This window comes from Engraulis encrasicolus, chromosome 13, assembly GCF_034702125.1.
Source record: "Engraulis encrasicolus isolate BLACKSEA-1 chromosome 13, IST_EnEncr_1.0, whole genome shotgun sequence".
NCBI classification, from domain to species: Eukaryota; Metazoa; Chordata; class Actinopteri; order Clupeiformes; family Engraulidae; genus Engraulis; species Engraulis encrasicolus.
Window position 1 is genome coordinate 3694688 of NC_085869.1, and position 72089 is coordinate 3766776.

At 43.8% G+C, this 72089-nt stretch overlaps 3 protein-coding genes across 3 annotated transcripts; 1 reads left to right on the plus strand and 2 right to left on the minus strand.

Moving 5' to 3' along the window:
- Positions 1–16228: 16228 nt before the first annotated feature.
- LOC134461464 (uncharacterized) lies at positions 16229–45066 on the minus strand. The gene is made up of 10 exons (XM_063214394.1): positions 45051–45066; positions 44258–44851; positions 43669–43878; positions 41650–41811; positions 20421–21128; positions 19543–20124; positions 18429–19133; positions 17441–18142; positions 16413–17006; positions 16229–16233 (listed from the first exon to the last, which is right to left on the minus strand). The coding sequence occupies exons 1-10, from the start codon at positions 45064–45066 to the stop codon at positions 16229–16231; spliced, it is 4278 nt and encodes a 1425-aa protein (XP_063070464.1).
- Positions 45067–45093: 27 nt separating this feature from the next.
- Positions 45094–53727, minus strand: LOC134461465 (GTPase IMAP family member 8-like). Its single transcript, XM_063214395.1, has 6 exons — positions 53720–53727; positions 51275–51320; positions 49228–49918; positions 48193–48897; positions 45407–45989; positions 45094–45142 (listed from the first exon to the last, which is right to left on the minus strand). Exons 1-6 carry the CDS (start codon positions 53725–53727, stop codon positions 45094–45096), a joined length of 2082 nt encoding a protein of 693 aa, XP_063070465.1.
- Positions 53728–57454: 3727 nt separating this feature from the next.
- LOC134460636 (uncharacterized) lies at positions 57455–65019 on the plus strand. The gene has a single exon (XM_063212994.1). It carries the CDS (start codon positions 58647–58649, stop codon positions 63540–63542), a length of 4896 nt encoding a protein of 1631 aa, XP_063069064.1. The 5' UTR covers positions 57455–58646; the 3' UTR covers positions 63543–65019.
- Positions 65020–72089: the final 7070 nt, after the last annotated feature.

Sequence of the window (72089 nt, forward strand, 5' to 3'; positions counted from 1 at the left end):
ATCGCCTCAGGGCGTTGATGCAACAAGAGGTGTCCATGGACTCGATTACCTCGATATGCACCGCTCTGGTGCTCATGCATGTAAACAATATCGCCCATCGTTTACTTTCAGCATGCCCGCCTCTGGTGCGTCTCGCAGTGACCTTCCACGGCCCGAAAACATCGAGCCCAACATAACTGAAGGGTGGAGATGTGCTGAGGCGCTCGGGTGGCAGATCCGCCATGGTTTGCTCTTCCATCTTGCCTCGTAGCTTCCGACAGGTGACGCACCCATGAATGATGGAGCTGACAAGCCTTTTGCATCCGACGATCCACAGGCCTGAAGACCTTACGGCACCTTCAGTGAAATGGCGCCCCTGATGTTTCACCTGCTTGTGGTGGTAGGACACTAACAGGGCAGAGACGTGGTTGCGTTTAGGTAGAACAAGGGGTTTCTTTTCAGCGTGTTCCAATGGGGCATGTGTGAGCCTGCCTCCAATTCTCATGAGGCCTTCTTCCACCACTGGACTGAGCTTAAAGAGTGGACTGTTGCTGGGTAGAGGCTCACCATTGGTAAGAGCAGAGAACTCCACTGGGAAAACGTCTCTTTGGACGGCCTGTATGATGACATTCATGGCTTGTGAACGCTCATCGGGTGTGCGAGGTTGTTCGCACCAATGCCAGCCTTTGCATCCCTTGGCATAGTCCTTAGACTTGCAACACCGGACTATGTGGATGAGCAAGGCGACAGCTCTCACTATTGACTCCCAAGTGGAAAAGCGCTTGAACCGGTCTGTCGTGAGGGATTGCGCTTGGATCTGAGTGTGGAAGCTTGATACCTCAGGACGCACCTCGACGTCAAGTTCGGGACTGATGAGTTCAAAGGGCTCGGACTCCTCTTGCAGGTCATTGTACGGTCTTTGGAGGAAAGCTGGTCCGCTGAACCATGTTGTTTTTGCCAGGTTGGACGCAGAGACACCCCTGGATGCGTGATCAGCCGGATTGTGCTCTGTTGGTACATAGAGCCACTGCTCTGGCTTGGTCGACTGACGTATCCTCTGCACTCTGTTGTGTACATACACGTAGAAGCGCTTTACCTCGTTATGTATGTACCCTAAGACCACTTTGCTATCGCAGTAAAACTTGACTGCATCCATCTGGAGGTCGATCTCGTCAAGGATGAGCTCTGCCATTTCTACTGCTAGCACAGCGCCACAAAGTTCGAGCCGAGGGATGGTAGGCTTACACTGAGGGGCTAACTTAGCTTTCCCTAGGACGAAGCCAACGTGGCTGTTCCCGTCTTCATCAATGGCTCGAAGGTAGGCAACTGCACCAATAGCCTTGGTGGAGGCATCGGAGAACACACACAGTTCCAGTCGGCGTGCCTTAGTGAGGGAATCTGGTGTGTAGGTACGCGGGATGTGCAGCTCTTTCAGCTCCAGGAGTGAGTCTCTCCAGGTTACCCATTCACTTCGTTTCTCCTCTGGGAGTGGAGCGTCCCAATCAGAAGTGTCACAGGTAAGTTCCCGTAGTAGAGCTCTTCCTTGCACCGTGACAGGAGAGGCTAGACCGAGTGGATCAAAGACACTGTTGATGGTGGACAGGACACCACGCCGGGTGAATGGCTTGTCACCCACGGACACTTGGAAGGTAAAGGCATCGCTAGCTATCTCCCAGTACAACCCAAGACTTCGCTGTAAAACAGTGCTCTCCTCGCTCAGATCTAGATCCTGAATGCTTACAGCATGATCCTCTGGTGGGAAGGCCTTCATTACAGCTGTGCTGTTGGAGACAATTTTGTGAAGTCGAAGGTTTGACTCGGCGAGAGATGCTTGCGTCCTCTTGAGAAGGCTGATCGCCTCTGTGTCGCTGGGCAAGGACATGAGCCCGTCGTCCACATAGAAGTGTCTCTCTATGAACCTTTGCGTGTCTGCGCCATGCTCACGTTCACCGTCTTTGGCGGCAAGCCTCAGCCCATAGATGGCGATGGAGGGCGAAGGGCTATTGCCAAAAACATGCACCTTCATCCGGTACTCGATGATGTCTTTCGTTGGGTCGTTATCCCTGAACCACAAGAACCTCAAGAAGTTCCGGTGGTCTTCCCGGACCAGAAAGCAGTAAAACATTTTCTGGATGTCCGCCATGATTGCCACTTGCTCCTTTCGGAAGCGGATAAGGACTCCCAGCAGGCTATTGTTAAGGTCTGGGCCTGTTAACAGCACGTTGTTGAGGGAGACGCCACCTTCCTGAGCACTGGAGTCGAATACCACTCGAATTTGATCAGGCTTTCGAGGATGATAGACTCCAAATGTCGGGAGGTACCAGCACTCTTCGCATCAGGGGAGGGGCTGGTTCGGCATGATCGTCCTCAAACACCTTTCTCATGAAGTCGAGGAACTGCTGCTTCATCACAGGTTTCCTGTTCAGGGTCTGACAAAGTGAGTTGAGACGATTGAGTGCCTGTTTCCGATTGTTTGGGAGTCGCCTTCGCGGGACCTTGAAGGGTAATGGGGCAACCCAGTTGTTCTTGTCATCTCTGTACACCTCCGAGTCCATGATCTTTAGAAAGGCTACGTCTTCGATGGATTGAGCAACCTTATTGTCGTTTTCTGTTGTTTGGAACAGGTTCTGACCCAAGCTATGCTCTGTAACTCTTTCTGGACTGGACTTGCAGGTGTTGGCAAGACCACTTGGTTGCTCCCCGCCGTGGCACACTTTCTCTTTCAGGTCGATGAAGTTGTTGCAAGGGGACAAGAAGGAAGGGCGTCCCTTCTCCAAAACGTGGGTCTTGAAGGTGCTCACCTTAGGCTTGTGGGCGTGTCCAAGGCACACTTCTCCAACTATCGTCCAGCCTAAATCCAATCTCTGAGCAAAGGGGGAATCATGTGGACCATTTATCTGCTGGCGCACCTTATGTGCTCTTATGATGTCTCTCCCTAGCAAGAGAAGGATTTGTGCGTTTGGGTCAAGCTCAGGGATGTGCTTTGCCACGGACTTCAGGTGGGGATGGAGCAGAGCTACCTTTGGCGTCGGAATTTCTGACCTATTGGTGGGTACTTGGTCGCATTCTATCAGCGGTGGCAGAGCAAGGGTAACTCCTCCATTTACAGACTCTATCTCGAAGCCTTCTGCTTTGCGGCCAGACATTTCCATGGTGCCTGCGCATGTTCTCAATGAATAGAGAGAGGAGCTGCTCTTGACATCGAATAGGTCAAAGAATTCAGGCCTTACCAATGAGCGGTTGCTCTGGTCGTCATGTACGGCATACATGTTGATGGCCTTGTTGCGCTGCCCCTTGGGAAATACACGGACCAAGCATATTTTTGAACAGGACATTGGTGGTTGCCCTTCACCGCAGATCTCAGTGCAGCGTGATGTGACTGTAGGCACAGACGCGAGTTCTTCTCCTTCCTCTTTTTCCCCTGGCGTAGAAGTAGGAGCTGGAACTTTGGGTGTCTGAGGTGCCGGACCAGCGTGCATGGCTGAGATGTGGCGGTCGCTTTCACACTCACTGCATTTGAGGATGACTTTACATTCTTTGGCCAGATGGGTAGTTGATGCACAGCACCTGTAGCATATCCCATTTTCACGGAGGAACAACTTCCGTTCTTCGAGTGTCTTAGCTCTGAATCCACGGCATTTCTTCAGAGGGTGTGGCTTATGATGGATTGGACAGTTCTTGCCAGGGTTCTCAGCCTGCTTCGAGGAGACGTCAGACTCAGTCTCTGCAGCAACATCGGTTTTGTGGACTGATACTGGCACTTTTCCGCTCCGATAGCCTGTTTTGTCTTTCACAGGAGGATTGCTACTGTTGGGGATAGCAAAACTTGGGTCGTTCCTGGTTTCTGCCTCATAGTAGACGAAGTCCGCGAAGAAGGAAAATGGGGGGAAGCACCCGTCGTATTCATCTTTGAATCTTGAGCCTCGTGTTATCCATTTTTCCTGTAGGGCATGCGGAAGTTTCTCTACTATAGGGCTGATGCCCCGAGAGGTATCCAGGAAGGCCAACCCAGGTAGGTATCCGTCCTCTTTCGCGGATAGAAACTCCATAAGGAGGTCTCCGAGCTCCCTTAGCTTGACATAGTCCTTGCTGGCGATCTTAGGGAATGCATCCAGTTTCTTGAAAAGCGCTTTTTCAAGTACTTCAGGCGCTGCATATAGCTTTATCAGCCTACTCCATGCGTTGTTCAGTGCTGCATTGGGATCGTTGACATGCACCTGACGAATTGTACGGACATGACAGGATGACTCCTTCCCCAGCCACTTAGTCAAGAGGTCCAATTCTTCGCTGGCTGAAAGGCCGAGACCTCTGATGGCGTTGTGGAAGGAAGACTGCCAAGCCCTGAAACTCTCAGGGCGATCGTCGAACTGGGTGAGACCCGTAGTCACTAGCTCGCGACGTGCTAAGTACTTCACAAAGTCTGTCATTCCAGGTGTCTTCTGCTGCTCAGCAGGGTTGCTATGCTGATGAGGGACATAGGGTTGAGCTGAAGGGTCCATCTTGTGGTAAGTATGCTGTTGAGAGGTGTGTTGTTGAGCTGAAGGGGTTATATTGCGGCCAGTAGGGCGATGAGGTGAGTAGAATTGACCTGAAGGAGTTGTGTTGTGGTAAGTATGGCGAAGAGAGCTGTAGGCTTGAGCTGAACGGGCCATATTAAGTAGCTGTGGTTTAGAGCGTGACTCACCTTCATTACGTTCCGTTTTAACAGGAAGGGGTGGCATAGAAGGTGTCACAGCGGGATGCTGAATGGGCGCTTCAGGTGAGATAGGAGCATTTTGGGGAGAGGGCCCGACTGCAGGAGAACCGGTTGGAGTGCCCCATGAAACTAAGGTTTCGTTAGCTTGACTGCCCGGAGGTGCATGGTCATCGTGGTGTGAGGATTGATGTAACTCATTCTGTTCTCTTACATAAGCGTTTGTTCGATCCTCAATCTCTGACCTTAATGATCTCCTGCTGCCGTGCACATTGTCAGGCGCTCTAACCTCTTCCTCAGCGGCCTCCAAGATGTCTGCCTGCCTGCTAGCAGCTTCTGCCTCACACTGGTGTGCCAAAGTCTCCAGTTCAGCGTCAAGTTTTGCTTTATCTAGAGCTGCCTGTGCCTGCTCCAATTTTAGCTTTGATTCCCTTTCAGCCAACTCTACTTTTAATTTGGCTTCCTTCTCTGCGAATGATGCTCGTACGCGTGCCGCTTCCGCCTTTGCGCGGGCCTTAGCTGCTGCACTGGCTGAAGATACATTTGTGCGCGCACTGGCTCTGCTACTGACTTGAGATTTGGTGTCAAAATTCTTACTTGTTGCCATGATGTGTGATTTTTTGTCTTCTGTCCTGATCTGTCACTGTAGTTGGTGTTGAACCGGCTCACTCGTCTTTTTACTGTACTGCCCTCCTAATGGTGTTCATAACCAAAAATAGACAGCCAGCCAAACTCCCTGAATGATGACACGAGAGTCAGGATGTAGCGTCTCAAGCTCCAAGATTTATGTAGACTCTTGTTGTCGGACAAGGTGTAAAACTGAAATAATACAGAAACAAAGTGGAATGAATTTGTTATACAATCACTAAAGCATACATATTAAACCAAAATCACATGAATTAAAGTAGAAAATAAAGTGCAGGTATCTTCAAAAACCTGGATACATTTTACAATTAGCATATCCTATGCTGAGCAATGATAACAAACAACATCTCGATATTAATCTAGCAACATAAACATTTCCATCAATATACATGAAAACCTAAAGATATCAATGTTATTAACACATTTCTACTCACAGACGATGCTTTCTACAGCTCAAAACAAACGGATGGTGATAGATGAGAAGACAGCTTCATGATCTGCTGACATCTGCTTGAACTGACAGGAACATGTGCTTAAACTACTTCCTGTATGTCCTTTTCCTAATTTCTAACTTCCTGTTGCAATACCAGATTTGACCACATTACCAAAAAGGGGGGCGCTAAAATGCCAAAAAACATAAAACTGCCTGGGAGGCAGAACAACAGTGTTATCAACATATTCATAAGAATCTGAATTAGAAATCACATGTGGAAAAACACAGATAAAGCATACAGATACATGAATTGATTAAGGTGTTGTGGTGGAACTTCTGAGGTCCTCAGTTAGCACAACACCATAAAAATGGCTGAAATGTCAACGGTGTTACCGTCAATGGTGTTACAATTAAGTATGACAGTCAGGGTTGCCAGATGAGGCTGATGATTTCCAGCCCAAAAAATGATCAAAATCCGCCCTAAAAACCCGCCCAATTCTATTGATTTATATGTTAGTCCGGCAGCCAAAAGCCAAATATCAGCTGAACCCAGTTTCGTCTGATAAAGTTTTTTTCTTTGCAGTTTGTGGTTGCTTAAGGTGTACCTATTAAGATTCCAGACGATGCCCGGTGATATCCCTTGAGCATTTTCAGATATTGAGCCTTTTATGCTTGATGTGCTGCAGCCATAGATTACAACAGTGTTTGGCTCCCAATTCATGTTATGCTGACCAAATACCTTATACCATACTTATTTTGTGTTTGTTTACATGGTAGGATGTGTATAAGAACAGGTGGTGAGGTATGGACATCAGTGGGGGTGGGGTCATGCATGTTTGGGGGCGGGGCATTCACCTAAAAAGCCTGATTTTCCAAGTCGGAGACACAAAGGCCAACATTTCGCCAAACGTGGCTTTATATCTCATAGTGGGTTGTTTGGTTTTGCTGTTTGTAGTTGTCCAACACTTACCCATCAGGATAAGAGTGGGTGATGTGCCAATTTCAGATATTAACCCTTTCATGTTGATTTCGCTGCAGCCATAGCCCGCAAGCTTTTGACAGCTTCATAACTGCACTATAATTAACCATAGAGCATTCTGGGTGGTAGGCCTGCCACATCAAAGTGGAGAAAGTGTCCTCGTACCAAATAAATTTTAGACAATTACATAACTAGCTGTTTGTCAAGCAGAAATATGTAACATTTAGGCGAATATTGGTGGTGTCAGCTCAGACATACCCAGAAAGGATTACTAATTCAACACAGAATTTCACCATTTCATACATTGCTATTTACTCTTCCTGTGCTGTTGTAACACAAAATAAAAATTGTAAGTAATAATTACATAATTTTTGGTTGATTATTTGTTTGCCTACAAAGTACATAATTTCAGTGGTGGTCGTATTAACATGGAAAGAGATAAAATTAAAATTGTAAATCCACAAAATGACATTGTAATTGACCTTTTACCAGCCCATACCATATCAGGGTGTGACACTGCGCCATCCTATTTTGGTATTGGTAAAGGCTTTGTTATCAAGACCCTAAAAGCTGGATATCACTTGACATCAATTGGTAATGTGCTGGCACCATTCCAACAACTTTCCAGTGAGGCCACTAACTTTGTGTCGGTATGTTATGGCATTCCAGACAGTATCAGCATGTCACATACAAGGTTGGTGGTATGGGGAAAAAAGAATGGGAAAGGTAATGTATCTTCACCTAACCTGGCTGCTCTTCCACCAACAACAGAGGCATTTCTTAAGAATGTGAAAAGGGCTCATTTTCAAGCAATATTGTGGAGGACATTGGTTCACACTCCACCTGAACTATCTCCTGAAGCATTTGGATGGAAGAAAGACCCATGCAACAAAGCACTGATACCAATAAGTGTTCCAGAAAATGTCAAAGTGGCACCAGACTACATTTTACAGATGATCAGATGTGATTGCAAGAGTAAAAGCCCCTGCAATTCTAAGAAATGTAGCTGTGCTGTAAACAGTGTGCCTTGCACCATTTTCTGTGCATGTGCTGGGATGCTGCCGAACCAATGTTGTGTGAGCTTTACTGTGTGTGTGTGTGTGTGTGTGTGTGTGTGTGTGTGTGTGTGTGTGTGTGTGTGTGTGTGTGTGTGTGTGTGTGTGTGTGTGTGTGTGTGTGTGTGTGTGTGTGTGTGTGTGTGTGTGTGTGTGTGTGCGTGCGTGTGCGTGTAGTGTATATAATGTAGGCTATAGGTGTTTTAGGTGTTAAGGACTCTGTATGTTGTATAGGTGTAGACAGGTCTTTCTGTGCGAATTTAAATGCATGTACATGTCTTATTTGATGGCTTTATGGACTTTTAAGTGATCATTTAATACCAGTCAGGATACACTGGATTGACTTAATTTTTTGACTCAACAGTATATATAATGTATAGCTGTTTTCCTATGTTTAGACCTCTCTCTCTCTCTCTCTCTCTCTCTCTCTCTCTCTCTCTCTCTCTCTCTCTCTCACTGTCTCTGAGCATGCTGTACTGTATGTTGCAGTGTATATAGGTCTTTCTGTGTAAATTTAAATGCATGTAAAAATCTTATTTGGCTTTATGGATTTAAGTGATCATTCAATACCAGTCTGGATACACTGGATGTATGTCATTTCTTTACTCATCTTTTGGAACAGCCAACGAACAGCCAACAGCCCACACTCTGTTGTTTTTTTGTTTTTTTGTTTTTTTTTGGGGGGGGGGGGGGTTCTTTTATGTTGGCTATTTGTGGTAGGCTACCTACCAGCGATGTTGTCATGTACAGTTGAGGACGATATTATTAGCCCCCCTCCTGAAATTAGACATATCTCTTCATTGATCATTGAGAATGATCATTATTAATAAATGTATGTTATTCTGGAAACAAATACACCATGGAGATAGTATCCAATAAGTTAAATTTGGACTTTTCCATTTTCACAATGAGTTTAAACCAAAAAGTGTAAAAATGGCAAGGACAAAATTATTAGCCCCCCTATCATTAATAGTCCATACAGTGCCATTTATGAACAAAAATTGACACCAGGCACTTTGATTAGTTGTTAACTATGTTGGCACATGTCCTACCAGGGCTTTTGGCCCATTTTTTTCATTGCAAATAGTTAAGCTGGTCCAAATTGCATGGATGTTGAGGATGAACATTCATTTTCAACACTCTTCAGATACTATTTAAAGGATTGAGGTCTGAACCACTCCATGACCATGGTTTTAGTATCCTTGAAGAACATTTGAACTATTTTGGATGCAAGTTTTGGGTTATTATCTTATTGAAAGATCCAGTGAAGATCTTAGCTCCCTCTATGAGCATATTTTTGCAAGGTCACTTTCCACGTTCTATCATAATTTTCGGTTTTTATGGTGCCGTACACCCAAACAAGGTTTCCTGTGGCTGAGGCTGCCACAGAATGATGCATCCACCACCATGTTTAATTGTGGAAACCATCTTATAACAATTCAAGGCCTATCCCTTTCTTCACCTGACAGAAGCAGAATCCATGCATCAAAGCAGGTGCAATTGAATATCATCAGATGAAAGCAGAGACGTTCAAAACTCATTTTTGACTTTCAAATGTTCACATAGTTAAAGCTCAATAACACTCTGATATGCACTGCCTTTAGTAAAGGGGTTCTTCTGTGATGATGGCCCGAGTCTGTTATTCTGCCTCAGACACAGGGAGTCTGTGTCTGAATCTGGATTGCTGGGTCTTCCAAGAACATTGTAACCCAAAGCATACATTTAGATTAGTTCAGAGGTTCTTCAAGGACAGTAAAATCATGATATTGGAATCACCCGCTCATAGTCCAGTCCTCAATCCCACTGAGAGTCTGTGGGTAATGTCTATGCTCAGCATCCATGCGATTTGGACCAGCTAGAACACTTTGCAGTGAAGAAATGGGCCAAAATCCCTAGTGGGGCATGTGCCAACCTAGGTAGCAACTTATCAGAGCCTGTTGTCAGTTTTGGTTCATAAATGGCGCCATATTGATTATTAATGATTAGGGGGCTAATAATTCTGTCCTTGTCATTTTTGCCCTTTTTTGTTTAAACTCATCGTAACAATAGAAAAATCCAAATTCAACTCATTGAACATTATCTCCATCAGTGTATTTGTTTCCAGAATAACAGAAACGGTTAATAATGGTCATTCTTACTGAGAAATCAAGAGAAATGTTTAATTTCAGGAGGGGGGCTAATAATATCGTCCTCAACTGTATGTTGTCATGATGTGATCTCATAATGCACAATCCGTTCCATACTTTACAGTCTTATTCTAAGCAATGTTGTGAATGTTTTTACTGAGGCCTTTCTTGATTTGTCATTCATGACCTGATTTATATAACTAAATGCATAAAAATAGGCCGAAATCGCATTTTTTAAGGTTATTAGCAGTATTTTCTCTGTACCTGGATAACAAAAGGAGATAGCCACAATTAACCACAGTAAATATTCTTGTATGTACGATATTAACAAAATAAAAAAGGAATTTTGAAGCTGGCATTTTCAGGTGGTCAGATTCATTGCATCAAAATATAGGCAAATTAGTGCATATTTAATTAGATAATAAGCTAATTAGCATATTTAAACATAAAATATAGAAAACTTGTAATACATTTTCTTCTCCAATTCATACGAGTAATCATCTGATAAAGTTTCATATTGATATCTGCAAGTTAAAAAAAATACCATATTCACCTAGTGTCTCGCCTTATTTGTGGGATTGCTGTTATGAAAGGGTTAATTATTACCCCATATTGGGTTTGTTTCAATAAGGGCAGTGTTAAGGCAGTCCAATGTGAATGTTTTTCAGGTAATATAAGCAATTTGGTACATTTTGTAACATTATTCACAGTAATATTAGGTGTCTTCAGTTTTTTGTCATAATTTGCATTTATGGGACAATAAAGGCTCAAAATCTGGAAATGCTCAAGGGATATCACCGGGCATCGTCTGAAATCTTGAAGACTTGCCTAAAATCTATCAGATAAAGCAAAAAAAAAAACTTTATCAAAGAAATCTGGGTTCAACCTCACGGCTCCCGGACTATGTCAGTGGGAAGGTTTTTCTGATAGATGCCATTTTTACCCCCACACGGCCATCCTAAGCAGCCCAATTGGGCGGGAACCAGCCCAATCTGGCAACACTGATGACAGTTGAGGAGGAGTATGTTTTTGCCAATTTATATCCATATTGACAGACAAACAAACAACATAATTTGTGTTCTAGGGAGATGGGTTTGTCTGCTCTGTTTTTTTCTCCTAAAAAAGTGCCGACTTGTTCCCCTGCACTGTTGACCGTAACACTGTTGAGTTACACCGTTGACTGTTTTGAAAGTGTTTTTGCGCTATTGATCCCTTATGTGTTGGAAAAATCCTATGAACATACACTAGGGATTATCTCTGGAGAAGGAAGTCTTGTGTAAGGAGGGTGACTATATTGAAATCAGACATTACAGGGATTTATGATGAAAAATGTGTCAGTCTGTATCACAGTGATTCATAAAATCCTACTTATGAAGCTCAACAATCACATTTTCTATATCAGTTGCACAGATTAATGACAACATTACTGCTAAGGGACATAAGCACTTTCAAGCATATATTGTTTCAACTCTGTAGTATTTTTATATATGTTTGAAATGACATAGTATTTGTCCATAACACTGTTGACAAAATAATTAAGAAAATGTTCGCTTTCATTAGAGTATTTATCAAATGATTTAAGATTAAGCTTGGCAATTTGTTTGTTTGGAAACTTAAATATATACACTATGTTAACATCTAGGTCATTTAGTTGAAAAAAAATACTGATAATTGACATTTTGCTTTTGCCAAAAGCGTAGGGAAATCGTAGAATCACTCGTGTGCTTCTGATGAAAATGACAAAGGCAGCAACTTCTAAGAGCGTCTCATTGAGTTTGTCCGAAATTACAAACATATGAGATCATACTTCCTTATTGCACAATATAGCAGCAGTATTTTTTTCCTTGGGCAGGGAGCCCCTTTCTTTGTTTTTTTTGTTTTCGTTTCGATACCGCCAGTATTTTGCATCTTGGTCAGCTGCTTTTAAAGCCAGCATGTGCAGTCAGTTGCACGCGGTGACGCGGGTAATTTACAGCTCGTAGTTAGCGTACTGAGGGCTTAAATTAGTCCCACCCGACAGCAGTCAAAATTATGTTAGCCTACAAGTGGGTCTAGCCTCAAACAAACAACTGAAACTGGCTGACCAATCACAATGCAGATTTCTTTTGAATCTCTGGATGCAAAGCAGACAGGGCTTTGAGGGAATGACGACAAAGCGTTGGCCAAAAGACTTAAACATGGTTTGAAAAACAACGGTTGTTCCCATCAACAATCTTCCAATGTCTCATTGATTGGGGCCAGACTAAATATTCACATTTAATCTTACATTTAGTCTGGCTTGCCAGGCTTTTTTGGACACATTGGTGACAATTTACTGTATATGATGACTCCAGTCTGTTCTACAGTTGCTGGGATAAATACGCAAACAAGTATTCAACTACATTATTTAATGTGAACCCCTTTCTCTGCATTTGAGAGCGTGGAGTACATATTTGAATAAATAAATAAATTGTGTTGTTAATGTTTATTTCCATAAAGATATTCCCATCCTTACTCACTCAATGTAATCTATAATATAAAATAAGATCCAAATGTTTGCGTTGTAATAGGATACCGCTTACAGCAACAGTTCACATAATTACCGATATGCACTCAACAACAGAATACCCCACTGGGATGATCATTTCAGACACAAACGTTACCTGGCCATGATAGAACTAGGATATTGCCAATCACTTGTGGTGTGCCGGTAGAGAAGGCTAGAGTAGACAAAACACATGCACGCCTCGGTTATGGCACATCATACAAATGTCGCTTCGTCCAAAGAACCGTCAAGTCTCCCACATCATCCGCACTAGAGCTATATGCAGTGCGTTTCCAAGCACAACATGCTAAATAGAAGCTGCAGGGCACCAAAGCCACAGCCTGTTAGAAGGCTGAACTGTCAGTAGGCTAAATGTAAACAATTGGCAAGAAAGCAGTACTTGTCAGTCATCTTTGTGAATTTGTTCGCCAACAATGAGTGATTGGTTTGTGCAATTCCGACCACGTCTTCAAACACAAGGAACGGGGCAGGGCAGACAGACAAACTTGGAAGATGCTTTTGTCGCCCATCCATCATGACTAAATAGTATGCACAGTCCGTCTCAACGTGCTAAGTCAAGATAATTCATGAAACCTCTACAGTGATTTAATCATGAGTTTGTAACACATCGGAAATTATTTTCGTTTCGACATAAAAATGATCCTGCTGGTCCCCACCGTCACTAGTGAGCTAGCCTACTCTGTCCATGGCAGGAATTTCGCTAACAACAAGAAGCTAGTAGAGCTCTATAACGAAAGCAAGATGCACAAGCAAAACTACGTCAGATTACACAGACAGACAAATTGAAAACTTCTGAATGTAATACATTGGTCTACTAGTTTGCTCAGATTAGTGGTAGCACTGCAGGTAAACAACAGAGCACTTTTTACGGTCTTTGACAGTAGAAGGGTCCACATCAAACCGATTCATTTTCTGAAACGGTAGCCACCAGTTTACTGAAGCAAAGTTAGCCTACCTTCATTTCGGTCATAAGGAAACGTCAGTGTGGGGATCCTGTCATTATGATTAAATCCAAATGTTTGTGTTGACACTTCGTGAAATAAATTGCATCTCAATAACTTGATGTGAAACTCATTCAACTGAAGCCCTTGTCATGATGATGATGGCTTGTGGAAGTACAGTGCTAGTGGGTGGTTAGCATTCGTCAACTCTCCAGTCAATCATATTCATATTCATATTTCTCCAATCACCATGCGTGCCGCTCAACGTCCAGTCCAGCCGAGGCTCCTTCCGCCCGAGGGAAGCTAAGCGTCTGGGTGGGACATAATTTCGGCATTTTCATCCAATGCCTGTCGAGTTTAGTGTCGAGGGAAAATATGCTCCATGCAGTCCCAGAGACTTCAAGCGTCTATGAGGAAATGCATTGACCAGAAAGCGGTAGCCCACACTGACCTGACCTAAAGTAGGATAGCGACTGATTATGTGTTCAAACAACGTGAAAACGAGAAGTTCATTCATATACAATTAATATGAACATGTCAGCAGCACGTGTTAGGATTTATATATTTATTTATTTATTAAGGGCAGGACAAGGGACTCTCAGCGTCCCTTGAAGTCTTAATAAAATCGCCTCTGTTGGTTATTAAGCTCCTGCTCACACTGCACGATGGCATTTCACTGTTTAAAAGTTCACATCTCATGACTAACGTCAACACACTATACGAGCCAACGGTCGGATGCGAGCAGATTGCTTCCACTGTGCGACAAGATAGGCATGTTTCCCTGGTCTGCAGAGAGCCCTATCTCACGCCTTTCGTAAAGTCTTCACGAAAAACATTGCTTAATTTTCGTGGTGCATTCACGTTATTTCCCGCCTTTCGTAAAGTCTTCACGAAAATAATAGATTAATTTTCACGCTGCCTATTCACTTGAATTGCCCCACTGCTGCTATGGTTATCCAAACGTCTGCAGGAGCGGGGAGGGGGTGCTGACAGAACACTGCTGATACACTCGGGACTCACTAATTCGACGCCCTTTCGGTACTTACGCCTTATGTCCCCTAAACCTAAACCTAACCCTAACCTTAACCCTAAACCTAAACCTAACCCTAACCTTACCTTGACCCTAAACCTAACCCTAAATTGCTTGTTTGAAATGTTTGATTACCATGTGACAGTAGGCTACCGAAAGGGCATCAAACTAGTGGGTCGCTAGGCAACAGTCGGGCAATTCAAGTGAATAGGCAGCGTGAAAATTAATCTATTATTTTCGTGAAGACTTTACGAAAGGCGGGAAATAACGTGAATGCACCACGAAAATTAAGCAATTTTTTTCGTGAATACTTCACGAAATGAGTGAGATACGGTTGCTGCAGAGACCGGAACATGCGCACCTAAGGTGGAGATGAGGTCGCGCTCAACAGTGAATCGCACGGCCCTATTAATTTGTGCATGTGAAGTGTCAAATCGGGTCGTAGCACTGCTTTAACTGTGCGATTTACGCACAAGCCACGACCAGGATTTCAAACAGTTTTGATTTTCTTGTGACCCTGCGATTGCACACTCGTGATGCGAAATCGCTTGTCGTCACCCCATGTACACTGCACGATGCGAGACTCACTATTAACCTGCGATTGACCAAGAAATCGGCCCGACTCACAAGAAGTCGTGCGAGTGCCAAATCGGGTCAAAATCGGGGCAAAAAGGCATTACAGGGCATAAATCTGCAATATTTACTGAATTACAACGCTAATTAAATTACAATGCATTGTACGGTGACCTGGATTTTAATCATGTTTATAGCGCTGGGTCAGATAGAAGCTATTCCTGAACCTGGTGGTTTTTAATCTGCATGCTGCCAAAACGCCTCCTGAATGGGAGGTGAAAAAGTCATGACTCATGAGCTTGATTTACACTGCTATTTGCTAGATTCATTTTTAGGCCTAGAGTTAAGTAACTAAAACACATGCAAAAGTAGTGTAATGCCTTACATTTTAAATATAGTAATTTTGTAGTGTAAGGGATTATTTTGAAAAGACAGTAATATGTAATCAGTAATGTATAATCAATGTGTTCCAGCGAAACCAGCAGGCGAGACGAGTACTGTACAAGCGATGCGATGTGGGCGGATCCCAAATTTAAAATATTTTAACTTCGAGCGAGGTGCGAGCAAGCAAGAAAGTAAATAGCAGCGATGTGTGTGTACGTAGCTTCACAGTTTTGAGTAACTTGCCCAACATTGACCCACATTCATTCCAAAGTTAGATTGACACCGCTCCGTACAGTTTTAGCATGTTTTCTCTGTTCTAATTCATACAATTGATTTGTTGTGTGAATTGGCAAATTGTTCTTTCCAATGTTTTCTTCAAATCATACACAGAGTAAACATGCACATTATATTTCACTGAATAGCCAAACATTACTCACTTCCTGGAGGAATGAAATCTTTGCTGTGTGCTTTGCGTACTGCCTGTAGCTGCTGATCATTTGGTCCTGTGTGTGATCTGAACGAGCTGTATGCAGATGCAAAGCTTCCAACAGATCTGAATGAACTGTAGGCAGATGCAAAGCTTCTGGCAGACCTGAATGAGCTGTTTGCGGAGTTGTTCAAGGACCAGTGGTCTGTATCTCCACTCACTAGGACACAAAACAGAAATATTAATTATTTGGAAATTGATCATGATGAACCACACTTCCTTTAACACACATACTGTAATGTCTGTTGTTGTTTGTTATTTTATAATTTTACAGAATTATCATTGTTTTCTATGTGCAGTGGTTTCTGTAATGTATGTATGAAAGCTTCAAAATGCCATGAGCTTTTCAGAACAGCTCTCAGCCTTAGAAACATATATACAACACATATCAATTAATGTTACCCAAATATAACTCTGAATGAGTGCCGTTTTGACCACCAGATTTAATGTGACCTGTCTAGCGCTTGAAATTCTGAAAAATTCAACATACATTTACCTATGGGGAAAAAAGTGTCAATACATTGCAGGGTGTGAATACTTACAACTCTCATAACACTGTCCTCTGTTTGCTGCCACCATCTCTTCTATCTTCTTCATCAGCTGTGTGACCTGCATGTGGTCATCTCTCCTCTTATTGTTGAAGACATGATATCTGTTCCCACATTTCTCTACCAGCCACTGCAGACTCTCGCCTCCAATCTCAATGTGCTGATCAATGGGTGTGTCTCCCAGCAAGTCTCCACGTGTGAACAGCACTAGAGTGTGACTCCACACTCTCTCACCCAGAAGCTCCAGGTGTTTCTGCACTGATCTTCTCAGTTTGTCTGTGAATGATCTATTCACACCTATGATCAGCAGCAGAGCGTGGGGTCCAGGAGGACAAAGAGACACACTGAGCTCAATATCCTCTTTGGACATGCTGGGTGTGTCTTCTGTAGTACTTTTTGTCCATCCTGGAGCCTCCACGACAGTGATGTGTCTACCTGCTACTTCTCCATGTTGCTTCACACTCTCAGCTGTTATCCCTGCAGTACCAAACTCCTCTCTACCCAGGATGGTGTTTCCTGATGTACTCTTCCCTTCACATTTGATTCCCAGCAGCAAAAACCTCAACTCTGACAAATGATGAGAATCACCTGACAGGAAGAATCACAAGTGAGTTATATTTTTACATATCTGTCGCAGACATTATAGCCTATCTGTGGATAAAAGAAACCGTTAAAGTGATACCGCACCATACTGTAGCGGGAAATAAGCTCTTTTTACATTTCTAAAAAAATTAAAATTAATACTGTTCTCCTGTTCTTCTAGCCTTTCTCTGAGTCTGGTGATGTAACATCTTGCTACGATCTACAAATTGTCATTGAAATCTATTCCATGAGATTCCATTTTATATACTGTAGCTTGGATGTGAATTAATGCTGACATTCTTAGAGAACAGCTGCAAGTACAGGACAAAGACATAACTCAAATATTCAAGGCTATTTCCATAAATTCTATGACATTGCTTTAAATCTACAAACCTTGGTCAATACAATTTTAAGGCTATTAAAAACTTGCCCAAACTCACCCATCTGTGATCGTAGGGACTCACTATCCTTCTTCACTGCCATCATCCTCTCTTTAACCCTTTCTTCATCTAGTCTACGCTTGTGCTCTAACTGTTCCTTTCTCAGTCTATCCATCTCAAAACACTGTCCTCTGTTTGCTGCCACCATCTCTTCTATCTTCTCCATCAGCTGTGTGACCTGCATGTGGTCATCGCTCTTCTCATTGTTGAGGACATGATATCTGTTCCCGCATTTCGCTATCAGCCACTGCAGACTCTCTCCTTCACTCTCGATGTACTGCTCGATGGGTGTGTCTTCCAGTCGGTCTCCATAGGTGAACAGCACTATAGTGTGACTCCATCCCCTCTCACCCAGAATCTCCATGTGTTCTTGCACCGATCTCCTCTGTTCCTCTTTGAATGATCTACTTATGACCAGCAGTAGAGTGTGAGGTCCAGGAATACATAGACACCCACTCAGCTGTATCTCCTCCTTTATCATTTTGGGGGTTTGGTCCAGAGTGTCGCCCCACCCCCATCCCGGAGCCTCCACCACAGTAATGTGTCTTCCTGCTACTTCTCCCTGTCTCTTCACACACTGAGCTGTTCTCCCTACTGTATCAAACTCCTCTCTACCCAGGATGGTGTTTCCTGATAAACTCTTCCCAGCCTCTATGTACCCCAATAGGACAATCCTCAACTCTGGCAGATGATGAGAGTCACCTGACAGGAAGAAACACCAATGAGGCTTCAGTCCTATTCGACACATTTTTACCTGAAGAAACATTATAACTTATACAGTCAGTCCTTCTCTACTGTAATAAATGTTGAGATATGAAGTAAACAATAATATAATATTCAGTATACATTATATTTCAGCCTCACATAACATGATCATCTTGCCATTGATTGCAATTTGTCATCTGAAGCAGAGGTTTCAGTACTATCCTGAAATTGGGAAATAAACAAAAACATGTACTTAAAAAAATAAAAACTTGCCCAAACTCACCCATCTGTGATCTGAGTGAATCTCGCTCTCTCATCACCTTCATCATCCTCTCTTTTCCTCTCTCTTCATCTCCCCTCCTCTTCTGCTCCAACTCTTCTATTCTCCATCTCTCCATCTCATAACACTGTCCTGTGTTTGATGCCACCATCTCTTCTATCTTCTCCATCAGCTGTGAGACCTGCATGTGGTCATCTCTCCTTTCGTTGTTGAAAACATTATATCTGTTCCCACATTTCTCTACCAGCCACTGCAGACTCTCTCCTTCACTCTCAATGTACTGCTCAATGGATGTGTCTCCCAACCAGCCCACATTGGTAAACAGCACTATAGAGAAACTCCACGCTTTCACACCCAGAAGCTCTAGGTGTTCCTGCACTGATCTTCTCAGTTCCTCTGTAAATGATAAATCCATATCTATGACCATCAGTACAGCGTGGGGTCCAGGAGGACACAGAGACACACTGAGCTTAATCTCCTCTTTGGTCTTGTTGGGTGTGTTATCTATATTGAAAGTTTTCCATCCTGGAGCCTCCACCAGAGTGATGTGTCTCCCAGCTACTTCTCCATGTTTCTCCACACTGCGAGCTGTTTCCCTTTCAGTATCAAACTCCTGTCTGCCCAGGATGGTGTTTCCTGATGAGCTCTTCCCTGATGCTCTGTTGCCCAGCAACACAATCTTCAACTCCGGCAGATGATGAGAGTTACCTGACAGGAAGAAACACCAATGAGGCTTCAGTCCTATTCGACACATTTTTACCTGAAGAAACATTATAACTTATACAGTCAGTCCTTCTCTACTGTAATAAATGTTGAGATATGAAGTAAACAATGTTCAAATATACAGTATACAGTATATTTCAGCCTCACATAACATGATCATCTTGCCATTGATTGCAATTTGTCATCTGAAGCAGAGGTTTCAGTACTATCCTGAAATTGGGAAATAAACAAAAACATGTACTTAAAAAAAAAAAAAGATACCCCAACTCACCAATCTGTGATCTGAGTGATTCTCTCTTTCTCTTCACCTTCATCATCCTCTCTTTTCCTCTCTCTTCATCTCTCCTCCTCTTCTTCTTCAACTCTTCTATTCTCCTTCTCTCCACCTCATAACAGCGTGCTCTGTTTGCTGCCAACATCTCTTCTATCTTCTCCATCAGCTGTGTGACCTGCATGTGGTCATCTCTCCTCTTGTTGTTGAAGACATGGTATCTGTTCCCACATTTCTCTACCAGCCACTGCAGACTCTCCCCATCAGTCTCAATGTACTGTTCGATGGGTGTGTCTCCTAGCTGGTCTCCATAGGTGAACAACACTATAGTGTGACCCCACACTCTCTCACCCAGAAGCTCCAGGTGTTTCTGCACTAATCCTCTTACTGCCTCTGTGAATGATTTTTTCACAATTATGGCCAGCAGTAGGGCATGGGGCCCAGGAGGACACAGAGACACACTGAGTTTAATCTGCTTCTTGGTTATGCGGGGTGTGAACACCGAAATGAGTCCATACCATCCTGGAGCCTCCACCACAGTGATGTGTCTTCCTGCTACTTCCCCTTGTCTTTTCACACAATGAGTTGTTCGACCTGCAGTATCAAACTTCTGACTGCCTAGGATGGTGTTTCCTGATGAACTTTTCCCTTCTTTTACAGATCCCAGCAGCACAATCCTCAACTCTGACAGATGAAGAGAATCACCTGAGAGGAAGGAAGGCAAGTAAGGCTACAATTATATTCAATGCCTTTTCATCAATAGAAATGGCTACGGGACAACTTTCCAAATCCATACACATTCAGCATAATAATGTACAACCACTAGAAGTATAAATGAATGTTGTTATAAATACTATATTTCTGCATTGGCATGACTTTTGACATAAAATAGTACAGTGAGATATGAGAATGGAATGATAATAATTGAGGAATAATGCAAGTGATAAATCCTCTATGAGAAAAAAAATTCCCTTCAATTTCAAAAACTTTGACACACTTACCCATCTGTGATCTAAATGATTTTCTTTCTCTCTTAACCTTCATCATCCTCTTTTTTCCTCTCTTTTCATCTCTCATCATCTTCTCCTCCAACTCCTCTATTCTCCATCTCTCCATCTCATAGCACTGCCCTCTGTTTGCTGCCAACATCTCTTCTATCTTCTCCATCAGCTGTGTGACCTGCATGTGGTCATCTCTCCTCTCATTGTTGAGGACATGATATCTGTTCCCACATTTCTCTACCAGCCACTGTAGACTCTCTCCTTCACTCTCAATGTGCTGATCAATGGGTGTGTCTCCCAGCAAGTCTCCACGTGTGAACAGCACTAGAGTGTGACTCCACACTCTCTCACCCAGAAGCTCCAGGTGTTTCTGCACAGACATTCTGTCTTTCTTTGTAAATGGTCTTTCCACACTCATAACCAACAGTAGAGCATGAGGTCCAGGAGGATTTAGAGACATGCTGAGCTTAATTTTCTCTTTGGTCATGTTGGGTGTGTCTTCTGTAATTACAGTATGCCATCCTGGAGCCTCCACCACAGTGACATGTCTCTGTGCTACTTCTCCCTGTCTCTTCACACACTGAGCTGTTCTCCTTGCAGTGTCAAACTCCTCTCTGCCCAGGATGGTGTTCCCTGATGAACTCTTCCCAGCATCTCTGTATCCAAGCAGCACAATCCTCAGGTCTCTTTCATCAGGGTCATCATGATCTGACAAAACAGTAAAACAATTGAGAGAATAGTTGTATTACCACAGTACAAACAGCACACACCCACACATCCATTAACACACACACACACACACACACACACACACACACACACACACACACACACACACACACACACACACACACACACACACACAGCCCTGAAAGCCCTGTTCAGACAGAACGCAAAGACAATTGACAACCATTTTTCTTTCACTTTTCACATCTACACTTCTGCTGCTATGTAAAATAAAATAAAAAAATAGAAAGAAGAAAAGAAGAAACCAAGTGCGATCCACTTTCTTACCATTTAAGTTATTCGACTGGAGACGCACCACACGGAAGAGCGCGGTGTATCTGAACTACTACTTAATTTTTCACATGGAAAATAACATTGACATTTATACGAGGACTCACCCCTATGAGGCCTGATCTCAGAGGATGCCATTGGTCACCACGTATTGGAGTTGAAACAATACTGTTTTCATTCACACACCTACAGTTTGAGATGGTGAGATCATTCACACACCTACAGCAGGAGATGGTGGGATCATATTGTCAGTGTAATATGAGTTTGTAACATTAGTGCACATAATATTAATAATATTAGCATTGGCTATTAAGAGATTCCGAATTAGACTTACAAGCATGAGACCTGGAGCATGAGACCAATATTCTGTACTTTTCTTTTCACATCTAAAATAAAATCTCAAAATAAGACTCAGAAAAAAATATGGTCTTTTCAGGTGATGACAGAGTTGAACCAAAACGTTTCATTCCACATTATTTTAACATTTCTACACAGCAAATTTCAGAGTTAGAATCAACTATGAGAGTGGTAATCTTAACACTATGAAAGTGTTTATATTGTCCCAAACTGTAGAGTATGATTAGAACACTCCCAAAAGTATACAAAATAGTTGCAGTAACTCCAAGCAGTGTTAGTTATTAATACTCAGAGTTGTAATAACTCCAAGCAGAGTTAGTTATTAACTCCCTGGTAACATCAAATAGTGTTACATTGACATTAGACACTATAGAGTTACAATCAGACAACTGATTCGACTTATTATACTCAGGTGAGTCCAATTATGGAGTTGCAATCAGCAAACTGATTGGATGGATTATCCTCAGGTGAGTCCAATTATAGCACTGAAAAAGTTATTGGACTGATTATACTCACTGGAGTCCAATAAACATCAACCTAATTAGATATTTAAAATATATGCCTGATTGCTAGATTTGTCTAGTGCTGACAGATGGACCAGTCTAGTATCACCAATGAAGGGTATGCAAATGCATTCCTCAGATATTACTTAAAAAATGGCCTGAAAATGTAGGCCACAGCTAGCTGGCAAGCAAGCTAACAAACAAGCTAGTTAATAAGCCATACAGCCACCCTTACAACGTGACCAGCTATCCGGGCCGGTCAGGCCATGGAAGGCCAGCCGGCTGGCCTTACAGCCAGCTAGATCGCAACCAGTGAGCAGCACAATGCAACAGTCCCGGTTAAAACACATGTTCAAGTGAACCATGTGACCAGAGTGATGAAGCATTTGGCAGGTGCACACAATTGAATCATTGCATGGCAGCCCTTAGCACTTGGGGGAGGTGAGTTCAGGAATTGATTGACAGATTGATTTGGATGGGGTAGAATGACAGTTTCAAATAGACTGGGCTAAGAGACTGAATCAAGGGATTACTGTCCCAGGTAGACCTTTTCAAATTATGCTAGCCTATAGGTATATTTTAAAGATGTTCATAGGCTATTACCGGATACAGTACAGTGAATTACAGCAAACTGTGCGAACTGTTGCTAGTAGTCCTGAACAGTTGTACATGTTATTCAGTTGCCAGTTTTACTGCTGAATTTGGGGAGGCGTGGTTTTCATAACTCTCTAGGTAAACATTAACTTTCTAGCTCTCTTAGCTCAACAACTCCAATCCAGAGGAGTCAAATAACACTGTGTAGTGTTGCTGCAACTCTTGATGTTCAGATTTTGGCTGAACACCGCGAATCTAACTCTGACAAATTTGCTGTGTAGGTTCAGCTCAGAGGATTAGTGCTTAAAATGTAATATTCACCATATACAGACATACACAGACATAGACTACAAGACCGTCTTGAAATGTGTTGTATGTACTTACATGCCTGTCTCCTCACCTGCTGCGTAGTTGAATGTGCTGTTTGTTTATCCCCTTGTGTGTCTTCTCTTGCTTGAGATCAGAATCAAACATCAGATAGGTAGAACTGGTCAGGTAGGATCTGGCAGGGTTTGTGTCTCAGATGCTTGGCTCCTTACTAGCACACGTTCCTCCATATTAATGCTACACACACACACACACACACACACACACACACACACACACACACACACACACATACGCACGCAGACACACACACACGCACACACACACACACACGCACACACACACGCACGCACACACGCGAACACACACGCACACGCACACAAACACACACACGCACACGCGCACACACACACACGCGCGCGCGCGCGCGCGTGCACGCACACATACACACACACACGCTCTCACACACACACACACACACATTCTCTGGGCCCAGGACAGCTGATGCCTGCCCCGAAGGTCCTAACCCAGCACGACACAGCCTCTGTTGTATATTAGATGTTACCAAAATGGTATTAACCAACTCATTCTGGTGGAATATCGTGTGTTAAGGAGCTTGCACACAGACTGTTGCATTGTTGGTTCTACTGTGGTATGTCACTTTGGTGCACTGCATTGCTTCATTTGGTTGTGTAAAAATAAATATGGTATGACAGAATCACTAGTTTGGTTCATTTGGCTATGTAAAACTAAATACTGTATGACTGAATCACGTGTTTGGTTCATTGGGCTCTGTAAAAAGAAATACGACTGAATGACTTGTACATCAGATTCTGTCCTCCTGTTGTCTCTGCTCTCATGTGTAACACTCCCATACTGGCAACCATCCAGCAGAACACCAGGAATGTTGATCTACTAGCCTATAAAATACACACACACACATGCGGGCACGCATGCACACATAGGCCTACGCATGCCCCCCCCCCCCCCCCCCCCACACACACACACACACACACAGACACACACACACAAACACACACACACACACACACACGCACACACACACACACACACACACACACACACACACACACACACACACTCGTCATGTGACTTTACGACACGAAAAAAGAACAAGGTACTTTTTGTTCCCACTGCTGTAACTATCCCTCAATCCCTCAAACCTGTTTGTTTCTTTCTCTCCTTCCAGTGGATCCACTTTTCCATCTCTCTATCTCTCCTTCCACTGTGCCCACTCCTTTTTTCGCTGCTATCTCTCCTTTCAATGTCTTTAACCCTTATTATTCCTATCATATACCCTAACCCTAACCCTAACCCTATCACCCTAAGCCTAAGCCTAACCCTAGGGAGAGATGGGGCGCAGAATTGGGTTCTGATTAGAGTACATTGTACGTTTTGGATAGGGGGCCCCATTCATATGATTTGTCCTGGGCCTTGAAAAAAGCTGCCAGCTGCCCTGACCACACTGATTACAGTTAACTGAAATAGTAGACTCCTTCCCCCCTGAGGAGGTTCCAACCCCACTGAATAAGCTGCTGACAATTCATATGGAAACCAAAGTGAGACACTAACCTCACTGATTGAATTGATCCTGTGACCTGTGCACTTTAGGCATACTGAAAGTAGCCACCTTTACTACAGACCCTTCCCTAGGTCCCATGACAATATACCTTGATTGTATTGATTGTATTGCGAATATAATTTCTAATTATTTTTTTAATGTCATATTTCATGTGAAACTGCATAAAATTATTATTATATTGGCCTCAAGGGCCGTTGACGGTTCCCCACCCCTGATACTGAAGTTGTAACCACTACACTGGGGTCAAACTGAAGCTGTGCACATGCCTTTCCACCAGAGGGAGCCATTGACCAAACGGTTTCAAATGAACCAATTACATTATATCCACACCAGAGTGCCCCACTGACCAAACTGTTTAAGCTGAGGCTGTGACTGTTCATGTAATTACATTATATTACATTACACTTAGCCAACACTTTCATCCAAAGCGATTTACAGATATTCGCAGGGTATTGGTTCTAGTCCCTGCATGTATGTGGTGTTAGGTGCCTTGATCAATGCCACATCAGGAATGGAAGTGGTGCAGGGAGAGGTAAGGGTGGGATTCAAACCTGCAACTAGGACTGGGTACCGAAATTCAATTCTTTGATGGAACCGAATTAAAAGCTAAGGTTCTACTTGGAATCGAAACGTGCCTTGTCTGTCGGTTCCACGTTTCGGTTCCTGAAGTCTGACTGTCAGAGCCATCAAATGTGTGTTTAAGCACACGGCCATTTCAGCCAATCACAAGTGTCACAAACTGACCACGCTCCTCCTCTTCCCGTTTCGCACCTCATTTAAACGATTGATAAGACAGCTGATATTCAACCAACTGATTGTACTATTGAGAAACAAAAACATGCCGTCGAAAGCGTGGCTATATTTCAGGAAAGTAGATAAGGAAGGAGCGCGCTGCAATATCTGCGATAAACTAATAGGCTATCATGCAAGAATGGCAATACATCCAACCTGTTCAAACACCTGCTCTTGCATTCGATTAACTTGCGTGCGGAGTTGCAGCATCTTTACAACGGCACCGTCAACCTCAACTATGCTATACCGTCAACCTCAACCATGACCTCGACTCTTCAGGAAGATGTCTCTGACTCCTTGGAAACATGTTTTTCCATGAAAAGAGCTTACTTAGAAAGAACTGGTCTTGTGTTGGGGACGCACAAATGTAGCCTATTTAGACCGTCGGTTTAATTCGAGGGAACAAAGAACACAGCGACAAAAAAGCGGCCGCTTAAGGTTAAATAACTGTGGATTGAAAGAACATAAAAACGTTCAGTAAAAAACTGTAAAAAGCTAAGAATCTCAGCTTTCGAACAAGCCCCAACACATGTCTGTAGGTCTAGGTTAAGGAGATCGCTGGCTGTTAGGAAAAAAAATGACGAGATAAAAAAAATGGTTGGAAAGCGCTATTTTTTCACTTGCAACAGCGGCCGCTTACAGTTCAATAACTTTTGAATGAAAGAACATAAAAACGTTCCGTAAAAAACTGTAAAAAGCTAAGATTCGCAGCTTTCGAACAAGCCCTAACACATGTCTGTAGGTCTAGGTGAAGGAGATCGCTGGCTGTTAGGAAAAAAATGACGAGATTAAAAAAATGGTTGGAAAGCACTATTTTTTCACTTGCAACAGCGGCCGCTCACAGTTCAATAACTTTTGAATGAAAGAACATAAAAACGTGCCGTAAAAAACTGTAAAAAGCTAAGATTCACAGCTTTCGAACAAGCCCTAACACATGTCTGTAGGAGAAGGCGATCGCTGGTTATATATATATTTAGGCCTATACAGGGCTCTAAATTAACACCAGCCAACCAGCCAAATGCTGGTGAAATTTCAGTTTGGCTGGTAGAAAATACCAACTTATCAGCCATTTTGACCCCTTAGTGACTGTGTGGTTGGCTAGTAAGATTAGCATCTACCGGCCACTTTGGCTGGTGATGAAAAAAGTTAATTTAGAGCCCTGGGCCTATATATCGTTTAGATTAGGACTCTTTGGCTTAGATTCACCATGGCGTGAAAGCACAGTGTTGTCGCGGCTACTTGCAGCAGCTGATCATACGGCCCAGTTCTAGTCCCTGTATGGAAATGCGTGCGAGACAGCACCATCAAGACCCCGTCAAGTTTCATGAATAGCCTATTTATGAAGCCTAGTTGTGTTAGAACAGTTCTGCAGTACCTAGTAGAAAAGCCCCAGCTGTCGACAGACTGGGTAGCGTAGGCTACATTAAAAAATCATGTCAGGCACGCTTGACATAGGATTGGTACCAGAAGTGAAGTTGCACCGTACAGCAGAACAATTTTAATCAGACATGAGTACATTTATCAGTATCAAAACCGTTTATTATACTTGCCAAGCCATGCCGAGAGGACAACTTGCAGCATGCAATTAATCATGAATGCTGTATAGAATTAAATGCCTTTAACCCGCCATTGCTTAAGTCACGAGGAGCTCCGCCTTGTGGCAGGCAGGGAAACTCATGATTTACAGACCCGTTACGCCATCTACTGGCCACTTTGGGTAACTGCAGGTTTAATTCAGGGTTTCTAGGAACCGTTCTGGTACCGGAACCGAAACGAAGGAACCGGAAATGGAACCGGAACCGAAAATTGTCAATCAATACCCAGGCCTACCTGCAACCATCTGATCTCAATACCACCTCCCTGACCATTGGGCCACTGTTGCCCATCATAACTCATTGCTTTACAGTATGTTGCCCACCATTACGCTATACTTTGTGGCGGAATTCATTTCCACCCTGCTCTCCAAGACTCATTGTTTTCAATACCCCAGTAGCACACTGCACACACAAACACATAATTGAGGCCACTTTGCAGTTGTCTGCCTGTGGATGAGATGCACCTGCAGCGAGAGCTGATTGGGGAGTGTGGCCGTAAGCTGGCACCACTTTTAAGATGCTAGTTTTCAGCCTTCTCGAGAGAAGAGGAGAGAGGAGAGCACCGAGAAGCACCTGAGTTTAAACCCGTAAATTGACTGTGTGAGAGTACTAGCGCAAACATTAACCAAGAGCCACGAAGGAATTACACTCTGGGGGAGACTCGGAAAGCTGCCAGAGCGCCAAGGGAAGTCGTTGGCCGGGTCTGTTGTAGCCTCAAAGGTTCCCGGACAGACAAATAGACTGCCACTCCAGAAAAACTCGTGAGTCCGAATCATTTTCCTTGCTGCTGGATTAATACGCGCTCTGAGTAACTCATCCACGCTGCAGTGGACTCTGGCTCTGCTTCTCCTACAACCACACACACATGCACACACGCACATACCTCCTCGCTCTGCTTCTCCTCCAAAACATACACACATGCACACACGCACCTAACGCACCGCTCCACTACATCGTTCAACCACGCTGATAACTTTTTCTTTTACCTTCATACACACTGATGACTTTGGGCTTAGTTTTGGTTGTCTTTTTGGGGTTAAAGGCTTAATCTCACTGACGAGTGAGTTGTTGTACGTATTTGGTTTTCGTTTTGGTAACTGGCTCGGCTAGTTTTGTATTTTTGTTATGAGTAATTCGCTGACAGAAGCTGTTGAATAAGTGGCAGGATTGTAGGCCTGCCTGGCGCCTGAACTGGCTGTTTTCAGTGCCCGACTTAGCGCCGTTGCAACTTTATGCTGCACATTATTACTCATTGCTATACTGTATGTTGTTGCATATCATTACTCATTGATGCCCATCATTAGTTATTGATTTACTGCATGTTGCACATAATTACTCATTACTGCATGTTGCCCATCATTACCCATTGCTATACTGCATGTTGTTGCCCATCATTACTCATTGCTATACTGCATGTTGTTGCCAATCATTATTCATTGCTAAACTGCATGTTGTTGCCAATCATTACTCATTGCATGTTGTTGCCCATCATTACTCATTGCATGTTGTTGCCCATCATTACTCATTGCATGTTGTTGCCCATCATTACTCATTGCTATGCTGGATGTTGCCCTGTCTTGCTCATCATTATCTGCCATGTCTCTATCTGTGAGACACATTAAATGAAAAAAAAGTCATGTCCATGACAGTAAATATAAAGACATCGGCAATACAGTTTATTTTTACTAGAGTAGAGTAGAGTAGAGTAGAGTAGAGTAGAGTAGAGTAGAGTTAAGTAGAGTTGAGTAGAGTAGAGTTAAGTACAGTAGAGCTAAGTAGAGTTAAGTAGAGTTAAGTAGAGTTAAGTAGAGCTAAGTAGAGTTAAGTAGAGTTAAGTAGGGTTAAGTAGAGTAGAGTAGAGTAGAGTAGAGTACAGTAAGTAGAGTAGATTTGAGTTGGAAGAGTATTTTTATTCTGATTGTTCATTCTGCCATCTAGTGGTGAACTGCTGAGTTGCAAGAGGATCACATTGCTTATTTATTACCTCCACCAATGAGTTTGTCTGTTTGTCAAAAAGTCATGAGCCGATTGGGATGAAATTCTGTGGAGTTGTTGGAAATGACAAAAAAAAACAAGTGATTGAATTTTGGAGGTGATCCGTATCATGATCCGGAACCAGGACTTTTTTTAATAAACATTCTTCACCATTGTGGGATAAGGTGAATTTTGACATCCCAGTTTTTAACCTAAGACTAAGACAGAATAGGGGTTAACGTAGTCAGATATTCTATCAGACAGCTTCATCTCTGAGTGCATTTCTAGTTTTACTGAAGTGAGATATCAGAGACACCATGAGATATTAGCTGAACATGTTATTGTCCTGGTCCTCTGTGCCTTCACTGCCTCCTCTGCTATAGAGAACAGTCATGCATTATAATGGTGTAGCCTCTATCCCCAAGAAAAGGGTACATTTTTGTATTACATTACAAATAGCTGAAGCTTTTATCCAAACCAATTAGTTGTTGTTAGTACAGGGTATTGGTTACAGTCCCTTGAGCACTGTGGGGAGAGGGGCCTTACCCAAGACTCAAGACAAAGCTGTTCTCAGATGCTTTCCCCTAGCTTAAATGATATATCATTCTTATTTTTATTTTTTACCATATGTTTTATCTTAATGTTTAAAATGTTCTTTGAGTCTAATTCCTTTCTTTCTTTCTTTCTTTCTTTCTTTCTTTCTTTCTTTCTTTCTTTCTTTCTTTCTTTCTTTCTTTCTTTCTTTCTTTCTTTCTTTCTTTCTTTCTTTCTTTCTTTCTTTCTTTCTTTCTTTCTTTTCGCATTTGTTTTTTGTGAAGCACATTGAGTTGCACCTGTGTATGAAATGCACTATACAAATACACTTGCCTTGCCTTGCCTTACTTAAGGGGGCCACATTCAGCAAGTGAGGTAGGGAGTGGAAGGGTGGGATTCAAACCTGCAAACCTGATCCTGATCTCCTTGACTACTGGGCCACAACTACCACACCTTATACAGTTGGATGGCCTTCTTTGAAGACTATAAAGTATGTCATTATACTTTGTTTTTTCATTATTTAATTTGGTGCGATCCCCAAGTTCCCAATAAAGAGATGAAACATTTGGCGACCCCACAACAATTTCACACATGCATGGGGTCCTGGTCCTTAGTTTAACAAATCATTAACAGACCAGTCAGTGGTATAATAAGAGGAGAAACCGATCAGCTATCTTACAGTCTCTCCCTCTCCCCCATCCTCCTCTATGACAGAGGAACCCTGAGCATGGTACCGTTCCGCCACACTGCTCCCTTGGTGTCCCATTGAGGGCTGCCCCCTTGCAAAGATGAGGCATGAATGTAATTTAGTTGTGTGCAGTGTGTAGTGTTCACTTGTGCTGTGGAGTGCTGTGTCAAAATTTCAATGGGAGTTGGAGTTTCACAAGGGGCTTTCACTGTTCACTTTCACTTACTGTAAATGCTAATTAAATAAAACACTGTTAAGTGAGGCAGCAAAGTTAAATGAATCAAAACATCTGTTTCTGTTTTGTCACGGCCTATAAAGACCTCTTCAAAAAAGTTGTGTCATCTGTCCACAGAAACACGCAAGCACACAGTGGCAGTACTGATTTTCTCACTTCCATCTGCGTGCGTGCGTGCGTGCGTGCGTGCGCGCGTGCGTGCGTCAGTCAGTCCTTGGTGTGAACTCCATACTAGCGGCCAACCTTTACTCATGATCGGAACAAGATGTAAGAGTGATATCTGATAGCTGTGTGAATGACAGCTGCTAAATGGACTGATGTGAGTGTACTAGGGTGCAACTGTTTCTAAATGTTGTCGTTTGATTATGTTTAATGGCATTACTGTGACTGAATGACAAGTCAGAGCAGTCAGAGCATACCCTATGATTGTCACTCCATTACAGTTCATATAGCCTAGGCTTTTAAAAATAAAACATGATCTGATTATTTTAGTGCGTGCGTGCGTGCGTGCGTGCGTGCGCCATGCGTGTGTGCGTGCGTGCGTGTTTATGCACGTATTCCCATGTTTGCTTGAAAGTGCTTTTGGGTGATTGTACTTGTTAACAGGATGTAACTTAATGCTAGTAGTGTGTCATGAAGACAGTGGAGGTATTCAGGAGAATAACAACAAAACTACCCTAGTAAGAGGGGTCAAAACATGTGGGGTCCAGGACTTGGGCCCCACATGGAGCGAGATCCCCACCTTGTTGTTGTGCTCCAATAGTAGCGGTCTCACGAGGGTAGGTTGGTGCAGTACGCACGCACACACACACACACACACACACACACACACACACACACACACACACACACACACACACACACACACACACACACACACACACACACACACACACACACACACATTAGCATGCTTTAGTGCTATCTAGTGGTGAACTGTATGAAGTGCAAGAAGATCGGGCTGTTGTTTATGCTGACTGGAGTGTGATAACGGATAGCAGAGATTACATTACATTACAGTTGCTCTAAGGTGACAGAGGGAAAGCACATAGTTCACAACACACACGCACACACACGCGCACACGCACACACACACACACACACACACACAGTACCTAAAGCCCAATTTACCTTGCAAATCATCTGTTATGTCATGCAATCTCTGCTTTCGCTATCACTCTCCAGTGTATCCAAACAACATGATCATGTTACAGTCAACACGGCAGTAATGGGATGGAGGTTAAATTAAAAGTTAGGGTTTGTGGGATTACATAGGATGTAGATGTAGAACTATGCTCCTCATTGCAACTCTGCTTCTCATTCCCAGATTGGAGATTTTCATGAATGTGTACTGAGTAGGTTCATAAACTGAGTAGGTTATTTGCTGGTGTAAACAAAGTATAGTATGTTTTGCATCAAAATGGTTAACATGGAGAAGGTCCAACTTTTTAAGTACCAAATGTGTCATTCCCCCCCCCCCCCATCAGGGTGGATGTTGTTGGACAGTGCTAATGAAAATTGTAGGGGCATGGCAGCCATATGATGTCAGCTTAGAACAGTGGTTCCCAATCTTTTTCTTTAGGGACCCATGTTTTTACCATTGCAAACTTTGGTGACCCAACCGCCCAAGTGCCTGCACGAGAGGGAGTCACATGATACCCTCTCTTTCCTGTGAAAACTCATTGGAGTAATTTTATTCCTCAATTCGTCTGCGGTCAAATATAGAATAAATGTTTAATAGCACTAACATTTTGTTGCTTCTATGCATATATTAGTTAAATGCTTTGTCATTTATTCAACATGGGCTATATATGGTATTTAAAATTAAACCCCTTAAAATCAAGAGGGCTTCGCGACCCCCTGTGGATCTTTGGCGACCCATAGGTTGGGTCCCGACCCATAGGTTGGGAACCACTGCCTTAGAACATGATGGCATGTTGATTCCTTACGGAGATTCTCCTCCTGAGCTGTCGTCTCTGGTGTTTTACCCCAGAGTGGCATGGCATATGACCATCAAACTTGGAGGAAATGATCTTCAGGTAAATATGTATGATTGACATCATTTTGATGTCATTTGTGGAAATCATTATGGCGTCATAATCTCATTGTATTGCCCAAAATGTCCATCAAACCTAGGTAATGCACATCCATTTTAGTGATTATGTGCTTCAGACCACCTAAATATTCACAAGGATTTCTGATGCTACTGAAAATGACAAAAAATGTGAAAAAAAAATGTGACAAAGACGTCATAGATATGGCAAAGTGTCTTCAGTTTCTTCAGCCCTCAACAGCAGGATACATTATAAACAAATTTGAAGGGCATGATCAGCATAAGACACAAATGCAATGAGAACTAAAATGAAGAAATAAACTTGAGGTGGAATGTGCATTGCTAAGATAAAGGTAGCTATTTGATTGTAAATGTGACATCATCAAATTGGCATATAGTAATTATAATTATTCGATTTAATATTAGATTAGGTAAAGTCATGCTAATGTTATGGAATAACTTTACTATAAGTAGTATGCAATAAGGAGGGTACACTGATGAGACTTAGATCAGTGATTTTTGGTCAGACATACCTGTCAGAAAACCGTTGCCATGGCAACGAAAAAAATGATAAACCTAATCTTTTGGTATCACATTGTAGCTAACTTCATTTTAGTTAAAATCACCAAGTTCCATAGTCAACGCTTACGTTATTCAGGAGTAATACAACATCATAGTAAGTGCGAGCACTTTTAGCCCATTGTGTGAATGTACACATTAAATGTGAACGTAGCCTACGTATTTACTGACACAAATTAAGTCAGCTGATAGTTGGGTTCATCACACCTTTTTAATGTGAGGCATATCAGTCCTTTGAATGCAATGTTCCACAGTACCTTTACACAGCATAACTGCATAGCATAATAGTTCTGCATAACACATAAAAACACCAAATAAGGAAGTGTACTCATGTTTCTGGACACACACAAGACATAAGATCACTAAACAACGTGATTATCTAATCAACATGTGAGCAAATTTGAGGATCATCATCTTGCGGCCGAGGGCCGAGGGCCGTGGCCCAGACTTTCAGAATCACTGAGTTAAACTTTATTACAGGCTCTGGGCCCACATGAAACACAAACACAGCACAAAGATCAATAAGTCAATACACCACACATCCATATACACATTTTATACAAAAAAAACAGAAAGCTAGTGAAGACAAACATGCCAATGTTCCCAGATTTTAGACAGATATGACTTGGATCTACAATCTGAACAATAAACTCATTTGTGAATCGGTCCAGTCTGTTCATAAATTTGAAGGTGAGATATCTAAACATAAACATTTTAAATTTTGTTCATTTCTTTGGGGCGGGGGGTGGGTCATATGGCAGGACATCGAAGCAGAGACAGAAAGCGAGTTGGGAGAAAGAGATGGGGAAGTGCCGGCAATTGACCCGGGCTGGGAATCGAACCCGGGTCGGCCAAATAGTAGACGAATGCCCTTATATACGTATATATGGTAAGTACAACTAGACACAACAAATGGAAAGACGCAACTGTTTCATAAAATAGGTACTTTGATAATATTTACAAAAACACAGGTATTGATAATAGGACATTTTTAGTTTCAGATTTCATTTTCAATGTTTGTAATTTGCATGCAGTTTTATACGCTGGAATCCCTCCCCGTCTTTGTTTTCTCTTTGTTTTCGTCATCTTCCTCCTGTCCTTCAGACTCTGGTCTTTCCTCAGCTTCAGGAACATCACTAACAGCCTGTCTCTGCTTAAACAAGTTTGGGAATTTAAACCGTCTACACCCAGAACCTTTTCCAGAACTTACCGATCCGATTCCAGAACTTTGAGAAGTTGATGTGGACCTCATGGATCCCCGTAGAGAGCTGATGTCAGGACTTGCTCTAGACCTGAAGGAGCTGTAGGCAGAGCTGTAGGCAGAGCTGGTGAAGGACCAGCTGTCTGACTCTCCACTCACTAGGAAACAAGACAAAGATTACATTACATTACAGTACAGTACAGTACCGTGCAATACATTACATAACACTTAGCTAACGCTTTTACCCAAAGCGACTTACAGTTGTTGTTTTCTGTACAGGGTATTGGTTACAGTCCCTGGAGCAGTGTGAGGTTAGGTGCCTTGCTCTTCAACCATGGATGGAGGTGTAGGGAGAGGTCAGGTGGGATTTGGACCTACCAGCCCCAGATTTGAAGACCAACTCCCTAACTACCAAACCACAACTGCCACAGTGGTCTAGACACACTGGTGTCCATACACATCATGCTATGGGTGCGTTCCAATATGCGACCTTGCGTCCTCCACTTGTGCTTGTGGCCTCGTACCAGGAAGTAATACGTTGTGATGACATCACTGACAACAGCATTATATTTCAATATCTCGCAAAAGCTCAATTGCAAAGTCATTTTCTCATTATTAGTCACACAGTAAAAAATATTCCCGTGATGTCACAGTAACTTACTGGCTAATAATTGCATTCATTTCACAGTAGTTTACTGTGGTCATCCTCACAGTTTGCTGTGATCTTCTCACAGTAGTTTACTGTGGCCACACCACAGTAAGTTACTGTCACCTTACCCACACTGCCATGATCCCGGCCCCTCCATTCATCACCACAAAAGAGGTAGCTACCATGTTATTGTGGCACCTCCCATTCCCCACCATGACCGAGACGACTGTGGCATGGAACCACTCCATCACACTGCTCTCTTGAGTTAACAGTCAGAACTATCCATAACTGGTGAGAGACACAAGCATCTGTACTGTGTACAATATTGCAATCATGTGATACTTGTAGTTACCTACATGATACAACATTTACCAGTACGCATAGACATTTTTGGGGGAGAATAATTATACAAAGCTGAATTTTCCCAATCAAGTAAGCAACACAGCAAACAGGATACCTGCTACCACAATACCCACTAGCACCCAAATAGCTAGCCAGCCAACAAACCAAAAGAGGTGTAAGCTAGCCAGCCAAACAGCCGGCTAACCAAGAAACACTCAATTGGTCAGCCAACAAACCAACAAACAAGTTAGTGGTGTAGCTAGCCAGCTACCACACCACTCAGCCAGCCAAAAGAGTCTGTTGTCAGTTAGCCAGCCAAACAGCCGGCCAACAGTCAGTCGGTCAGCCAGCCGGTCAGCCAACCAACTAACCAAGAAACAAACCTGTCAGTCAGTCGGCTGGCCAGCCAGACAGAGATCCAGCAAACCAGCACTGTGCTGTACCATTTAGGCAAGCAACTCAAGCATTAGCCCCGTACGACTTTGTTGCTGTCGACCAACGTTGGCGGAAGCATGTGAGCGAGAACTTGTTGTCACGATGTGAGTGTTATTAAATACAGCACATTTGCAGTCGGCCACAAATATGAACGAGACGATGAGCTCGCACCGGTTTGCTCTACTAACACACCACGTGTGAGGAGTGGGGGGACAGGCAGTGAGGAGGAGCTGAAGTGGGGACCTGCGCAAACTTGTGTAGAGGTGTGAGACCAGACATATACGTGAGTGAGTTGTTGACCAACCAGTTCATGGGCGCGTGACCTCGTAGGCAGTCCGCCGACGAGCGTTGAAGGGGATAAGCAACTGCAGAGGTTGCAAGATCTGACTGCAGCCGCATTCATCCCGCGATAGTTTTACACCATGTGACATGTCACCTCGTCAACGCAACGTCGACGAAATTTCGAAGTTTGACAGGAAATCTAACCGTCATGCAGCATTTTCATCCAGGATGCATTGCTGTCTGCATGCGCATGTCTGCGTTAATGTCATGTCGAATGTACTTAATGTGACAGTCTGAGTTTATATAGAGGTGAAAGTTAACCATGTGACCAGAGTAATCAGGCATGTGGCAGCTGCAGGCAGTTGTGGCAGTCCTTTGTACTCAGGTGAGGTCAGGTACTAATTGACAGATTGATTGGGCACTACCATTGTTCCTGGTTGATGGTAGGCAATGTCAATCATGTTCTGCAGCATATTTGAATTTTAATTACTAGGTGCCAATATTCTGATTTAAAATTGGATGCTGATGTTTGGGCGTGCACATACAACACAAAAGCATTAGCAGGTGCCAACTGAAAAAAGTGTATGTGTAGCACACTGCTTGCAACTTCATTTATTGGAAGTATAACTAGCAACATGTCCTATCATAGACCTTCTAATTAGGCCTGACAATTAATGATTACAAGCAATCATGACCTGGAGCCATGATGTCACTACCCAAAGTAACACACAGATACACAACATTGGTTGATGTCTCTAGGGCAATGTAGGGTCTGGAGGGATTTGAACCTGAAACTCGCTGGACTTCATTTTCATTTCATTTTCATTTATTTAAACTCGAAGAATCATTGAGGGCCCAGCCCTCATTTACAATGATGTCGAGTAAAACAAACAATTGCACATATAAAATCATATATAAACAACGAACATACACAATACACCATAAATCATATAAGAGGTAAGAATTAAGACAAACTATGAATTAAAACTTATGAGTTAAAACAAGTGCAAGTATGTGATAAAAAACTTCCCAGTGTAACTTTAAAATGTTCTAATGGCACAAAGGCTTGAAGACCCATCCTTTGTTGTAAGTTATTCCAAACTGAAGGTCCACAGACACTAAAAGCTGTTTTACCCAGTTCAGTGCGGGCATAAGGGACCTCCAGTAAAAAATTGCTGCTGCGGGTTTGGTATGGGTTGGAGTGCCAAACTAAAAGAGATGAAATATAAAATGGGAGTTTGCCAGTGAGGGCCTTATAAATAAAAATAAAATAATGCATGTCCCTTCTGTGAGAAAGTGGAGCCCACCCAACTTTATCATATAACAGGCAATGATGTGTACTATATGGATCCCCAGTAATAAAACGAAGAGCTGAATGATAGACAGTGTCAAGTGCCTTCAGATTAGAGAGTGGTGCATGTCTGTAAATAATATCACCATAGTCAAGGGAAGACAGAAAAGTAGCTTCAATTAACTTTTTTCTGCAGAAAACAGGAAAGTGATATTTATTTCTGTGCAGGAAAGATAGCTTTTGTCTGAGCGTAGTGACAAGACAGTCAGTATGTTTCTTGAATGTGAACTTGTCATCTAGCCAGATTCCCAGGTACTTATAATGTGATACTCTCTCAATAACAGACCCATCTAAAGTAGATATATTAAAATCATTTTTCATGCCATGCTTAGATCGAGTAAAGACCATACATTTAGTCTTGCTTACATTAAGTAGAAGCTTAAGACTAATGAAGGCATTTTGTAGGATATTAAAAGACTGCTGCAATTTCTCCAAGGCTAGCTGTACAGAATCTGCAACACAATACAAAATTGTATCATCTGCATATAGATGAATAGAGCAGTTGGAAAGGAGAGAAAGTATGCTATTTATGTACATGGTGAAGAGTACCGGACCTAATACTGAACCTTGTGGGACCCCCTTGGTTATTAGCAGGGGGTCAGATTGAGTATTACCCAATTTTACAGTATGGTGTCTGTTTGAAAGGTAGCTCTGGAACCATTTACAGGCACTTGCATTAAAACCAATACCAGGCAGAATTTGTAGAAGCAGAGAATGGTCCACGGTGTCAAATGCTTTGGATAAGTCCACAAAGATGGCAGCACAATGTTTTTTCTTGTCAAGAGAAGTGATAATATCATCCATTACTTTAGTAGCAGCAGTAACTGTACTATGTTTAGGCCTAAAGCCTGATTGGAGAGGGCTCAAAATATTATTGGTATTTAGAAATTCTTTGAGCTGATCATTTACCAACTTCTCTAGTATTTTTGAGAGACACGGTAGCTTGGATATTTATATACTTAAGCCCACCTCCCTAACCATTAGGCCAAGGCTGTCACATAGTGTTTTCAATCAATCATGGCCTGGAGCCAGGAAAAACCTGTTGTAACAGCACAATAGTTAAAGGGTTTATGAAACGAAAACAAAGTAAAGGAATTTGACTATTTCCATGACAGATTCTGAAAGTTCTAAGCCTTGTGAATAAAATGGGATATTGTCTGAGTGATATTTTGTCCTAAAAGTCATGTTAAAACATTCCCAAAAAGTGTTGTTTACTTTTTTTCGCGACATGCAAATTCTATGCAAATGATATGAGTGACATAAAAGGGGAAAGTTCACCTCATTCCACCTTCAGATCAATGGCGGCTAGTACCAAACCAAAGCGCAGTGTCAAGCAGTGTGTTGCTGGAGGGCCGAACGGTGCCAGCTGCAAAAATGGCTACTTGACAGAAGGAATATCTTTGCACAAGTTCCCTTCTCTGGAGAGGCTCTGAAGAAGACAGTAGTCGCAACGCGTCAGCCCGTTTAATTAAAGGCTTTTTAACTTCACCAGCAGTGTACCTTGGAATCTTTGGCAGACCTTATCAACAGCCACAACTGGAGCTAAGTCTGACCATAATTTAAGAAACTTTATCTCCTTGAGCCAAAGAGCACCTGCTAAAGAGACAAAAGTGAAGCAGCACTCCTCCATGATCAACATTCCCCAGTGAACAGTTGATTGTTTTAGCATACAAGTTCCCTTCTGTGAAGAATGATGGAACTGTGGCCGACAAGGAGAAGACTAAAACAAGGGCTCTGTGGATCCAATTCGTACGCAGGCACCGGCGTGGTTTTGAAGCAAGCTCGTGGTCACTGTTGTGCTCGGCACATTTCCACCCCTCGTGCTTCACCACAAATGTGGAGATTGCGGGCATGGTTAGACTGAAGAGAATGCTATTGCCTCAAGCAGTTCCATTGACATCGCCGGCGTGCAGACTGAAACTGCCCCCGTAACTGCTCGGGCACGAAGACAGGTGAGTGCACTGCTTTGCTTTAGGCTACTCGTTTTACCTTGTCTATCTGCTTTGTATGTTGTTTTCAGGAAAGGGTAATGCACATTACATGCCAAACCGATGCGAATGCTCTCAGGATATGCACTTTTTGTTGATTGCCATTCAACTGGTCAATAAATTGGTTTTGGGAGGATATCCGCGCTTCAGCCTCCGTGGTGCTCTCGGTCGAGGACAGCCAACTCACAGACTGGGCTACTGCTTAGCGAATAAACGGAGATGCAGGCCTACTTTGAAGCGTTTGATTGTTTGTTTTTAGTATTATGGTGCACGTGTGGCTGACGTGTCGACACACCTCGTCCTCAGAGTCAGGCTGAGGGACATGCGACGCCTGTGACTTTGAGCACAAAAAAAAAAAATAATGATAAACGCTAAAAATATGTTGAGGCCTCAGGCTATCTAGGGTGTTTTTCGCTAGCCCAATGTGATATATGCAGGACTTGGTTGGTTGAAATAATTGGTTCGTCTGTAGCCTGCCACACTGATCATACTGTGTAGCCTAATACCTCCGTTTTTTCTCTAGTTGATGATATTTTTGCATGTACATGCGCATTTCAATCACACTATATCACGCAATTGAATCAAAATGCACCCCATTTGTCAACAAATACACACGCCACGTCATCTTTGGGTCATGGCAAAGCGCCCTTAGCAACCGTAACCATAAACAAAACGAACTGTCAGGCTATGTCAACAATCGTCACTTCGCCTGTCAGACATGTCACTTTCTGCAGATGTATCAGTGCCTCTGAAATAGATTTGTGCTGCTGTTTTTTTTTTCTCATGAGGTTGGATATGTGGTTTTTCGACACGCTGATGTTTGTATCAGAATTTTGGTTCCTTTATAAGATATGGGTCCATCAAATGTGTGTTGTTTTCTCAGGTCGCCATACTAGCAAACCAGGGACTTTCCTCTATGACGTCACAGCCCATAGCTCATTAGTCAAACCAAATTTCACAGAATTCACACTTTGAGTTGCCATTTTCACAAGTTCCTCCAGGATGATTGGGTTCAAAGTCTCATCGATGCTATCAGAAAAAACAAGGCTTTAATGGGAATGACCGTTTGTTTTCGTTTCATAACCTCTTTAACTTTGATATGACGAATTCACAGTATGTTACTGTGAAATGAATGCAATTATTAGCCAGTAACTCATTGTGAGTTCACAGTAAGATATTGTTACACACTTGAAGTGGGCGAAAGTTCAATGGGAAGGCATGTCAGTTGGGTTGAAGGCTGACGCCTTTACTCAAAGTGATATACAAATATACAACATTGGTTGCTGTCCCTAGGGCAATGTAGGGTTAGGAGGGATTTGAACTTGCAACTCACTGAACTTAAGTCATTAGGCCAAAGCTGCCACACTCTAAAAATTATATAATTTGCTAAAAATGTCAATGAAAGGTGTGATTGTAATGAAGAGTCCAAACTGTGTATGACTGAAGTTGTGCCCTGATGCACTAATAATTCTATAAATGCTCCACCCACACAGTAGTTTACTGTGATGTTTCCTAGTTCATCACTTTGGCATGCTGGTAATCTTTGAAGATCACAGTAAAATACTGTTAGGTGAGAAATGGCAAGTGATACAATGATTTTAGAGTAATTTGCTGTGTGCCATGTGACCATCACAGTAGCATAGTGTACCAGAAAATCAGAGTAATTAACTGTGAGATTTCACAGTAAATTACTCTGAAATCCTTGTGATTTTTACTGTGTAGTTATAACATTAGTTATTTGTGAAGCACAATGATGTCAGTGGAGTGTCTGGTATGGGTTCCGCATATTTGTGTCTTCCCCATTTCATACCATTGCTGTGCTATGTGGATTCCAATATTCATTTTTCCTGAATTGGTCTCACCCAAATTCCTGTAATGCTACACACAACTCTGTGTGCAATCTGTCCAAACTGGCTGCCTTGTGAAATTATACCCCCACCCCCAGCCCCCAGCCCCCAGCCCCACCTCAAATCAGAGCCAATTCAATTTGAGCATTTCCAAAACCTTGATGCCTCTGGTTTAAGGTGAAGGTCATACATCCAAATACACCCACATCATAGCCATTTAAATGCTTGAGTCAGCATGTCCCCACTGGAAGCAGAAGAATAAGGAATGGCAAAACTTTCTCACACAAAGGAGGAATGATGTCTTTGCTGCGTGCTTTCCGTACAGGCTGCTGTTCATCTGGTCCTGTGGGTGATCTGAAGGAGCTGTACGCAGATGCAAAGCTTCCGGCAGACCTGAATGAGCTGTATGCAGAGCTAAAGGACCAGCTGTCTGAATCTCCACTCACTAGGAAACAAGACAAACACACTTATTGGGAAAAGGACCACGGTGACCCACAACACCAGACAGTGGTCTGGATACACTGGTGTCACACATCATGCATTCAATATGTGCTACAGCTGCTGATACCTGAGATAGATACTGTTTTCTTGTACACATCATTGTGTGAAGCACACGGGCGTAGGTTTAGGGGGGGACATTTGTGACATGTTCCTACCAGTATTCAAGGGATATAACATAGTCCCTACCAATTTTACCCATATTATTTTAATGTATCAGAAATCTACATTGATTAGTTTAATAGTTCAATATACAACAAAGTGGTAACATCAATTTAAAAGCATTTTAACATGGTTGTTTGTAATATGATATGAGAGATTCCGATATTTATTTGAAGCTATGACGACCCATGTTGCCACTATTGGGTGCAACAGAGTTTCAGGTGGAACTGTATAGGTGTTTCATTATGAATGTGAGCTTTATAAGGCTCAGATACGACAAAAAAGAAAAGGGCGGACATTAGAAGTTATTTCCCCACCACAACAGTAGCCTATACAGTGCAACCAGGGGGTCATCCCTATGTTCCCCGGGTCCTATGTTCCCCGCAACTGGGGAACGTTGGGACTCGTTTTTTTTTCAAAAAAGGGTTCTGTTCCCTGCTGCTTCAAAGTAGACCGCTGTCGCATGGCATAGCGCAGGTTGTTGTTGCACCTCTGACAGGTTAGGTTTAGGGATAGTTTTGGTCAGGACACAAATTTACAACTCAGAAACACTGCATTACTGACAGGTTAGGTTTAGGGATGGTTTTGGGAAGGGCACAACTTGAAAACTCGGAAACATACAATGCGGGGAACATAGAACCCTTTTTCATACAAAGACAGGGGAACATAGGACCTGGGGAACATAGGACCCGGGGAACATAGGTACGCTCCCGCAACCAGAAGGGTGATATTTATACGATGCACTGATATAGGTACCACGCACTGATGAAGGCTTGATAGCCGAAACGCGTTTGCTTTTGGACATGGTGGTAATCTATAGAGACTTAGTTTGTGAGTGCGGATTTTTCTTCTTTCAGTTGATATTTATCACGCATATTTCTACACATTTCTAACACCAAACACCTCATATTTTGCATAGAACACAAACGACAGTCATGTTCCCAAAACCATTTCAATCTTGCCAGGCTGTGCCATTTTGCAAATTATTCCGTGTGATAGAAATGCATTTTGAAGACAAACAAAAGGCTACTCTCGTTATATGCTTGCTCATATCTACAAACATGTAGTGCTTGCCGCGTCATGTAAAAAGTTTAGCAAAAGGAATTCATTTTGAGTTGTGACTCCTCTGGCATTCTGAGAATAACACGTGTAGATATTTTGTGGGTAGCGTTCTCTCATGCGCAGCTTCTCCCAAGCTTCTTAAAGGAGCCGCCGCCCTTTTTTAAAATCAGTGATAGAATGACTCTCTCTCTCTCTCTCTCTCTCTTCACTGCTACGTATGTCCAGGCCCTAGAAATGCTGAATCGTTGAAGCAATCTTGTTTAAATGTTTGATAGATGTCTCTGTATTTTACATGTACCACTTATAGCTGTTTATTTTGGGAAAAGGAGATGAGCCCTGGTCTAATGTGCCACCTGGCTTACGAAATCCTCTTACCAAGACTTAGGCCTACCTTTAGTCATTATTTTGGTAGTGTGTATTCTGAATGAGCCATTTTAATATAGATCAATCTAGATCAGTCTGGTAAGTACATTGAGAATAATTTAGATAAAAAACAATCTCTGAAATTGGGGGGCTATTGTTAGTCATATAAGCATGTCTCATCTAGTCAGAAGAATGAGGAATGGCCAAACTTGCTCACACAAAGGAGGAATGATGTCTTTGCTGCGTGCTTTGCGTACAGGCTGTGGTCCCTCTTCCTCTGGACCTATGTGTGATCTGAAGGAGCTGTATGCAGATGCAAAGCTTCCAACAGATCTGAATGAGCTGTAAGAAGATGCAAAGCTTCTGGCAGACCTGAAAGAGCTGTTTGCAGAGCTGTTTAAGGACCAGCGGTCTGGATCTCCAATCACTGGGAAACAACAGAAACAGGAATTATTATGAAAACATGCTAAACACATGAGGCCTTTAGGTTGTCTGCAGGGTGTCTGTTTTGGTGGTGTCATTTTACATTGTATAGAGTGTTCATTGTCTTCTATATGCAGTTGTTTTCTATGAAGGCTATTAACGCCATATCCCTGGAAACTTTTCGGAAATGTACTCTGCAATTGAATTGAGTAAGCACAGATATACAAAACACAAACTATTGATATTATGCAAATAAAATGATTATAATTATGAAGAATTGCGGTTTCAAGCCGATTCATAGTGACCTTCCCAGTGCTTGAAATTCTTAAATGAACATGGCATTTTTGCCTAAAGAAAAAAAGTGTCAAGGTATAAATACTTACAAATCTCGTAAAAATTGCCTCTGTTCCCTGCCACCATCTCCTCTATCTTCTCCATCAGCTGCGTTACTTGCATGTGGTCATCTCTCCTTTCGTTGTTGAAAACATTATATCTGTTCCCACATTTCTCTACCAGCCACTGCAGACTCTCTCCTTCACTCTCAATGTGCTGCTCAATGGGTGTGTCTCCCAGCCGGTCTCCATGGGTGAAGAGCACCATAGTGTGACTCCACACTCTCTCACCCAGAAGCTCCAGGTGTTGCTGCACTGATCTTCTCAGTTTGTCTGTGAATGATCTATTCACACCTATGATCAGCAGCAGAGCGTGGGGTCCAGGAGGGCAAAGAGACAGAATGAGCTCAATATTCTCTTTGGTCATGCAGGCTGTTTCATCTGTAATGAATTTATTCCATCCTGGAGCCTCCACGACAGTGATGTGTCTACCTGCTACTTCCCTGTATCTCTTCTCAGACTGAGCCGTTCTCCCTTCAGTATCAAACTCCTCTCTGCCCAGGATGATGTTTCCTGATGAACTCTTCCCAAAATTGCTGTATCCAATGAGCACAATTCTCAACTCTGACAAATGATGAGAATCACCTGACAGGAAGAATGAGAAATAGAATATATTTTTACACTAAGGAAAGACAAAACAGTCAAAGCGATACTGCATGATTTCTGAAAAATAGCTCTTATTACACCTCCCCTTGAGTTAAATAATAAGGTTTTAATTCAAATCAATTTGACAGGTATCCTGTTCTTCTAGCCTTTCTCTGAGTCTGGCAAATTTATTGTTGACACAAGCTTGGTATCATTTTGAATCGGTCCCATAAAAGTACATTTTATATGGTGGCTTGGAGGAAATTTTTTGATGCCAGTCTCAGGCAAGAGCTGTAAGAACAGGGCAAAGATAAAACTCAAATATTCAACTCAAGAGGAGGTTTAGCATATTTCCAGAAATTCTGTGATATTTAAATGTCCAAACCTTGGTAAATACATTTTAATACAATTAAAAATTGCCTAAACTTACCCATCAGTGATCTGAGAAACTCACTATCCATCTTCACCTTCATCATCCTCTCTTTCCCCCTCTCTTCATATGTTCTCTTCTTCTCCTCCAACTCTTCCCTTCTTAATCTATTCATCTCTTTATACCATCCTCTGTTTGCTGCCACCATCTCTTCTATCTTCTCCATCAGCTGTTTGACCTGCATGTGGTGATCTCTCCTCTCGTTGTTGAGGACATGGTATCTGTTCCCACATTTCTCTACCAGCCACTGCAGACTCTCTCCTTCACTCTCAATGTGCTGCTCAATGGGTGTGTCTCCAAGCCAGTCTCCACAGGTGAACAGCAATATAGTATGACTCCAAACTCTCTTACCCAGAAGCTCCAGGTGTTCCTGCACTGACCTCCTATGTTCCTCTTTGAATGAACTATTTATACTTATAACCAGCAGCAGAGTGTGGGGTCCAGGAGAACATAGAGACACACTGAGTTCAATCTCCTCTTTAGTCATTTTGGGGGTTTGCTCCAGAGTGTTATTCCACAACCATCCTGGAGCCTCCACCACATAAATGCGTCTCCCTGCTACTTTTCCTTCTCTCTTCACACAGTGAGCCGTTCTCTCTAAAGTACAAACCCCCTCTCTGCACAATATGGTGTTTCCTGATGAACTCATCCCGGCATCTCTGATTCCCAGCAGCACAATCCTTAATTCTGACAGATGGAGAGAAATACCTGACAGGATGAAAGACAGGTGAGGCTACAATTCTATTGGAAACATTTCATATCAGAAGGAACATCACATTTTATTCATGCAGTCAGCTGTAACTACTGCAATAAAATGTGAGATTAGACAAAAACAACAATACAAGTTTCAGTAGTGCAGCCTCACACATCATGATCTTCTTTCCAATGACTACGTATATTTCTCATCATTTATTTTCTATTTTTTAAACAGGAAGAGTCCCGGTGAGCAATAGCTCTTCTTTTACAGAGTCCTGACCAGCAAGTTAAAAGTAAAAAGAAGCATGTATACGTACAATGAAACACAGCAAAACATAAGGACATATACAGTCAATCCGGAAAGTATTCACAGCGCTTCACTTTTTTCACATTTTATTATCTTACAGCCTTATTCCAAATGCTACAAATGAATCTCTGTTGTCAAAATCCTACACAAATTATTCCATCATGACCATGTGAAAAACAAGTTGTCTTGACAGTTTTGAAAATGTATAAAAATAAAAAACAAAAAGAATTCATTTTTACAGAAGTATTCACGGCCTTTGCTTAATACTTTGTAGAACCACCTTTGGCAGAAACTACATTCATTTTTTTCATTTCGAAATGAAAAGGGAGGTCATCAGTGTGTGTTTCAACCTTTCAGTACATTTTGAGTCTGCACCTGGCTAAAATAGATGGGTGTGAGTTTTGAATGAAATCCTATGGAGAGTATCATGATCTGCTTCTGTAGTCACAGTGCATGTTGACATGCATGCTTCTTTAGGTGTAATTCAGATTTCCAATGTTGACGGCATCCATACATCGTCAAACCATGTCAGTCCCACAACCATGCTTGACTAGCCAGATGATGCACTTTTTGTGTAAAACTCACTTGTTTACCACCACACATGCTTGACGCCATCTGAAGCAAATCTGCCCTTGGTTAAGTAGCCTAGTAGCCTGGTTAATTCGGCTAATTCGGTTAGTGTAGCACGCCAGTGCCAGTGCACTTTCAAGGAAATATTCATGGTTCACATGAGCCACCTGTTAGCGTCTCTCGGGTGTGGGCTAGACAGAGGCAAACACATCACTCGTGATGTGTGTCAGTTGCCTTAATGTTGAAGCCGCAGCCTCGTGGGCATGGACGGTCTTCCTTTCATTTAATTTCATGTTTATTGTTATCTCACCCGAATGATAATTTTGGCGTTACCGTCTACGGCAAACCCACAGGATACAAGTAACTGACTTCCCTGGATAGGTGAAATACTTGTGTTATTCCAGGGTAACCGCAGGGTATCCAGTAGTATCAGCAGGCATGGGGGGAAGAGTTTGCACGCTTGAGGCTGGCCATATCACTCGTGCCGCGCATAGGCCTACTGTACATGCTACGCCTGCTCTGCACATGCCAAGGATGTGTGTTTTTTTCTTTTTTAAATCTTCTACTTTTCTGTCATTTCCCTGGCTGGATGTAGAGTGCCTTTGCTTATGCTAATTGGAAATTGATCAAAAATTTTGTGAAATGTTCTAATACTATTTTGATATGAAACAACACGTGCTGAAAACCAAATACAGTCATTTCTGCTTGCACTGCTTTGAACAAAACAAGAAGTTGGACCCTTTTTTGAATTTCATCGTTCCAAAATAGAGTATTGAATGAATGAAAAAGTACAGGGACCAAGTTTGTCCATTTCCATTTTTGTTTTGTGTTTTGTAAATTAGGTTTCACATTTGCAGATATGTTTTATGAAATGGTAATTTGCTTTTTTGTTTAAAGTTTGTATTTGTGTTTCCTGAAATGTAAATTTGTCTCAGAGTTTGCATTTGTGTTGTGTTTGTCACATTTGCAAATGTGTTTTATGAAATGATAATTTGATTCTTTTTGTGAGCGTGTATTTAAAAAAAAAAAAAAAAAAACAGTATAAATTGTGTTTTGTCAGATATTAAAAAATGTTTTGTGTATTGTAGATTTGTGTTGTTTTTTTACATTTGTTTACATAGGTGTTTGTTTTAAATTTGTACATGTGTTTTATGAAATAGGAATGTTTTTTTTTATGTACGTGTGTAAAGACAATTTAATTTTGTTTCCAAACTTGTAACGTGCATTGTAATTATGTAAAAAGTGCTTGCCCCACAGGGCCACCGTAGATATAACTGTAAAATCCTGAAATTTGGAAATAAATAAAAATACTCGTTTTAAAAATGTATCCCAACTCACCAATCTGTGATCTGAGTGATTCTCTCTTTCTCTTCACCTTCGTCATCCTGTCTTTCACTCTCTTTTCATCTTTCCTCCTCTTCTCCTCCAACTTTTTTACTCTCCTCCTCTCCACCGCATAACACTGTCCTCTATTTGCTGCCACCATCTCTTCTATCTTCTCCATCAGCTGTGTGACCTGCAAGTGGTCATCTCTCTTCTCATTGTCAAAAACATGATACCTGTTCCCACATTTCTCTACCAGCCACAGCAGACTCTCTCCTTCACTCTCAATGTGTTGCTCAATGGGTATGTCTCCAAGCCAGTCTCCATAGGTGAACAGCACTATAGTGTGACTCCACACTCTCTCACCCAGAAGTTCTAGGTGTTGCTGCATTGTTTGTTTAAGTTTGTTTGGGAATGCAAAGTCAGCAGGTATGATCAGCAATAAAGCATGGGGTCCAGGAGGACACAGAGACACACTGAGCTCAATCTCCTCTTTGGTCATGTTGGATGATTTTTCTGTACTGAATGTGCTCCATCCTGGAGCCTCCACCAGAGTGACGTGTCTTCCTGCTACTTCCCCCTGTCTCTTCACACACTGAGCTTTTGTCCCTCCAGGATCAAAACCGTCTCTACCCAGGATGGTGTTTCCTGATGAACTCTTCCCGGTATGTCTGTATCCCAGCAGCACAATCCTCAACTCAGCGAGATGAAGAGAATCACCTGGCAGGAAGAAATACAAGTGAGGCAGGAGTTTTATTGAAAACATTGTTATCAATATTCCTAACTGCCAGACAAAACACACATTCATACACATTCAGCTCAAAAATGAGACAATAATATCAATGTTGTAAATTCTACATATTTCCAGAACAATTTTCAGCATCTGTGTGGCATAAAGGTCCCGCTTTCGACAGTTAAATCTTCACTGTAGTAGAAATGCAAATTATATGACATTTACATACAATGAGAATCAACTATTTTAGCATTTTAAAAGCATAGTGTTACACATTCATTTTAAAAAGATATATTTTTTTCAAAGCTCAAACTCACCCATCAGTGATCTGAGTGAGTCTTTCTCTCTCTTCACCTTCATCATCCTGTCTTTTCCACTCTCTTCATCTCTCCTCCATTTCTCCTCCAACTCCTCTATTCTCTGTCTATCCATCTCATAACACTGTCCTCTGTTTGCTGCCACCATCTTTTCTATCTTCTCCATCAGCTGTGTGACCTGCATGTGATCATCTCTTTTGTCATTGTTGAGGACATGATATCTGTTCCCACATTTCTCTACCAGCCACTGCAGACTCTCTCCTTCACTCTCAATGTGCTGCTCAATGGGTGTGTCTCTCAGCAGGTCTCCATGGGTGAACAGCACTACAGTGTGACTCCACACTCTCTCACCCAGAAGCTCCAGGTGTTGCTGCACTGATATTCTGTATATCTCTGTGAATGCTTTATCCACATCTATGACCATCAGTACAGCGTGGGGTCCAGGAGGACACATAGACACACTGAGCTCAATCTCTGCTTTGGTCAAGAAGGATGTGTATTCTCTAGATACAGTATTCCATCCTGGAGCCTCTACCACGGTGACATGTCTCCCTGCTACCACTCCCTGTCTCTTCACACACTGAGCTGTTCTCCCTACAGTATCAAACTCCTCTCTGCCCAGGATGGTGTTTCCTGATAAACTCTTCCCACAGTCACTGTATCCCAGCAGCACAATCCTCAACTCTGACAGATGAAGATGATGAAGAGGAAGAAGGAAAAGTGTCTTCAGTTCTATTAGCTACATTTTTATCAACAGTTTCATAGACATGGAGCTGAACCATAAACCAATAATATCTACACAGCAAATTCCAGGGAGTTAGAATCAACTCTGAGGGTGTTAGTCTTAACACTGTGAAAGTGTTTATATCGTTGCAATCTTTACAGAGTTAATTAGAGCATGACACAGGAGTGGATTTTCACTCCTGTCCTGTCCCGCTCCCAGAAAAAAATCCTGTCCTGCCCAATCCTGGTCCAGAATAGGAGAAATAAATCCTGTCCTGTCCTGTCCTGTGTAGAACGACTCCAAATGCTGCCCTCTCCTGCTCAAAAGTACTCCCAATCCTGTCCCACTCCTGTAGTTTTTTTTGTGTATGCGTTACCTGTATGCATATTTGCCTCCTAGTAAGCAGTTGTAGCCATAATAGCCGATACAAATATATACAAGCTGATGGGGGCCTGGAGAAACCCTGGGTAGCCTAATAGAAAAACTGCATTTTTCTATTTTTTAATTATTATTATTTGGCCCTATTATTATTATTATTATTCATATCATTATTATTATACTACAGGAGGGGGGGGATCTAATTCTTCATACACTAATAGCCTACAGTAGGCTATATGCCATTTCTCTGTGCAACAAAAAACGGGGAGGAAATCAGAAGCTACAATTAATAGTAGGCTGGGCTATTGTAATGGATTGGATTGGAATTGGAATTGGATTAGTTGGACTAGTCATTCAGTAAGCATGAGTTTACATAGGCCTAGGTCAACTTCATGATGCTGGTTACTGGTTAGGCTACTGAACTAGTAGCATGACTAAATCTAAACATAGGCCTACAAGCTAATCCAACGGTTTCATGGCAGCGTTTGACACTTAAACACATGGGGCGAAACTGCGTGTTCTAATTAAACAGGGAGGCGGAGCAGTAAACTTCCTTTGTTGGATGCGCTTTTAGACACTGCGATGCTTGGCCAAATTGACACAGTTTGCGCACACTGAACACTACTTCTGAATCCTCCTCGCACAATATCTTGACTACTTTGATTACGATTGCATTCTGTGCTAAAGTAGCCTCTCTTTTTCCTGTTATCGCGGAGGTAATTGGGAAATGCCACCGGCAACGTCTTTCGAGCCTCAAACAGTAGTTCTACAAGTAGCTATTTTACTATCAGATTGTTAGCAATGCAAACTCCTGCCCCCGCATTTGTATGTTTTAACCAGCAGTCCATTTTTGAAAAGCTGTAAGAAGTTTTGGCACAGCACATACAAATCAACAGCGTCAAAGAAGGATGAGATTAAATGAATCGTGTGCGCTTTGACTTATGCCCTCTGTGTGTGCGAGCTTGAGTCTGTTCTTTCTCTGGTCTGTTTGCTATGGGGACAGAAGTGGCTCAACCATAGCTAACACAGAATTCAACATTCAAATAACATGAAGAACTGTTTTTTAAAGCGCATTCCCACTGATCCAATATTGACGTTGTCGGACAGGCAGTGTAGGCTATGGGAGGACCTCTCAGCGAATCAGGGAAAATGCGCAGCTCTCGCATTCACTTAACCCCTTAAGACGCGGCTTTATACATTTGTTGTTACCAGTATGGTAATGACAAAGTCGTGGTGCATTACTAAAGGGCCTGTGTTGTGTCATAGTATTGTAGTGCTATGGTAGTTACATTTCAATGACTATTACAGTGTGCCACTGGAGGTATGGCACGCATGAAGGGGCTACGGCCAGGAGCAAAATTGCGAATGAAAAGGTTGAAATGGCCTACATTCAGAACAATCATCTATATTGGCATTCCCGCTCCTGCCCGCTCCCTTCCTGTCCTGTCCCAATCACGACATGGATAAAAGTTTGACTCCTGTTTCACGTGAATCCCGCGGGAATCACGCGTCCCGCAGCAATTCCCGAAAAATGTCATTCTCTAGAGTTAATATAACTCTCCCTGTGGGAGCTATACTATCTACACTGTAAAACCTTATAAGTTGAGTTTACTTACAAAAACCCAGAAAAGTGGTTGCCCTAGAAAAACTAAGTAATTATGAATGATTAAACTTACAATCTTTTGTGACCTCAACTGTTGTATATACTCATTATATGTAAAAGTTTAAGTTAAATGTGCTTAAGTCCAAATTGATTAAACCTACCATCTTCCACAGTAGTAACTGTTATCTATAGTTATTGTATGCAAAATTCCCAGTTTAATGTACTAAATTCCCAGTCGATTAAACTTACCATCATTCGTAAGATTAACTGTAATGAATTATTTTATTTAAAATTTGCAGTTTTCCATCCTTTTCCATCCTCACAGTTTACTGTGATCTTCTCACAGTAGTTTACTGTGGCCACACCACAGTTAGTTACTGTCACCCTACCCACACTACCATGATCCCGCCCCTCCATTCATCACCACAAAAGAGGTAGCTACCATGTTATTGTGGCACCTCCCATTCCTCACCATGACTGAGACAACTGTGGCATGGAACCAGTCCATCACACTGCTCTCTTGTATTAATAGACCAAACTATCCATAACCACTGAGAAATTCAAGTTTCTGCAGTATGTGCAATATTATTACCATTTAATTATTGTAATCTCCTGGATGATAGTACATTAACCAGTGTGCATAGAATACTCTAGTTGAGCATAATTAGACAATCCTGAAATGTCAAGCAAGCAACACACCAAAAAGGATACCTGCTACCACAATACTCACTACCAACTAAATACCTAGCCAGCCAACAAACCAGTCCACCAGCCAACCAAAAGAGTCAGTTGTCAGCTAGCCAGCCAAAGAGCCGGCTAACCAACTAACACTCAGTTAGTCAGCCAACTAACCAACAAACAAGTCAGTTGTATGGCTAGCCAGCTAACAAACCAGCCATACAGTCAACCAAAAGAGTCAGTTAGCCAGCCAACCAGCTGGCCAACAAACAGTCAGTTGGTCGGTCAGTTAGCTCACTAACCAACAAGCCGGACAGAGAGTCAGCGAACCAGTCATTTAGGCAAGCAACTCAAGCATTGTGACAGTCTGAGTTTTTATAGAGGTGAAAGTTAACCATGTGACCAGAGTAATCAGGCATGTGGCAGCTGCAGGTAGTAATTCAATGAACTTGTAACAGTCCTATGTACTCAAGTGAGGGCAGGTACTAATTGACAGGTTGATTGGGCACTACCATTGTTCCTGGTTGATGGTAGGTAATGCCAATTATGTCATGCAGCATTTGACTTTCAATTGTGCAATGGCACTTCACAAGATAGCCTAATTTTACTAGGTGGCAATATTCTGATTTAAAATTGGATGCTGCAGCGTGGCCATATTGTCAGTTGAAATTTGAAACGATCTGTTAACATGAAACGCACTGCAGGAATACATTCAACTGCCCACATCTGGGTAGAGGCCAGTTGGTGCAGCCTGAAGAAAAAGAGGCGGGGTCATAACCAAAACTTATGAATTTAATCCATTCAACTAAAACATATTCATCTGAACAACTATTTCCTCAAATAAGTTGTCAATACTCAGTATTCTTCAGAAATGCCATCAAACTTCTATTTTTTAGTGCATTTTAATTAGTCTTGGTAAGTACATTTGATGTCTGGGTTTACAGTGTAGGAAGTAGGTGGTGATCTGTGTAGGCACCTGGGTGATGGGCATATGGTTTTTCACCAGTGTGAGACAGACCATGCCTCTGGTTGCTCAACTGGAATAAAAAAACAAACCACCATCAACTCAATAATTCTGCCCAGAAATTGGACTTTGTCTTGTACATTACCTGTCCATTGTGCCTGAAGTGTTTGTTTAATCTGCTTTATTTTGTGTTTAAATCATTACATGATGGTCATTACATGAGGCTCAATCCGCAAGAGCCTAGTATTTCAGAGCAGTCATCCAGGTGGCTGTGGCTGAAGCGGAGTGATCGTTGGCAAAGCCAGGCAGGCAGAGAGGAAGGAAGTAGAGCTGCACTGTAGGGTCCTGATCGACAGAGGGGGCAGTTCAAGGACGCTGGTTCTGCTGTCAAGCCCCACTGAGGTGTCGTGGGCTTGTTGACCAAACACCAGTAAAAGAGGTGGGGTGCCCACTTGAAAACCCAATGATGTTAACAGGTCCTTGCCGTGCAGCTCTGCCCCAATGGAAGACGTCTGAGGGGAGCGACTTCAATGCTAGCCACCACACAGAGGGAGCAGGATTCAACTTCTGCCAGGGGTGGTGGCTGCGGTATACTCTACCGTTTAAAGACACATGGAATGGGACCCACCTATCTGCTGGCAACAGTAACTCGCAGCCATACGTGAAGTCTTAACAAAAAAAAACCCAGACAAAATCAACTTTAAGCCTCGTCTTTACGTATAGCCTCGTTTCTTGTGGTTGGGCGACGAAAGGGGGAACTGACAATTGGGGTAGTTTGGTTCTGGGAGGAAGAATAATGCAGACGGACGTCAACAATCAAGTGTGACTGAAGGCTAACTGGAAACAACGGTAATCAAACATTTCAAACAATTTATTTTGATTTACGGTTAAGTTTAGGGTTAGGGTTAAGTCAAGTCAAGTCAATTAAATACAACAGAGGTAGCTGTCCAAAGTGCTGGACAAGTAGGAGGACTTGAAATAATCTTTCAACCTTAGAACACACAGACATACTTGAGGACAAATACAAAGACCACTTGACAAAAAAATAGAGAATGTCACAATCAGTAAGATCTAAAAACTGAGTATCATGTAGGAAAAAAAATTGGAGGGGGTAGGTAATGTTAGGGCGGAGCATAAAAGGACAGTTTCATAAAGACACAGTTTAAAAAAAAAACAACTAAGGGCCTGATAAACGTTTAAGAAGAAAGAGATAAAAAATAATACAAATAGAAATAGATAGATAAATAACTAGGTGCATACATAGAGGTCATACAGTGTTAAAAGCTAATAGATAAAAGTGAGTTTTAAGGTGAGTTTTAAAAGCAGCTAGGGAGTGGGACAGGCGGATATAGGTCATTCCACAGTTTGGGGCCCATTACGGCCAAAGCTCTGTCTCCTCTGGTTTTCAACCTGGACAAGTAGGAGGACTTGAAATAATCTTTCAACCTTAGAACACATATACATACTTGAGGACATATGACAAAATACAAAGACCACTTGCCAAAAAAGAGAAAAGTCACAAAGATCTAAAAACTGCATCATATAGAACAAAAAAAGGAGGGGTGATAGGTTATGTTAGGGCAAACCATAAAAGGACAGTTTCATAAAGACACATTTTAAAAATAAGAAAAAATATAAAAGCTAAGGGGCTGATCAACGTTTAAGAAGAAAGAAATAAAAAAGAATAAAAATAGAAATAGATAGATAAACAACTAGGTGCATACACAGAGGTCATACAGTGTTAAAAGCTAATGCATAAAAATGAGTTTTAAGGTGAGTTTTAAAAGCAGCTAGGGAAGGGGACAGGCGGATATGGAGTGGCAGGTCATTCCAGACTTTGGGGCCCATTACGGCTAAAGCTCTGTCTCCTCTGGTTTTCAACCTTGAGCGTGGCACAATGGGGAGCGCTTGTTGTAATGACCTGAGGGACCTGGAGGGGGCATTTACTTTTAGTAGGTCAGATAAATAAGATGGTGTCAGGCCATTAAGAGTTTTAAAAACAAATAAAAGAATCTTAAAATCTACTCTGTAGCATAGGGAGCCAGTGAAGAGCAGCAAGCACAGACGTGATATGCTCCCGCCTTCGAGTTTTGGTAAGGAGGCGGGCAGAAGCATTTTGCACAAGTTGCAGGCGGGAGAGGGAGGAAGCACTGAGGCCAGCATACAAGGCATTGCAGTAGTCAAGGCATGACGAGTTAAAAGCATGGATGACTCTTTCAAAGTTTTTAAAAGATAAAAAGGATTTGGCCTTGGATACTACTCGTAACTGATAAAAACTTAACAACCATATTGACCTGTTTCTGCATGCTAAAAAATGAATCTAAAAAAACTCCAAGGTTTTTTGCTGAGTCTTTTACATATGGTTTGAGGGGGGGTAAATTCTTTGGAGGGGGTAGAGGTAGTACTAGGCCGAAAATCAAGGACCTCAGTTTTAATTTCGTTAAAATGTAAGGCCATCCATGCTTTGATGTCCTCAAAGCAGTCAAGTAGTTTATTGAAAGCATTTGTCTTACAATGTGTAAGGGGCATATATATCTGTGTGTCATCTGCATAACAATGAAAAGAGACATTATATGGGGCACCTAAGTCACGCCCTTCTACTTCCGATCCATGGGGCTGGAGCTCTCAAAATTTTGAATGAGAGTTAATGGAGCGAGTCAAGCTAAATCCTCATCCCGTTTGGCATGTGCTCCGGATTTCACATATGGTGACAGTGAATTTGAAAGGTTTGGATTTGCGTCGTAAGACCACTCATTTTCGACACGCAAGAAATGTTATTTTAGCTTTTGTGCAAAACTGTGTTAGAGACTACACGTGCGCCTCGCATATCTGACGTGAACCGAGGCACAGCCAACCCTACCGCTGCACTGCGGCTTAAGTGGCTGCACGTCGGACATGCAACGTCTGTTGTGTAGTCCAAATAATTGTATATTTTTGCACACACACAACTCAAAAATCGCTTGCCAAGTGAAGTCAACAACCACACCATTGGTTGTTATTAATTCTGAGGCACAGCATATGTGTGATCGACGGGGAAATGAGAGGTGGATCGGAAAATAGCTTTGATCAGTCCATTACAGCCCAGTCAAAAGTTTTTGCGTTGCCAGCCCCATAAGCCGCCCAGAAGGGGTGGATACTTAGGTGCCCCATTTTCGAAGGATGGATCCTAGAGGAAGTAAATAAAGGGAGAAGAGAATAGGAGCAAGAATCGAACCCTGCGAAACGCCACAGGGGAGAGGAGTGGAAGGGGATACAGAGTCACCAAGCTACACTGAAAAAGATCTATTTGCCAGATAAGATTTAAACCAATCAAGGGCAGTGCCTCTGATACCAACAGAGTTTTCAAGGCGAGAGATTAAAATGTCGTGGTCGACAGTGTCAAATGCAGTAGTGAGGTCCAGTAAAATTAAAATGGCATTGTCACCAGAGTCAGTGGTCATTAAAAGATAATTAAAAACCTGAAGTAAAGCTGAGTGCTATGCAGGGCTTTAAAGCCAGACTGGAGAGGTTTGAATATGCCATGGGAGTCTAAAAACGATTGCACCTGCTGAAGTACTATTGGTGCTAAAAAGGACATGTGGCTTGTGTCACATTCTGGGTTTTCACTGTTGCACGTTTTGTTATGATCTCTTGTTTGTAAACACACTTCGCGTGTTTGGGGTTGGACTGTGGGACTGATCAGCGGGAATTGATTGAATATGGATGGACTCATAATTGAATGATTGAGAGACGCGTGGGAAGAGATCTTTTTATACAGGTGACTTGGTGACGGGAGGGAGACTCGACTTCCCAGATGGCCCGGGGAGGAACGTCATCAGGCTGCGCCCGGAAGTGGAGGAGCCCTGCCGGCGTTTGGAGATGGCATTCTGATATGCATGTTTACATGCCGCCTAAAGGAAAGTAATTGTGCCGGTACTTTTTGATTTGGTGTGAATGGGCCATTGTCGGGTGATGCTCGAGGCTTGATTGCTGTTTTGTTCCGGAGGTGAGCTGCGACGGGAGCTGGAGCCGAGGTCGGGCTGCGATGGGAACAGGAGCCGAGGTCCACGACAGAGAGATGAATTCAAGGCTCCAATCTGCAGCGGCTAAAGGGAAGTGTTTCTCTCAAACCCTTACCTGATGTGTGTGTGTGGGTTGCTGCTGGGTTGGTTTTGCGCTGAGACCTGCTTTTGATCTTGGCAGGGCCGTGGCGAGCGTGGGGCTAAGCGAGGTCTACGCTGGAGGTACGACGCGACGCTGGGTCCTGCTTGTTGAGAGCGCATCGCCTGGCTCTACACGGGGACTGTGGTGGCCTATCGTTTTCTTTGGTCGGCGAGGGGGAGCCGCCGACCAAACGTGGATTTCTTCACCCTCACTTCGGGTTGGCGGGGCACCCGCGCCACTTACAGAATTGGACCAAGTCAGCCCTCTCGTGTGGGTGATCGTGCGATCATTGGGAACTGAGTCGAGTATCTGGACTGGGGATACATCTGTGGTGAGCTAACCTGTGACTGTGCCATACTGTGCGTGATATTGTGGTCAACCGTTTGCCGTGTGCTGCTTGTCCTGCGTGTAGTGTAGTAGTCCTAGTGTGTGTACTAGTGAAACAATTTGCAGTGTACTGTGTGTGATTCTCAACCAAGAGTGCAGTGTTCTCGTGGATTGCTGTGTGTTCCAAATCGGTCGCAGTGTAACGTGCATATGGACTTTGATTGCAGTGTGTACTAACATTACTGTGTGCTCCTAGCTAGCCGTGTGCTATAACTCATGTGCTGCCTTGTGTTTGCTGTGCCTTTATTTTGGGGAATTATTATGTCCTGTACTTGATTTATTTTCCAGTGATTCGTGCCTGTAAATAGTGGTGTTGGGTAGTGGGGACTGATTTATCCTGGGTCTGTACATTGCCATCTGTGGATTTCTCTGTGGGACAGTGAAATGTGTGCACCTTGCCAACCTGTGTAAAATAAACTGTGAAAAACTTACGTTCTGTCTGGTTGTTGTGTCTCAGAGGGAATTCACCTGTGTGGGTTAACTAGTGCTTGGTCACGACAATTTGGCGTAAGTCTGCAGAATCCCTCCTTTGACACAACACCATGACAGAACCGCAAGGTGCACCAGCAGCGAGTAACATGATGATGGTACCATGGTTCATGGGTGGGCCCTGGGTGCCTAAGTATGCAGGGAAGGGGGGCCAGCAGACACTAACAGAGTGGCGCAGCCAGATAGAGGTGTACTTGAGAGCGCAATCATTGTCTGCAGAGCAAAAAGCAGATTTTGTTTTGAGTGCGCTAGAGGGGGATGCTAGGAGAGAAATACAGCTACTGAAGGACTCAGAGAAGGACACTGATGAAAAGATATTTAATGTACTGGAGAAAGCTTTTGGGGACAATGTAAGCACCAGTCAGCTCAGAGCAAAGTTTTTTAAATGTCAGCAGCAGACAGGGGAAGGGGTGGGGCCATTCATTCTGCGTCTTCGTGAGTCCCATGCTAGGTGGCGGAAAAAGGAGCCGACGGCCGGATCAGACGACGAGATGCTGCGAGGCCAGCTGGTGTTGGGTCTTCTGCCAGGACCAATACAGGTGGAGCTGCAGAGGCGCGTGCGCAGAGAGCAAGCTCTGACATTCGAGGAGACGTGCAAAGAAGCCAAGGCCACGGAAAAGGAAATGACAGAAACACCCGTGAGCGTAGACACCCGCAGAACATACAGTAGTCCACCTCAGCCAGCCCCACCTGCCTCATCTGCCCCGCCTGCCCCGTCAGACCCGCTGCAGGACTGGAAAAGCTTAAAAGAGACCCTGAGATCTGAACTTGTAGATGAGTTGCGCGCCCAAGTGTCCGACTTGAAAACTTCACTGCTGACCGAGATGCGGACGCAACAAGGAGCCCGACGTCAACCTGAGGCGGCTGCTGTGGCTGACCAAGGAGGAAGTCGCGCACGGCGGAGGACTAGGCAGCCTCAGTGGGATGAGCAAGGGCGACCGATCTGCCTGGGGTGTGGGCAAGCCGGCCACATGCTTCGTGACTGTCGAGCACCAGAGGTAGCGAACCAGCGCAGTGTGGAGGCGGCAGAAGAGGAAAGAGCCCCCGAAGCCCCAATAAGAGCCGCCCTGGTGGGAGAGAGTCCAGAAGTCGAAGTCTTCATCCAGGGTAAGCGCATTCCTTGTATTATTGACACGGGGTCTCAGGTCACCTTGTTGAGTCGTGGCCTGTTCCAGCAGTACCTGCAGGGGGCTGAGCTGAAGGAGGTTAAGACCATCCCCTGGTTAACCCTCAAGGCCGCAAACGGCCTCTCCCTCCCGTATGTGGGGTATGCGCTATTAGACTTTGAAGTTGGGGGCGTGGCTGTACCAGAAAAGGGAGTGGTAGTTGTAGAAGACAAATACTTGCCTCCCTCATATGGGATTTTGGGTATGAATGTGATACAGCACTGTTGGGAAGGCCTTCGCCAGCAGGGGGGGCATGGGTTCACCTTGTTTAAGTCCACTCTCCCTAGGGCCGCTGTGGATGCGTGGGACCGTGCATTTGCAGCCTGTCGACGACTGGAGGTGGAGGAGCTACGAGGGCCCAGTCTGGGAGTGGCTCGCCTGCGGGCCATTGCCCCCCTACAACTTGCCCCACAGACAGAGACTGCAGTATGGGCCTGTGTACCCGAAGCACCAAGAGCCAGTGGTGAGAGCGTACTGATTGAAGATTGCTACCATGGTGGGCAGGAGTGGTGCGTGGGCCGCGCCGTCACACGACTACAGAACAGCCAGGTTCTACTGCGTGTGTGTAACCCTCACCCGTACCCTGTGGCTCTACCTCCCCGCCGCCCCCTTGCTCGAGTGTTACGACTAGGACTGGACGACGTGCAAGCCCCAAATCAACTGGTGCTGCGCCAGGAGGCTGACTCAGTGGTGGAGGTTGACGTAAGGCCGGTGCGTAACTCCTTTCCAACTTGCCTTACGCCACTACTGGAAGAAGCAGATGGCCTGACCCCTCCCCAGACCGATCAGCTCAGAGAATTGCTGCAGCGATGGCAGCCAGTGTTCGCCCAAAGTGAAGAGGATTATGGGTGCACTAGCGCTGTATACCACACCATTCCCACAGGGGAGGCTGCGCCCATCCGTCAGCGGTACCGGCCGGTGCCACCAAGTCTCTACGCTGAACTACGGACATTGTTGCGGGGGATGTTGGATGGGGCAGTCATCAAAGAGAGCTCAAGTCCATGGGCCTCCCCAGTGGTGCTTGTGCGCAAGAAGGATGGCGCATGGCGATTTTGTGTGGATTACAGGCGCCTGAATGCTGTCACGCATAAAGACGCCTACCCCCTCCCCAGGGTGGAGGAGTCTTTGACTTGCTTGAAGAAGGCCGAGTGGTACTCCACGTTAGATCTGGCAAGCGGGTACTGGCAAGTCGAGGTCCACCCTGCCGATAAAGAGAAGACTGCCTTCGCAACGCCCATGGGTCTGTACGAGTTCGAGAGGATGCCCTTTGGGCTATGCAACGCGCCTGCGACGTTCCAGCGACTCATGCAACGCTGTCTGGGCGGGCAAGTACATGATTTCCTCCTTATTTATCTTGATGATGTGATTCTGTACTCACCAGATTTTGATTCTCATCTGACCCATCTAGAGAAAGTGTTCACCAAATTGAAGGAGCATGGACTGAAGTTACAGCCGACTAAATGCCGGCTGTTCCAGCGCTCTGTCCAATACCTGGGCCATGTGGTGGGTGCTGGAGGAGTGTCGACGGATCCCCAGAAGACGGAGGTCGTCAGAAACTGGCCGGTGCCGACCACCGTACGTGAAGTACGGTCGTTCCTGGGGTTTGTCGGGTACTACCGCCGGTTCATTCCAGCGTTTGCACGGAAGGCGGGCCCGTTGCATGCACTGTTGAGGGGGACCGGTGGTAGTAAGAGCAGGCCCGTCGACTGGACCGCAGACTGCGAGCAAGCGTTCCAGGCCTTGAAGGGGGCCATGCTGGAAGCTCCAGTGTTGGCCTACGCCGATTTCACACGGCCTTTCCGACTCTACACGGACGCCAGCTTGCACGGGCTGGGGGCAGTCCTGGCACAAGTCCAGGAGGGGAAGGAGCGTGTAATTGCCTATGCAAGTCGTGGTCTACATGATGCTGAACGGAATGACCAGAACTATAGCGCATTCAAACTTGAACTCCTGGCCTTGAAGTGGTCAGTAACTGAAAAGTTTAAGGATTACTTGTGGGGTGCCACCTTCCAAGTATTCACCGACCACCGGCCGCTGCTCCACTTAAAGACTGCTAAATTGGGGGCAGTGGAGCAGCGGTGGGCTGCCCAACTGGCGAACTTCGATTTCTCCTTGAGCCACAAACCCGGGGTGGAGCATCAAAATGCAGACGCGCTGTCGCGTCTTCAGGGGGTGGCGGCGGCAAGGAGAGTGGAGGCCATGGGGCCAGAAGAGCGAGTGTCATGGGCAGAGCGACAGGACAAGGATCTTGACCTGGCAAAGATTCGTCAGTGGCGGCAGACGGGAAATCCCCCAACATACCGTGAGCGGCGGACTCTGCAGCCCCCGGGCCGTCAATTGCTGGGGGAATGGGAGCGGCTAGAGGTACGAGACGGGGTCCTGGTCCGGCTTAGCCCATCGCCAAAGGGCTACCGGAGGGGCGCCGCCATTGTGGTCCCTACAAAGGAGCGGAAGACAATATGGCAGCAGTACCACGCGGCGCTGGGCCACGCCCGGGGTTTCCGTCTGGTCGAAGCCTTACGGGAGCGAGTCTTCTGGATTGGAATGAGCCAGGACAATCACAAGTGGGGGCAAAACTGCCCCCAGTGTGTGCTCAACCATTCAGCTGCAGATGCCCGAGCCGCATTGTGTGGCATTGAAAGTAGCTACCCATGGGAGACGCTAGCCCTGGATTACTTGTCGTTGGGGCGGCCAGGCGACAGTCACCCTTACATCCTCGTCATGGTGGACCTATTCTCCAGGTTCGCTTTTGCCGTCCCAACGAGGGACCAGACGGCCACAACGACTGCCAGAGCGTTGTGGGCATCAGTGTTCCAGCCCTTTGGCTGTCCGGAGCGGATCCTGACTGACCAAGGGCCTGCATTTGAGGCAGACTTAACACGGCAGCTGTGTGAGTCCTATGGGTGCCGTAAGGTGCGAACCACCCCTTACCACCCCCAGGGCAATGGTGCCTGTGAAAGACTGAACCAGACCATTCTCCACCTCCTGAATTCACTGCAACCAGCCGAGCAGTCACGGTGGAGTGATCATCTGCCAGCGTTACTGCATGCCTACAATAACACCCCACATAGCGTGACTGGACTAGCCCCGTTTTACGTGGTTTTTGGCAGACACGCTCGCCTGCCGGTGGACCAGGCGGCAGGGGTGGAGATGGAGCAGCAGCGAGGAACTTTGCATGAGTGGGTCCAGCAGCACCACTCTCGCCTCCAGACCGCTTATCAAGTGGTCAAGGAACGAAGTCAACACAGACAACAGCAGGACCAGAAGAGACACAACCGCGGGCCACCCTCCCAGCCGCTGTTGCCCGGAGAAAGGGTCCTAGTGCGAGACTTCCGTCGCAGGGCCAGAGGGAAGTTGGGCTACCATTGGGATCCCAGACCGTATGTGGTCCAGAGCCAGCTTGCTGTGGACCGGCCGGTCTACAGCATCCGACCTGAAGGGAGAGATGGACCCGTACGCACCATCCATCGGAACCACCTGCGGGTGCAGCCATCCAGCTGGGCAGCTGGGGCTCGTGGAGGCGCAGGTGAGTGGGCGGGGGCTCAGCAGTTAGTGGAGCAAGATAGGGCCCCAGAATTGGCTAGGGGGTGGTGGCCAATTAGCATACCATGTGGGCAACGGCACCCAGGGGTGGGCGAGGTCGAGGGGGCAGGTGATGAGGGTGGGGCAGCCCAACCTGATGGACCTGAGAGACTTGATGGAGGACAAGAGGGGGATGTCCCAGGGCCTCGTCGGTCCTTGCGTCCCAACCTTGGGTTGCCGCCAAGCAGATACCGGGACTAGTGGTCAGGGACGACCACTGACAAACTGGGGGGGAGTGTCACATTCTGGGTTTTCACTGTTGCACGTTTTGTTATGATCTCTTGTTTGTAAAACCACTTCATATGTTTGGGGTTGGACTGTGGGACTGATCAGCTGGAAATGATTGAATAGGGATGGACTCATAATTGGATGATTGAGAGACGCGTGGGAAGAGATCTTTTTATACAGGTGACTTGGTGACGGGAGAGAGACTCGACTTCCCAGATGGCCCGGGGAGGGACGTCATCAGGCTGCGCCCGGAAGTGGAGGAGCCCTGCCGGCGTTTGGAGATGGGATTCTGATATGCATGTTTACATGCCGCCTAAAGGAAAGTAATTGTGCCGGTACTTTTTGATTTGGTGTGAATGGGCCATTGTCGGGTGATGCTCGAGGCTTGATTGCTGTTTTGTTCCGGAGGTGAGCTGCGACGGGAGCTGGAGCCGAGGTCGGGCTGCGATGGGAACAGGAGCCGAGGTCCACGACAGAGAGATGAATTCAAGGCTCCAATCTGCAGCGGCTAAAGGGAAGTGCTTCTCTCAAACCCTTACCTGATGTGTGTGTGTGGGTTGCTGCTGGGTTGGTTTTGCGCTGAGACCTGCTTTTGATCTTGGCAGGGCCGTGGCGAGCGTGGGGCTAAGCGAGGTCTACGCTGGAGGTACGACGCGACGCTGGGTCCTGCTTGTTGAGAGCGCATCGCCTGGCTCTACACGGGGACTGTGGTGGCCTATCGTTTTCTTTGGTCGGCGAGGGGGAGCCGCCGACCAAACGTGGATTTCTTCACCCTCACTTCGGGTTGGCGGGGCACCCGCGCCACTTACAGAATTGGACCAAGTCAGCCCTCTCGTGTGGGTGATCGTGCGATCATTGGGAACTGAGTCGAGTATCTGGACTGGGGATACATCTGTGGTGAGCTAACCTGTGACTGTGCCATACTGTGCGTGATATTGTGGTCAACCGTTTGCCGTGTGCTGCTTGTCCTCCCTGCGTGTAGTGTAGTAGTCCTAGTGTGTGTACTAGTGAAGCAATTTGCAGTGTGCTGTGTGTGATTCTCAACCAAGAGTGCAGTGTTCTCGTGGATTGCTGTGTGTTCCAAATCGGTCGCAGTGTAACGTGCATATGGACTTTGATTGCAGTGTGTACTAACATTACTGTGTGCTCCTAGCTAGCCGTGTGCTATAACTCATGTGCTGCCTTGTGTTTGCTGTGTCTTTATTTTGGGGGAATTATTATGTCCTGTACCTGATTTATTTTCCAGTGACTCGTGCCTGTAAATAGTGGTGTTGGGTAGTGGGGACTGATTTATTCCGGGTCTGTACATTTGCCATCTGTGGATTTCTCTGTGGGACAGTGAAATGTGTGCACCTTGCCAACCTGTGTAAAATAAACTGTGAAAAACTTACGTTCTGTCTGGTTGTTGTGTCTCAGAGGGAATTCACCTGTGTGGGTTAATTAGTGCTTGGTCACGACACATATCATTGTTATGTTGGACAATGGAAGAGCCCTAAGGCTAGGGTTAAGGGTGGTTTATGCCTCTAGATCAGCGTCCCTGCATCGATGATGCAGTGAGCCGCGCAGTTAACGGAGTGAAGCCCCCCCCATCACGCAGGTACTCTGGGGCACCTCCCCAAAATTGTGTCTCGACGCAGGGAGTGATGCAGACAGCAACGGAGTGAAGGGCGAAAATAGGTCTCTTATTGGTCCTCACAACCAGCCTGTTCTGTCGTCGAGTCGAGAACAAGCTACTTCCTTGTTCTAACCTTCGTCCGTCTACGGACTGTGAGCTCTTCATTAAATAAGTTACTCATGCTTTGTCGTTTCATTTATTTACACGAACCAAAGACAACACATGCGCTTGCAAGTTACGACGCTGAAGTTATTTGGACAGTTGAACAGTGTTTCCGAGGTCAAGGAAACATTCCGCTTCGTGCGACCTATCCTCGACAAATGAGCCACTTCTTTGTTCCAAACTACCGCGGTGGCTGCCAGTGATATCAAACATGCACGTGATATAAAGATTTAATGTTTCGTTTTCATGTCGTCCAGTCTGTGAAGCTAAAAAACAACCGACACGTCTAGGTTACTCTTTGTATTGAAGGCAGTTTGAGCGTGGAATGACATTGCACAGACCGCGCTTCAAAACAGGGCATAAATCAAAATGAACTGCATCATGGCTGCGACAAGCTCAGTCCGTGGCACTGCCAGAAAGTATAACCCGCCCTTTAGGGTTAAGGTTAGGGTTAGGGATAATGTTGGAGGAAGGGAGACATGGCATGAAGCTGACACAACGACAGCGCTCCCCTCCCGGAATGCACGCACGCTGCTCGGGTGGTCTCTCTCTCTCACTCGCTCTCTCTCACCCTCTCTCTCACCCACTCTCGACAACAGCGCGCGTTGCCCAACTACGAAAAATGAGGCTATATCGTACACTCAAGACAAAGCTGTTCTCAGATGCTTTCCCCTTGCTTAAAGGGACACTGTGTGAGATTTTTAGTTGTTTATTTTCAGAATTCATACTGCCCATTCACTAATGTTACCTTTTTCATGAATACTTACCACCACAGTCAAATTCTAAGTATTCATTATGACAGGAAAAATTTCACTTTTCATACATGAAAAGGGGGATCTTCTCTATGGTCCGCCATTTTGAATTTCCAGAAATAGCGATTTTTAGCTACAAAAATGACTGTACTTGGGCCATACTAGAAAATATTTATTTATTACTCAATAAACTTTCATGAAAAGATAAGATTTGGCAATAGGCAACCCAGTTTCAATGAGCAGCATAATTGCAGTACATTTTTTGACTATTTCCTGCACAGTGTACCTTTAAATTATATATCATTCTTATTTTTGTATTGTTATGTTTATTTATCTATTTATTTACAATATGTTTTATCTTAATGTTTTAAATGTTGTTTGACTCTAATTTATTTATTTCATCCTCACTGGTTATCTTTCTTTTTGCATTTGCTTATTTTTGTGAAGCACATTGAGTTGCACCTGTGTATGAAATGCGCTATACAAATAAACTTGCCTTGCCTTGCCTATTTAAGTTTAATTTGATTAGTTTGACAAACAGCCACTACACTCCCAAAAGAGTTAATAATTACAGAGTTGCAGTAATTCCAACTAGAGTTAGTAATTAACTCTATTTTTAATGAATTATTATAGAAGTATCAGCAATACACTCACCAGCATTAGGCCTGGTCTCAGAGGCCGCCATTGGACACCACGTATGGGAGCTGTGAACAATAGGCTAATGTTTACTTTTCACCTCACGCTACATACAAACTCTAAGTAAGGCTCGGACCTGCAAAAACATAATATTTAATCATAATCTTGTCATGTGATGTGCTTACATAGCCTGATTATCATCGACTTTCAAATCTCTTCGAGACTTGGTCTGACCAAGGGCATAACCATGCGAATAGACCAGGCGCGATGCGATTGAAGCGACAGAGCGATACGCGCGATTGAAGCGACTACAGTATGTCCGTTACAAGCTCAAGGCAAAGCATTCAAGCATTCCCATTGGCTGTGGTCTCTGACCTCTATACAGTCATTGGCTGTCGCGGCTTGTCGCAAAACCGCGTCATAGAAAGTTGAAAGAATTTCAACTTCAAACTGTCGCACTCGTAGCGCAAATCGCTCTAGTCTCCGGAATCGCTTTTGTCGCGCGACTCAATACAAAGTCAATTACTTCCGACGCTCGCCTCGCTCTTGTCGCGGTAGATGTATTTGTGCGGTAACAATTAACATTTCCCAAATGGCATTTCCCAAATGCCCTCCCTTGGTTTGCAAATGATTACTTGCTTCCCAAGAAAGTGGGAGGAGTTCCCGTATTTGCGGGAACTCGGAAAGTACTTGCATTGCTCTTGACCTGACTCGTAGCAACGCTGAAGCTGTTGCGTACTAGGAGAGCATGGCCTGGCTAGTGCTTACAAATCACACAGATTGAAGTACTCATCAGCAGGCCTTTGAACCAGAACTCTTCGTTCAATTATAACATTTCCGGGTTCAGCTCGGAGGCTTAGTGCTTGCCCTGTTCAGCAAAATGAAAAATGTTTTTTTTTTGTTTCTTTGCTTGGTTAACAACAACTTAAAAGACATAGGCGATAATATATGTGCTGTACTTACATGTCTGTCTCCTCACCTGCTGCGTAGTTGAATGTGCTGTTTGTTTCTGTGTTTGTGTGTCTTCTCTTCCTGAGTATCAGAAATAAGAAATCTGACATCAGACAGGTAGAACTGGCCAGGTGATTGGCTCCTTACTAGCACACATTCCTTCACATAAATGTGTCACACACACACACACATACACGCACACGCACACGCACACACACACACACACACACACACACACACACACACACACACACACACACACACACACACACACACACACACACACACACACACACACACACGCATGCACACACACACACACATTCTCACTCTCTGGGCTTAGGACATCTGATCCCTCCTCCGAAGGTCCTTACCCAGCAAGACACAGCCTCTGCTGTATATTAGCTGTTACCAAAATGGCATTAACCAATTCAAAGGCCTTCCACAGGTGGAATGGCGTGTGTTCAGGAGCTACGGCACACTTTGGTGCGCTGCATTGCTTCATTGCTTCATTTGGCTATGTGAAAATAAATACTGTATGACTGAATCACTAGTTTGGTTCATTGGGCTCTGTAAAAAGAAATACAACCGAATCACTTGTACATCCAGCATCCAGTTTCATCGTCCTGTTGTCTCTGCTCTCATGTGTAACACTCCCATACTGGCAACCATCCAGCAGAACACCAGGAATGTTGATCTACTAGCCTATAAAATACACACACACACATGCGGGCACGAACACACACATAGGCCTACGCATACGCGCGCGCACACACACACACACACACACATACACACACACACACACACACACACACACACACACACACACACACACACTCGTCATGTGACTTTACGACACAAAAAAAGAACAAGGCACTTTTAGTTCCCACTTCTCTACCTTTCTATCCCTCAAACCTGTTTGTTTATTTCTCTCCTTCCTCTCCTCTTCTCCATCTCTCTCTCTCTCTTTCCAGTGCCTCCACTCCTCCTCTCCTTCTCTCTATCTCTCCTTCCACTGTGCCCACCCCTTTTTTCGCTGCTATCTCTCATTCACTGTCGTTAAACCTCATTATTCCTATCATATACCCTAACCCTAACCCTAACCCTAACTCTTGATGATAACCCTAAACCTAACCATAACCATAACTCTGTCACCTTATCCCTAACCCTAACCCTAACCCTAACCCTAGGGAGAGATGGGGCGCAGAATTGGGTTCTGATTAAATTACATTGTATGTTTTGGATAGGGGGCCCCATTCAGATTAATTCATCCTGGGCCAGGAAAAAGCTGCCAGTGGCCCTGACCACACTGATTACAGTAAACTGAAGTAGACGAATCCTTCCCTGCAGAAGAGGTTCCAACCCCACTGAATAAGCTGCTGACAATTCATATGGAAACCAAAGTGAGACACTAACCTCACTGATTGAATTGATCCTGTGACCTGTGCACTTTAGGCATACTGAAAGTAGCCACCTTTACTACAGACCCTTCCCTAGGTCCCATGACAATATACCTTGATTGTTTTGCAAATAATTTCTACGTTTTCGGTGGGGTTTTTTACCGGTAAATGTCATATTTCATGTGAAACTGCATAACATTATTATTATATTGGCCTCAAGGGCCATAAACGGTCGCCGAAGTTTAGGCTCCCCACCCCTGATACTGAAGTTGTAACCACTACACTGGGGTCAAACTGAAGCTGTGCACATGCCTTTCCACCAGAGGGAGCCATTGATCAAATGGTTTCAAATGAGCCAATCATACTGTAGCCACAACAAAGAGAGCCCCACTGACCGACAGTGTTTAAACTGAGGCTGTGACTGTTCATGTCATTACATTATATTTCATTACACTTAGCAAACGCTTTCATCCAAAGTGAAATACAGATAATCACAGGGCATTGGTTAGAGTCCCTGCATGTATGTGGTGTTAGGTGCCTTGATCAATGCCACATCAGGAATGGAAGTGGTGCAGGGAGAGGTAAGGGTGGGATTCAAACCTGCAACCATCTGATCTTAAGACCACCTTCCTAACAATTAAGCCACTGCTGCCCATCATTACTCATTGCTTTACTGTATGTTGTGTATTATTACGCTTTACTGTATGTTGCCCTGTCTTGTTCATCATTATCTGCCATGTCTCTATTTGTGAGACACATTAAAGGGAATTAAATTATTTTCATGTCGCTGACAGTACATATAAAGACATTGACAATAAAGTTGATTTTTTTGTACGTAGAGTAGAGTAGAGTAGAGTAGTGTAGAGTAGAGTAGCGTAGAGTAGAGACAGTAGAGTAGAGTACAACAGTACAGTGGAGTAGGAAGAGTATTTATATTCTGCTTTTTTATTCTGCCATCTAGTGGTGAACTGCTGAGTTGCAAGAGGATCACATCACTTATTTATTACCTCCACCAAGGACTTTACTGTTTGTTTGTCTGTTTGTCAAAAAGTCATGAGCCGATTGGGATGAAATTCTGTGGAGTTGTTGGAAATGACAAAAAAAAACAAGTGATTGAATTTTGGAGGTGATCCGTATCATGATCCGGAACCAGGACTTTTTCAAAGATTCTTCACCATTGCCGGGCGAATTTTGACATCCCAGTTTCTAACCTAAGACTAGGGAGGAATAGGGTGTAACAGTCAAATGCTCCATCAGACAGCTTCCTTGGCATAGCTGAGCACTATGAGTACATTTTTTGTTTTTATGCTGAATTAATAGAAATATCAGAGACACTCTAAGATGTTAGGTCAATATGTTATTGTCCTGGTCCTCTCTGCCTTCACTCCCTCCACTGCTATAGAGATCAGACATGCATTATAATGGTGTAGCCTCTATCCACAATAAAAGGGTCCTTTTTGCATTACATTACACATAGCTGAAGCTTTTATCCATAACATCTTACAGTTATTGTAGTACAGGGTATTGATTACAGTCCCTTGAGTAGTGTGGCGAGAGTGGCCTTACTTCCTAAAATAAAACACTGTCATAAGTCAGGTATGTTAAATTAATCAAAAAAGCTGCTGTTCATATTTTGTCAGGGCCTACAACAACCTCTCCGAAGAACTCATGTTATCTGTGCACACAAACACACACGCATGCACAGTGGTGGTACTAATTTTCTCCCCTCCATCTGTGTGCATGTGTCCGTCCCTCCATCCGTCCGTCCGTCCGCCCGTCCGTCTGTCTGTGTACATATGTGTGCATTGTAAGTTTGAGGAAGAAAAATCCGCACTCACAAACTGCGTCTCATCATTTATTTATATTACCACTGGTGGGGGCTTGATGGCCGAAACGCATTTGCTTCTTGGACATGGTGTATTATAGGGTCATTCCACGCCAAATCTCCGAATCATCCCGCACGACCATCTCAGAATTGGCAGAAAAAAATCAAGGAGGCTCACAAAAGTCCCAATAGGAAAACTGCAAAATTATAGTTCTCAACTCCTCATAGTTTTGTCATTAAAAATGTTTTTGTCAGGTACCCCCCTGACTCGTTTAGAACTGACTTCTCAGAGAGCCCACTTTGAGATTGCCGTATCTAAAAAACTACTTAACCCTCTGAGGTCTAAGGCTTTTCAGAGGCTTTTAGGCTGCTTGCACCACCCTAACATTTTCAAGTATTTTCATTTCATATATATATATTTGGGACCTGGAAGGTCTGAGGTTTCTAATGGTGTGACTTATAGATTGACACCCAAAAGTCTGCAAAGGTCATGATTATGGCCCCTACCACAGGAGGGCCCTGGACAAATGCCCTGCTTGTCCCCCTATAGCTCCGCCCCTGGTAATTCATGTGACTTTGGCGGTTTTACAGGAGCTGCTGATGTAACACAGCAAAGGGTTTTTAAAGAGTCATTACAAGAAATTGAGGCAGAACACCATCCCAGTTTTTGGATATGTTGCAAACAGACATCCTATCTTTCCAAACTGTTTAGTTCATTCTCATTGTGGTGATTGCTGTCATTGTTTTGATGTAACATGGCAAAGTTGCCCGCCAATATCAGTTTTTCATAGGAGCACAACAGTGGGTTTTCAAAAAATCATTGTGACAAAATGAGGCAGAATACAATCCCAGTTTTGGGATATGTTAAGAACAGACATCTAATCTCTCCAAAACTGTTGATAATACGGTGGTGAGTCGTGACATTTTTTTAATAACATGGCAAAGATGACACCAAGTTTCAGTTTTTCCATTTTAAAGACTTCATATCTTCTAAACTGTTCATCGCAGAAGATCAGTCTTTCAACACAACATGCACAGAATTGTTGGGAACATGCATTGTCCATATCAAACCTCTGTCTTTTAAACTGTGCTTACCACAGTCCTTCAAAGATGCCCACAAATTCAAAGGTGAGAATTTTTCAAGCAACTTTAAGCCCCCAGAAAACGGTGGTAAAT

Bases quoted from the DNA above. Each gene is read 5' to 3' on its own strand.
- LOC134461464 (XM_063214394.1), bottom strand. The intron at 43,879-44,257 runs GTAAGTATTTAT...GTTGTTTCCCAG, and splicing joins AGGCAATTTTTACGAGATTT to TGATTGGAGATCCAGACCGC. The intron at 20,125-20,420 runs GTAAGTGTGTCA...CCTTCCTCTCAG, and splicing joins ATCATTTAGATCACAGATGG to GTGATTCTCTTCATCTGTCA.
- LOC134461465 (XM_063214395.1), bottom strand. The intron at 45,990-48,192 runs GTGAGTTGGGAT...TCATCCTGTCAG, and splicing joins ATCACTCAGATCACAGATTG to GTATTTCTCTCCATCTGTCA. The intron at 45,143-45,406 runs GTATAAAGAGAT...CTGTTCTTACAG, and splicing joins GTGGCAGCAAACAGAGGATG to CTCTTGCCTGAGACTGGCAT.
- LOC134460636 (XM_063212994.1), top strand. From the start codon at position 58,647: ATGACAGAACCGCAAGGTGCACCAGCAGCGAGTAACATGATGATGGTA.